Genomic DNA, 72,089 nt, shown 5'->3' with positions numbered 1-72,089 from the left:
AGGCTTTGAATATTCAGAAAGGATACAGACTGAACGTGTGTTCAAAGTTACATCCAGACGGAATGTGGGCAATATGTTAATTCAATCTTACCTGGAATGTGGGCAATATGCTAATTCAAGCTTAGCTGGTATTCAAACAAATGGCTAAACTCTAAAAAACTAACAAAGAAAGTCTTTTTGACCCCTAACCCTCTCCTGGCCCCACCACATGTGTCTCTTGTATAAAAATAACCTGAAGCCCCTACTTGGGGTTTGGCCTTTTGGAAAGGAAGTCCACCGGGCTTGGCCAGTCGTAATAAATCTTCCTTCTCAGAGATTCCTGAGTCCTAGCCTTCAATATGTGATCACTGAATCCTCTCTGCTTCTACTACACAAGCACTGGCCCAATTGTTACTGTGGGGGTATTTCATGGATTTAAATCATTAGTAAATTAATTGCACCTAAGGCCGATTACTCCTACAATCAACAAAGGAAATTGCCTTCAGCTATGAGACAAGTCTCATCCAATCAGTTGAAGGCCTTAAACAGAGACCTGATTATTTCAGCAGTCAGAGAGAAGAATTTCTCTCTCTACTTCAGCAGCCAACTTATCCTGGGGAATTCACTGAAATCTTCATTGGAGTTCCCAACTTGCAACCTGTACTATGTAATTCAGACTTGCCAATCTCCACAGTTGCATGAGCTAATTTCTATAAGAAATCTCATAATATATACATATATAACCTGTTGGTTCTGTTTCTCTGGAGAACCCTGGCTAATAAAACATCCTTTGTGGATGACTTAATTCTTACAGATCATGTTTCTGTATTGAATGTCAAGGGCCTTTGAAGAATATTCCTAATTTATTTTATAGTAGCCATTCCTATAAACATAGTCACACAGATGTCCACCACATGTATATACAGGACTATAAAAGTTGACCTAAGATACTGACTTGTACTAGGGAGTCAGAAGATGGGGAAATGGCTGTGAGCTCTGATATTCAGGAATAAGAAATAAAGAAAAAACTAGGTTAAAGCCAACAAAGTCTTTCTCATCAGACTCTCATATCCCATAGTGCTATACAGAAACAAAGATTTTGAAGGAAACAAAGAGTCAACAAGTTAATGGATGATGGAGGGGATTAGGCGAGACCTTTGTGAGGACTTCAAGGACACCATGGTGCTAACTGATAAACCTAAGCTTAGCTGGCTTCATGGTCACACAGGATTCCAGCTCAGAAGGGCCCTAAACTGGGTTTAATGCTCTACTGTCATCACCTTGAGATTCTTTAAAAAAATTTTAACAAGAGGCCTCAAATTTTTATTTTTCTGTGGGCCTTGCAAATTATGTAGTTGTTCTTAATGCTAAGATTGTATTAAGTTTGGTAATCAATTAAAAACTAAAGATAGGGAAGTTGATGTGGCTCAAGTGATAGGGCCTCTGCCTACCATATGGGAGGACCTGGGTTTGATCCCTGGGACCTCCTGGTGAAAAAGAAGAGAAAGTGTGCCTATGCGGTGAGCCAGTGCCCATGCGGCAAGTTGAGTGCCCACACAGTGAGCCAAGTGCCCACGTGAGTGCCCACTTGGCATGCCGAGTGCCTGCATGGCAAGCTAAGTGCCCACATGATGAGTCAAGTGCCTGCATGAGTGCCTGCATGGTAAGCTGAGCCACATGAGTGCCTACATAGCAAGCCAGTGCATACGTGGCAAGCCGAGTGCCCGTGCAGCATCCAAGCACCCTTGCAGTGAGCCACTGCTCACACAAGTGACTCACACAGCAAGATGATGGCATAACAAGAGAGATGAAGGGGAGAGTCAAGATGAAACACAGCAGAGACCAGGAACTGAGGGGGCGTAATTGACAGGAAACCTCTCTCCACATCAGAGGTCCCCAGGATCAAATCCCAGTGAATCCTAGAGGAGAAAGAAGAGAAGAGAAGACAAAAAGAGAAGTAGATACAGAAGAACACACAGCAAATGGACACAGAGAGCAAAATCAGCAGGGGGGGAGGGGGAAAAAAGCTAAAGATAAAAGTCTATAGAACTTTCTGACCAATAATTAATATGATGGTCTAATATTGGAATCGAAGAAAAAATAGTAGACTATATGGGGACCCCTCATTCTCATTCTCTCCCATGGATGGAAGAAAACAGGAGTGGTAGTTTGAGATTACTTTATGGATCTCAAAAACAGAAAGATGATGTCTGTAAACTAACCTATTCCTCTGGGTGTGATACCTTTGAATTGCTTTGAATTCAGTTGAGGGGCCATTGATTAGATAACTTGATGATATTGCTTTAGGGATTTTGATTGGACTACCTCAGTGAGGCAAGACTCAGGTTGAGTCTCCACCCCCTTGCTGGGTCTGATCTGAATGGACACTCGAACAAAGGAAAAATGAGCTCTGCCATTTTTGATACTGTCATATGTCAGAAAGGAGAGGCTCAAACAGCTGAGGCCCCAGGGAGAGATAAGCCATTTGTCTGATAGCTTACAGCTGAACTTGGGAAGAGACCAGACTAGCCAAGACTGAAATAGGAGCCCAGAAAGAAACAAGCCCTATGCCAAAAGAGAGAAGACTACAGGATCACTTAAGCATGAAGGCCCACAATCCTCCTGGGCCCACGGAGCAGCTCAGGAGGAAAGGGGAAGCCCAAAGGGGAAGGCTGAAACTTGGGCAGAGATTGGTGGCCATCTTGCTTGTGGCAACATGCCAGGACCAATAGTAACTGACTTTGATGAGAAATCATCTCTTATGGGGTCTCAAGTTGGACATTTCATGTTCTTGAACAATAAGCTTTTACCCCAAATAAATACCCTTTCTAAAAGCCAACGCATTTCTGGTACTTTGCATCAGCAGCCCTTTGGCAAACCAAATAGGCAAGGAATGATTTTGAGCAACAACCATTAGGAGTTATGTGCAATTGGTCTTTATGGGGTCTTTTGAAGAAGAGAGACAAGTTCCTACTGGTGATTTTATAAGAACTGGGTAATTATTTCTACAGTCAAGGACTAAATCTCTTGCCACTAGCCAATGAAGTGGTTTCAAAATCTCCAAACTAGGAATCGAATAAGGTAATTTGGCAACATTGTCAAAACTTCCTTTTGTCATCTTTCACCCTTGACAAAATAGACCTGGTGTAAGAAAAAGGAAATACAAAAAAATGGGGGCTTTATTACTTACTATACAAAAGTAATCATTGTTATCACCACTTTTCATGTGTGCAGCACCATTCCTGGGCAGGCTGCACTTTTTTCACGCTGGGTGGCTCTCCTTACGGGGGCGCACTCCTTGCGCGTGGGACTCCTCTACGTGGGTGATGTCCCTGCAGCACACAGAACTCCTTATGTGCATCAGCACTGCGCATGGGCCAGCTCATCCCATGGGTCAGGAGGCCCTGGGTTTGAACCTTGGAACTCCCATGTGGTAGGCACATGCCCTATCCGTTAGGCCAAATCTGCTTCCCTCCAATTATTTTTCAATATGTCCAAGCAAATAATTCCTTGACTGTTAATATTACAGTGATAGATTCTTGTCTAAAAATGTGACCTTTGGAGGGTTGAAGGGATATTCTGGTGTAAAAGTGATATCCAGGGAAAAAATACCACCTTCATACACAGATACTGAAGGCCCTACAGTGGTTGATCTCCTTTCATAGATGTTATCACCTTTGGGACCAGCACTGCAGTTAGGTGGACGCTCTGAAATGATGTCCACCAGTTCCTTCTGAATCCTCTTGGTGCTGGAGGAGAGGAGTTTGGAGTTTTCGCTCATGCTGACTTTACTCTCCTTCTTGGGAGTGTTTGTTTCTTTTTTGGTTCGCTGGTTAGAGGACAAAGATGAGGAGGAGCTGGTGCTGGCCCTTGAATTGTCATTCGACATAGTGAATCCCTCACCTCACCCTGTAAATAGCCCCTCTCTTTGTGTCTGGTTCCTCCATGTCCCTGCAGCAGTTGCTCAAGTATATTTAATTTATGTGAAAAAAAAAAGAGCATATCAAAGGAGCAAGAAACTAAGGAAAGTTAAAAATATTCAAATAGAGGAGCAGATGTGGCCCAAACGGTTGAGCACCTGCCTCCCACATGGGAGGCCACAGTTTCCGTTCCTGTTGCCTCCTGAAAAAACAAAGACAGACAACAAGCAAAACAAATGAAAAAGTCAACTCAAGGAAGCTGATGCATGTCAGTATTTGAGTGCCAGCTTGCCACATATGAGATCCCAGATTCAATCCCTAGCCCCTGGCACCTCAAAAAATAACAATAATCAAATAGAGCTTTTAGAAATTAAAACTATGGAAATTGAAAGGAACATCTCAATAAAAATGCAAAAATAGTTTGGACATAGCTGAAGAGAGGCTTATTAAACTGATAATGAAGTTGAAGAAATTACATGGAATGGATCAATACAGCCCAAAGTTTATTCTTTGAAAAGACTAATCCAACTGGCAAACCTCCAGCAAGATTGGTCAAGAAAAAGAAAGAAGCACACAAGAAAAATATTGGATAGAAGGTGGGGAGAAGGCTATAACTATAGTTAGAGCATAGATTAAAAAGATAACAGCTAGATATTATGATTTCTTAAAACTTAGATGAAATACTCAAATTTCTAGAAAAATGTAATTCATCAAAACTGTCTAGATGATATAGAAAATCTGAAGAATACTATTACAATGAAATAAAATTGAATCAATAGTTTAAAGTTGATGTATAAAAAAATCAGCTTTGATAGCATTACAGGTGAATTCTATTAAACATTCAGATAATTCCAAACTTATGCAAATTCTTTAAAATAGTATAAGAAGATGGAACATTCCCAATGCATTCTTGCACTAATCTAACATTGGCAACAACACCAGGCAAAGACAGTATAAGAATGGATAATTACAGCCAATCTCACTCATGATCAAAGACACAAGTATTTTATACTAAATTATCAATCCAAATCCAGTCACATATTTTTTGAAAAGGGGTAATATACATCATGAAAATTTGGATTTACCCAAGAAAGCAAGAGTGGTTTATCATTAGAAAACTATTAACAGCTTTCATAATATTAATGGATTAATGGGAAAATTGTATGTTATTAAAACAGATACAGAAAAGGAATCTGTTAAAATTTAGTATATAGATTCATGATTTGTTTGAAAGATTCAATAAATTAATGAGTCAGGTTGCAGCCCTCATGAATTTAAAGGAAGCTGCTAACTTCTGTTAATTTAGAGTAAGAAATGGTCACATGATAATTTCTGGAGGCAGACTTTTAGGGTTGTGAAGGATCTCATGCAGTGCCATTCTTACTTTTCAATTTATCAAAATCATTTTATAAATAGGAGGATATTAGTAAGTAGGAAATTTATAAAAGAAATATCTTAGTCAGACAAATAATTAAGGCATGCTGTGACTAAAAAAACAAAAACAAAACAAGAAAAACTCTAGCGAGAGTAGCAAACTAGCAATACCAGCAATAGAAGAGCTCTTCCTTAATTTGAAAATAGGTATCTGTAGCAGTTTGGCATTGTTTATGAGCACATATTGGATTATGTTTCTAAATTGGTCTGTATCTGGGCATGATTAAATTAGAGTTAGGGCTTTGATTGGGCCACATCAGTAGGATGTTGACTCCCCACCCACCAAGGGGGCAGGGACTCATAGATAAAACTACACAGCAGAGTAGATGACTTTGTTAGAGTTTTGATATTGGAGTTTTGAGCTGGAACCTAGGAAGTAAGCACACAGAGGAAGAGAGAAGCTGAGCAGCTGAGCCCAGAAAGAATCAAACCCTGGGGAGACAGATAGAGCCAGTCACCTGCTAGTCTACAGCTGACCTTGTGGAGGAAACAGAAGAGCTGAGCAGAGAGAAATAAGCCCTGGGAAGAGAGGAACCCAGGAAGCCTGAACCCTTGTAGATGTCAGCAGCCATCGTGCTCCAACAGGTGGCAATAGACTTTGGTGAGGGAAGTAACTTACGTTTTATGGCCTGGTAACTGTAAACATCTATCTGAAAGAAATACCCTTTATAAAAACTAACTGATTTCCAGTATTTTGTATTAGCACCCCTTTGGCTGACTAATACAGTATCTTTTTTGAAAAAGCCTACAGTAAACATTGTGTTTAATGATGGGAAATGTAATCATTTCTTTTAAAATTAGAAAAATGATGGGGATACCTGATATCCCTCTGTCTACTTAGGATTGTACTATAAATAATACCCATTACAATAATACAGGCAAAAGAAACAAAATGTATAATTGAGATGGAAGAATTAAAAATACCATTACTTCAAATGATGTAATTGTCTGTATAGGAAAACTGCAAATAATCTACAGACAAGATTTTAATAATAGAGTCTAGATGGGTTCTTTGATATCAGATCAATATGAGAAAAAAGAACAGTTTTATTTTTTTAATGCCAGAAAATCTGGGTAAGTGTAATTTTTTTAAAGATATACAGTTTAGATTAGCAGCAAAGATGTCCTGGAATAAACCCAATAAACAGAGTTCAGAACCATTGGAGAGAATACTTGAAAACTTTATGAAAAGACTTTAAAGAAGAAATGCTCAATAGGGTGTACTGAGCTAAATATATAGATTTAAGTTTGTGTCCAATATAATTTAGATTATTTCCAAACAAAATTCTAGCAGGGTTTTCAATTAACCATGACAATATTATTTTATATATTCACATAGAAGAGTGAAGTTCAAATAACAGCTAAGGTGGGGTTACTCACTCTACCAGAAACCAGGCCTTATTAGAAAGTCTTAGGAATAAGATACTGTGATATTGCCCACAGAGAGATATATTGATCAATGGTATAAAATAGAAAGCCTAAAAACAAACTCTAAATTGAAAAAGTGGCAAAACTAAACAACATAATATTTAGAGCAATGTGCACATATGATAAAATGTAAAGAAAGACAAAGACGTGGTAAACACAAAATAGTTACCTGTGGAGAGAAGGCAGGTGGGACACAGGAAGAGAGATTGGTGGTATTGAATGAGGAGTATATGAGTGTTCATTTTGTTGTTTTTTCTTTTATAAAAAATGTTTTCATTAGAGAAGTTGTGGATTTACAGAACAATCATGCATAAAATGCAGCATTCCCATGTACCACCTCATCACCAACATCTTGCATTGGTGTGGAACATTTGTTAAAATTGATGATAGCACTTTTTTATAATTGTACTATTTTTTACAGTAGTTACCTTTGTTACAATTGATGAACCATTACTAAAATAGTACTATTACCTATCATCCATAGTTTACATTAGGTGTGTTTTTCCACATATACCATCCTATTAACACCTTCTATTAGTGTTGTACATTTGTTATAATTCATGAAAGAACATTCTGATACTTGTCTTATTTACTATAAAGTTATACAGTCTTGTTTCATTGTTTCAATTTTGTTCTATTAACATATACAACCTGAGGTTTCCTCTTTTAATCATATTCACCTCCATAATTCAGTGCTATTAAATACACTCACAGTAATTGCTACCACCACCATCATCCATTTCCAAACCTTTGCAATCTGCTTAAATAAAAATTCTGTACAAATTAAGGCATCAACTCCTCATTCTCTACCCCCAATCTATCCCCTGGTAAACTGTATTCAATAGTATAACTCTGAGTTTGCGAGGTTTCAGCCTTCCCCTCCAGTCCAACCATCTCCTCCTTTTTTTTTTTTTTTAGCTTTTTTTAATTTACCCCCTCCCCCAATGGTTCCCTCACTGTCTGCTCATTGTTTTGCCTGCTATATCTGCTCATCTTCTCCCAGAGGCACCAGGAACTGAACACTGGACCTCCCACATGGGAGGTAAGTGCCCAATGGTCTGAGCCACATTCACTCCCCATGGGCTGAAGCATCTGCTGGCTTGTGGCATCCAGCTTGTTTGGGTGGATGCAGCATCTGGCTCTTTGTGGCAGGTTGCAGCATCTAGCTCATTGCAGCAGGTTGTGGCATCTAGCTCATTGTGGTGGGTTGTGGCAGGTGTTGTGTCTGCTTGTTTTCTTTAGGAGGCACTGGGACTTGAACCTGAGACCATTGTATGCGGAAGACAGGTGCCCAACTGGTTGAGCCACATTCATTTCCCTCACCATCTCCTCTTGAGTTCCTCCATGGGCTCCGCCTCTTGCTTCATACTTAAGCAATCCTGTAGTTCTCTCTCTGCTGGCAAAGGGCTTTTCTCTTAAGGCTTCTGTCCTTGCAGTTCAGCTTGTGGGCAAAACTGGAGTCTTTTCTCTCATGTGGTAATTTCCGTCTTCCTCTCTCTCTCTGTTAGTTGGTTTATATTAGACCCAGCAAGTGGGTGGAGACTCAACTTGATTTATGCCTTACGATGTAGTCCAATGAAAAGCCCTACAGCTACCCTAACAGGTAATCTAATCAAAGACCCCTCAGCTGGATTTAATGCAATCAAAGGTTATCACACCCAGAGGAATAGATTAGTTTGCAAACATAATTTTTCTCCTTTTGGGATTCACAAAATAATCTCAAACTACCGTATCTTCTTTTCTCCTTCTGGGACACCCAAGATGCATATGTTTGTGTGCTTCACTCTGGCACTCAAGTCCCTAAAACACTGCTCAATTTTTTCTATTCTTTTCTCTATAGTTTCTTCTGGTTGCATGATTTCAATTGTCCCATCTTCTAGTTTGCTTATTCTTTCTTCTCCCAATTTAAATCTGCTATTGTACACCCTAGTGTATTTTTAATCTCTACTATTATGACTTTCTTCACCATAAATTCTGTTATGTTTCTGTTTATACTTTATCGTCCTTCTTTATGCTCACAGTTTCTTCTTAATATCTTTTATCTCTTTATGCATAGTTTCCTTCATCTCATTGACTTTAAGATTTCTTTGAAGTTCTTTAATTAGTTGTCAAAATTCTGTGTATCCTCTGAAATTTTAATTTCTTTCACTGACTAGCCATAGTTTCCTGTTTCTTAGTATGACCATTAGTAATTTTTTTTTGTTTTATGTTTTGTTTTTGCTGATGTCTAGGCATCTGATTATCTTGATGTATTAATTCTGAAGGTTAGAGTCTCTCTTTTGTCTAGGGTTTTGTCTTTTACTGGCTTTGTGTTAAGGTTCTTCTATGATGCTTGGTCTTATTCTAGGCCTTTAGAATAGCCTGTGTTTGATCAGATTTTCTCAGCTTTATTTCATCTAGTTCTTGCTCTAGCTATACAGTACGATGTTAAGATTGTAGTTTTGTGAAATTGTTTCACCTCTAGGAGAAAGCTTCTTTTCCTCTGTTCCTTCTCTGGGAATCTTGATCTGTGCTCTTTGCTTTTGTGTAGAATTTCCTCCTCAGCTCCTATGATTTGTTTAAGTTTTCTCCCTCACTTGGTGCCCATTGTTCCTTACACTTTCCAGTTCTGGGACCATCCCATCTTACAGCAATTGTTTAATCCCCTCGCCTTTTTTCTGCTCCCTCTCTGTGATGCATTTTACCCACTGGTTTCTTCCCCACTAGAGTATCATGCCTGGGGGGCCAGATGGGGTCAGTCCAGAAAGGTGGGTCACTCCAGAAAAGTCTATATTCTATTTAGGTGTTCTAGCCAACAGAAACTGGGTTCAGTGAGTGCACCCCCTTGCCAGCTGTGGTTCTATGTATCTTTTCCCCCCACCCCAGGCCCTGTGATGGTTAGGCTAATGTGTCAACTTGACCAGTTAACGGTGGCCAGTTTTTTGGTCAAGCAAGCACTGGGCTAATTGCAATACAAAAACATTTCATGGACTTTAATTATCAGTGAGTTGATTGAATACATGGCTAGTTACATCTACAATCAACTGAGGATATTGCCATCAGCAATGATTTGACATCTCATTGAATTGAAGGCCTAAAACGGGGAAGTGATTTCAGCTGTCAGAAAGAGAATTCCCATCTCTACTTTGGACAGTCACTGTCTCCTGGTGAACTCATCAAGGACCTTCATCAGAGCCCCTGGTTTACAACCTATCTTATGAAATCTGGACTTGTGCATTACCATGGTCATGCAAGACAATTTTATAAAATCTCATACTATTTACCAATATCTCCTGTCAGTTCTGTTTCCCTGGAGAACTCTGACTAATACAGGCCCTTTTGTATGCAGCATTCCTCAGGGGCTTTTGTTCCACCCTGGACTCTGTGCCTGGATATGCATGTACTTCTTTTTTTTTTTTTTTAGCATTTATTTTTATTATATTTTTAAAGATATATAGATCACAGAAAATGTTACATTAAAAAAGTAAGAAAATAATAATAAACAAAAAAAAATGTAAGAGGTTCCCACATACCCCACACCCTACCCCCCCCCCCCCACTCCTCCCACATCAACAACTTCCATCACTGCAGCACATCCATTGCATTTGGTGAATATACCTTGGAGCACTGCTGTATCACAAGAATTACAGTTCACATTATAGTTTACAGTCTCCCCCCAGTACATTCAGTGGGCTATGACTCAAAAAACTAGCTATAGATTTGCCATTTGACCCAGGAATTCCACTGCTGGGTATATACCCAGAAGAACTGAAAACAAGGACACAAACCAATATATGCACACCAATGTTCAGAGTGGCATTATTCACTATTGCCAAAAGTTGGAATCAACCCAAATGCCCATCAACAGATGAATGGATAAACAAAATGTGATATATACACACAATGGAATACTACTCAGCTATAAGAAGGAATACAGTACAAACACATGGGATAACATGGATGAATCTTGAGGACATTACGTTGAGTGAAGCAAGCCAGGCATTGAAGGACAAAAACCATGTGACCTCTCTGATATGAAATAAGCAAACCAAGCTGTCTCAGAGAGATAGAGACTGGATGATAGCCTTACAGGAAATTGGGGGGGTAGAGGAATGTTGTGAGCTGACACCTACATGGTTGAAATCTATAATAAAGTGGAGGTAAGGATTTGTACAGGGAATGCATGCACTTCTAATTTGCTGCTCTGAGTGCCTCTATAGTCGCTGTTTGTGGTGGGAGGTGGGAAGGATCTAGGCCACTGCCTCTGAATAACTTCCAAGCTGCACAGGACTGAGTAAGGGGGAGGGGAGTGGACCAGTGGTCAGGGGTGGAAGTTTCCCACCTGATATTGTTCTTTCTCTTTGATTCAGCATTTGTGGAGTTCTTCTCTAGTCTCTTCTGCCCTCCAGAGTTCTAAGCAAGTGGGATTTGTCCTTTTATTTGCTGAATCTCTGGGGAGGGTTTGTTAGTTTTTTTTGGGGGGGGGGTTGTCTTATGTCACTATGCTGTATGATGTTTACTTGCTTTTTAGGAACTATGGGGGATTGAACCTAGAACTTCATACATGTGAAGCAGGTGCTCAACCCCTGAGCATCACCTGCTCTGTTTTTATTTTTTATTTATTTATTTTTTATTTCTCTCCCCTTCCCCCCCCCCAGTTGTCTGTTCTCTGTGTCTGTTTTGCTGCGTGTTCTTCTTTGTCCTCTTCTGTTGTTGTCAACGGCACAGAAATCTGTGTTTCTTTTTGTTGCGTCATCTTGTTGTGTCAGCTCTCCGTGTGTGTGGCACCATTCCTGGGCAGGCTGCACTTTCTTTTATGCTGGGCGGCTGTCCTTACGGGGTGCACTGCTTGCTCGTGGGGCTCCCCTATGTGGGGACACCCCTGTGTGGCAGGGCACTCCTTGCGCACATCAGCACTGTGCATGGGCCAGCTTATCACATGGGTCTAGGATGCTCAGGGTTTGAACTGTGGACCTCCCATGTGGTATGCCGACGACCTATCCATTGGGTCAAGTACGCCTCCCTAATGTATTTTTAATGTGAGCTGCTTCTACCCTTTCTCTTCTGCTACCACCACCACAACAATGCAGCTGCTTACATAACTTCTTTTATTTTATTTTATTTTTTTTAAGGAAGTACCAGGGATTTAACCTAGAACCTCGTACATGGGAAGCAGGCACTCAACCACTGAGCTACATCCACTTTCCAATGAAAGTGGGTCTTCTCATTTGTTTGTTTGTTTGTTTGTTTTTAGGAGGTACTGGGAATGAGACCCCGGACCTTGTATATGGGAAGCAGGTACTCAACCTCTTGAGCTACATCCATTACTCCACATAGCTTTTTTTTTTTAAAGATTTATTTTTTATTTATTTCTCTTCCCTTCCTCCCCCCCCCCCCCCACAGTTGTCTGTTCTCTGTGTCCCTTCACTGTGTGTTCTTCTGTGTCCGCCTGTATTCTTGTCAGCAGCACTGGGAATCTGTGCCTCTTTTTTGTTGCTTTATCTTGCTGCTGCATCAGCTCTCCATGTGTGCGGCGCCATTCCTGGGCAGGCTGCACTTTTTTCGCACTGGGTGGCTCTCCTTACAGGGTGCAATCCTTGCGTGTGGGGCTCCCCTATGTGGGGGACACTGTTGCGTGGCACAGCACTCCTTGCATGCATCAGCACTGCGTGTGGGCCAGCTTATCACACGGATCAGGAGGCCCCAGGTTTGAACCTTGGACCCCCCATGTGGATTGGCAGATGCCCTATCCATTGGACCAAATCCACTTTCCCCCACATAGCTTATTAATCAACAGAATGCCAGTCACAAAAAAGGTTCATTTTCTTTTAGTTTATATAAATATCTGCCTGTAACTATATTCTGTTGGATGCTTTAAGTATTTCAGAATAAAATTGTTTTTTAAAACATCATCAGCATGACATTTCTTTAAATAGATGCTCTAAAATACTGAAATATGCCTTGAGGTTTTGAAATATATTTCATGTTTTATACATACACAAATGTGTATAACTGGGCAAAGTGACAGAGCTTTTTATTTGTAGAGATAGTTGTATTTAAAATACTGTGGATAAATGCTAAAAAATGAAGTAACCTGGATATTATTAATATATCATAAACTTTCAGCTGGTCGAATAGAAGAAGATACTGCTATCTAATTTGATAAATGGAAAGTCTGAATTCCTGAAATGGCAGTACTCTTGATCAGCTCTTAAAATAAATGCCCTCACCAGCATCACTGCTGACCCATAACCACCCTGAAGGGTTTGAGATCCCCTTATATGGCCAAGTATCCTATTTGCACCCCTGCATACTTCACCCCATATCCTCTCTCACTTTCTTCTTTACTAAGTTCCAGGCAATAGGATGTGCAATGCAAGCATCTTGCGGTAGCTTCCAGGACAGCCAGTCCACTTTGTTGTCCCTTCCTCTTCTTTGTCTCTTCCTCCTCTTTTCTGGAACGTGGAGCCGTCATCCTGGATGGTAAGAATGAAGAACATACCTCGATAACGGCAGAGAAATTTGAAGCCCTGCAGATTTCATGGAGCAGAGCCTACGTATCGGCCGAGGACTACAGATGGCTTTGACATTGGAGATGTCAAATTCCAGTTTGTTTAAACCACTATTATTTTGGGGGTCTTTGCTCCTTGCAACTGATTCTAATCTTAATTGATGCACCTCCCTTTCTCTCTCTTTGACACTACCAGTTAGATTAACAGATTGGGCAATAAAATGGCTAAAATATCAATGACTAGCAGGAGAGAAAACTCTAAGGACCTGCGTAGCTCACTAACTCTACACTGAGGGTAATAATAATAAAGCTTTTCACAGTCTGTAATGTTTTGCAAACGCTTTCACAACATTACATCATTTGTTTCTAAAAATAAACTTAGGAAGCAGAGAAAGCCAATGATTTTATCCTCATTTTCCTCTCTGAATAATCTAGGATTGTTAGTGCTTGGGTGCTAATTTAGTCTTAATTGATTCCTCACATTAAGCTAAGAAAAACTATTCAGTATCAAGTGGACAAAATTGTATTAAATATCATGCTATAATTTTGCAAACATTTATGGGGAGCTTTAAAACATGTTTATAAATGCAAATTAAGCCTTGAAGTAAGATTATGAGATTAAAAATAAAATAAAATTATAGTTTTACATGACAGACACTAAAATGACTGTTAAATTTAAGTAGCATTTAGATGGGAACTTATAGTCACAGTGAAACAAAGGAATTTTAGGGCCTAGGCCTGTTTATTGTGGTGCTTTTAAATAAATCAAGGCAATGCTATTATTGGTATCACAATGCATGTTTGCATTAAATGCCAGGAGAAATCTTAAAGCAGAGAGACCTCTTTAACTCTTTTTAGACCAGTGTTTCCATAATTTATTGGCCCATGAGACACTGTTTCCTTTCTTCTCTCTTTAGAAATACTTATTAACATTTCAAACACCAGTGTTGAAAGAGCATGGTTTTGGAAATGCTGTATCATATTCTACTTCCTGAGCACTTTCCTTCCCACTGAACATACTGTCATGGAGGCCAGGGCAGGGAGTGGGCAGGTTTCTACTGATACACATGCAGAGCCTTCTTCCACACATCTCCAAGGTTGGGATTGCTAGATTTAGCAAATGAAAACACAGAGTGACAGTTAAAACTGAATTTCAGATAAACAACAACTTTTTTTTTTAGGGTGTGTACCATTCACATTTGGGCCAAATATATTTTTTAAATTATTCATTATTCATTTGCTAACTGAAATTCTATTTTAACTGGACATCCTGTATTCCCTCCCCACCCAAAGATGGCTCCCTTGTCTGTCTGCTCATTGTCTGCTCATTGTATCTGCTTATTGTCTGCTCATTGTGCCTGCTCATTGTGAATGCTTGTCTTCTTTAGGAGACACCAGACACCGAACAGGGGACCTCCCATGTGGGAGGTGGTTGCCCAACTACTTGGGCCACATCTGCTCCCTGCTCATTGTGTCTGCTTGTTGTGTCAGCTCATTGCCTCTGCTAATTGCATCTGCTCATCACCTTTAGGAGGTACCAAGAACTGAACCTGGGACTTCCCATGTAGGAGACAGTCGCACAACTGCTTGAGCCACATCCACTCCCCCTATGTCCTGTATTTTATCTGGCAACTCTGTACCTAATCCATCTCCAGGGAAGAGGAGTTGCTGGTCCTCCTGGCTCAGCTTTCCAGGCATTCAATGGGGCTTTAGTGCAAGGCAAAAATCACTGGATTAAAAGCACAAGCTTGGTCATCCTGCTCTCTTTATTAGCTTCTGAAGCATGCCCCTCTCTTTAACTGGCTGGTGGTCTGTGCGGGAGGCTCTTCGTTTGCCCCTCCAGATCCACTCTCCATCCTTCTCCACCTGCTCTGCCCTCCTGGCCTCCATGGCCTGCATCAGCAGGGCTCCCTTCCTCTGTGGCTCCCAGCTGGGTTTGACTAAGGTTCAGAAGATACAAGAAGAGAAGGAAGGAGAGACTGAGCTATTTAGTTATTCTAGCTGCTCCTGCCAGGCCCTGGGTAGGCTCTGGTGGTGCTCCCCCACCAAAAGACAACTCTTTTGGAAGGCCTGGGGGGAGCCTCTCCTCACAGCTCACACCAGGCTCCAATAACTGCTCCCTGGCTCCCTCCCTCACCCTCCAGGACCTAGGAGAGGCTTTCCTGAGGCTATTCCCAAAGGGCTTCATCTTCCTCTTTGCTTAACTCTGGCCCAACTTTGTCCATTCATGAACATTCATTAACTACCAGCATCTAGGTTAACAGAAGGTACTCCTGAGATTTGGGGACGTAGAGAATCCATGCTGGATCCTACTCGTAACTCACAGAACTCAAACCCAGCTTTGCAGACAGCCCTGCTTTAGGGTTTCAACTGCTGGCCAACAACGCAAAAGAGGTGCCTTGATTCCCATTTCCCGATCAGCTAGCGGAATGTCAACTAAAACCGTTCGCCAGCTATTGCCACCGCTATTGTTATCAGCACCCTAAACATCTGCATGTGTAACACTGGAAACATAGAACAGGTTGTGGGGAGGGAGAGCGTTTGGTGCCTTCAAGGGATCTCAACACTCATCTCTCTCTACTTTAACCAAATTGAGGTTTCCTGGCATTCCGTGGTGACTCTGCAGTGACTCTTTCTTGCCTGGGATCTGGGATCTGACCAGTGTTCACACTTTTAGTTCCAGAAGTCACCAAGCTCGATGATTTGATCAGCAAACCAAATTTTCTCAGAAACCTAGGACTAGCCATAATAACAATTTAAATGAAAAACAAAACAGAACAAAACTTAAAAGGGGGGGGGGCATAACCGATTTCTCGGCTTTTTCCAGCTATTTTTAAGTAGTCAGATCACCATCGTATCTATGGCATTTTGGAGGTTGCAGGGTTTGTGAGTCATATCCTTATTTACAGGAATGTGGGGAGAAAGGGCGCTTGTTCAGCAGTTACTGTGTTTATGAGAAGTGAGCAGGCAATTAAGAAGCCGAGGGGAAAGGCTGTTTCAAATATAATGTACCTTGGCCTATTATCGCTTTATCTTTCCCTTTTCAGGACTCAGACCTGAGAAAACAGTCACTGCTCAAACATGTTCTGTGAACAGATAAAATAGAGTGCAGCCCTTTGCAAATGCAAATTCTTCCTCTCTCGCCTGTTAAAACACTTAGTTGGTTCCTCCTCTATAAACTGACTCAGTTCTTCTACTCAGAAAGCTCTTCCTAAACTCCTGAGTCCAAAGGCAGCCAATAAAGTTTTAAAAATGCCTTAGGGGAAAAACCTTGTTTTCCAGCTTTGTGTGACTCAGGCCACCACCTCACGGTCATTATCATAACCTCAAGAGTCTACCCTCTTAGAAACTGCCCCTTTGTCTCTCTGCTCTCAGAGCAGTCTGAGAAGGGTCCACACACCGGGGCTGAATACTGGCATTTTCCTAACTCCCAAGGGCAAGATGAAATGGATAGGAGTTTAACACTACAATTTAAAACGCTCCTGGGTAGAATATTTTTTTCTTTCTGGGAGAATTATTCAGGGAGAAATGAAAGAACATATCCCCAGTTCATGAAAATAGAGAATGTTAATGCTGGAAGGGCATTCAAAGATAGAACAAAAGAAGGTTTGTTCTATCAGCTTTGTGACTTAATCTCTGACTATATACCTTCAGCTTTCTACATTCATGGGTGCCATGATCTGCATCCCCACTTCAGGGTATTATGGTTCTTTAAAAATAACAGGTGAAAAAATAAATTGTTTTAAGAGTATCCTTTTTTAAGTTACCTTATTTTAAATTACTTAGAGTATTGTTTAAGGTTATTTGTGTGTGCACATTTCACTTGGAAGACCATTTTAATGAATATTTTTCTCCGGAGACAATCAGTATACCCTCAGCAGTATCAAGGGTCTGGTGGGATACAAGGCAGACTGCGCCAGCCTCTGTTGTCTCCATTAACATCATTAATTTGGTGACACTAATCAGCTTCCTTTTCAAGAAAATTGCCACAATCCTCTTGTTCTCGAAAGCTTACCTCATATTTCAAAGTCACCAAGCCCAGAGCAGGTAGCAGACTATTTTTCAGCTGTTAGAACATCTTCATCCTTCCCATCCTTGTGCAAAGAACCACTCTCCAGCTGAACGATAATGTTAGTCTGGTTCTTGCATTTTCTTTGGAAAACAATGGCTTTGCCACCTGTATTCAACAATACCAAATAGCTGAACATCAGATGTGGGGGGGAGGGGAGGGGGGGGGAGGGGAGAGGGGGAGAGGTGAGAGAGACAGAGAGAGGGAGGGAGGGAGGGAGGGAGAGAGGGAGAGAGAGTACTGCTCAGGCATCCTGGCTGGTCCCAGAGACCCAGAAGGGCACAGGGCTCTGTGGGGCTGGCCCAGGCTCTTCCTTTCTGCCAACCTTCTGCCTTAGGCATTCTCTTTGCTGTGTTCACTGACCCCTGGTGATACCGTCCACGCTCCTGGCTTCCAATGTCACAGCCATTCAGATGACCTCCAGAGCATACAATACCACCTGGAAAGTAGTCTCCGGAGAAAAAAAGTCTGAATTTGATCAAGTCTCTAGATCTATCTATCAATTTACAGGAAATACAAGGGACAGAGGAACCTGTTAAACAACATCATAGGAACAGAAAATCGGGCATGTGGGAAATTCTATAAGACAATGTAGTGTTATCTTAAAAGGTTTCTTTAAAAAAATAATTGCAAAGAAAAAAAGGGGAGGGACCATCAACAAAATTATGCTAAGTGAAAGAAGCCAGTCACAAAAACCATATATTAGATCATTTCATTCATAAGAAATGTTCCAGAACAGGCAAATCCATAGAGGCAAAGTAGATTAGTGATTGCCAGGCATTGGAAGAATGGGGAGTGACTGCTCAATGGATACAGGGTTTCTTTTGGGGGTAATGAAAATGGTCTGAAATTATAATGATTATGAATTATAAATGATATATAACTGCAAATATATAAATTGCAATTTATACAGCCCAAGAATGGTTGTACAACCCAAGAATATACTAAAAGCCACTGAATTATACACTTTAAAAAGGTAAATTTTATGGTAGATGAATTATATCTCAATAAATCCAACATAAAAAAGGGAGAAGGGTAAATTATAGATTAAAAGAGTCTTAAAGTCATATCAGCCAATTGCAAAGTGTGGACCTTTTGTAGATCATATTTCAAACAGCAAACTACAAAATAAACTTATAACTGAATATATAAAGATACATAATATGTCAAGGGCGGCAGACTTGGCCCAGTGGTTAGGGCCTCCGTCTACCACATGGGAGGTCCCCGGTTCAAACCCCGGGCCTTCTTGACCCATGTGGAGCTGGCCCATGCGCAGTGCTGATGCACACAAGGAGTGCCCGGCCATGCAGGGGTGTCCCCCGCGTAGGGGAGCCCCACGCACAAGGAGTGTGCCCTGTAAGGAGAGTCACCCAGCGCGAAAAAAGTGTAGCCCGCCCAGGAGCGGTGCCACACACATGGAGAGCTGACACAGCAAGATGACGCAACAAAAAAGAAACACAGATTCCCGTTCCGCTGACAACAACAGAAGCAGATGAAGAAGACGCAGCAAACAGACACAGAGAACAGACAACCGGGGCGGGAGAGAGAAAAATAAATAAATAAATAAAAATAAATCTTAAGAAAAAAGAGTATAATGCATATAATTGCAGTGATGGTATTGAGGACTTATTATGAGGTGTGTTTCTTTGGTGTTTAGTGTCATAATGCTACTTTAGTAATGTTTAAAAAAAACTAGTCCTTAATTTTTTTAAGCATATACTGAAATTTTTATAAATGAAATGATATTCAGTCTGTGATTTGTAATCTGAGTGTGTGGAGGGACAGGAGTCTCTGGCATATAGATGAAATAATGTTAGCAATGAGTTGAGAGTCGTTGAAGTTGGATGATGAATCTATCTAGTTCATCCTACTATTCAAACATTTACTTTTGTAAATGTTTGAAGTTTTCCATAATAAAATGATTTTTTAAATGGCTTCCAAGTCCTTATCTTCAGCCCCAACCACTCTCCGAAAGTCCTAGAGTCATGTACCCTATTGCCTCTAGTAATGAACCTTGAAGTTCATTACTAAAGTCAGCAGAACTCTGACCCTCCCAGTCAGATTTAAAGGTTCTGGTCTCCACCCTTCCTTAGCACTTTGTCATACCCCAGCAATGGCACACTATATTACAGATAGTTACAAATGTGTTTGCCCCTATAGACTATGAATTTCTTGAAGTCAGGATCCAAATTTTGTTCATCTTCATATATACTCTATTTAGCAGAAAAGCATATATGTAGTACAAATAAATGTTGAATTGGTGGATAAAAGGATGGATAGGCAATTAAAGAGATACAAAAATTAAATTCATTATTTATCCCCAAACTTGCTCCTTCTCCTGATTTCCCTTTTTCTTCTTTTGGCATAAGCATCCTTCTATTCACCTGGGCTTGAGGTCTTGAAGTTATCATGAGGCAGAGTAGTTTTTTCAAAATGCAATTCTGATCATCTTACCCCTGTACTTATACTTCTTCAGTGATTTCCCATCACAGTTAGGAGGAAGGCCCAAATTTCTAATGGGACCTTCTAGTTCCTACCTTCTTCTACAGGCTCATTTCACACCCCATTCCCCCTATCACTTCATGTTCAGCCACACTATCCTTCTTTTGAGTCTTTTAACATGCCACAGGGCCTTTGCATATGCATCTAGATCTAGCTCTCCATCAATTTTTCCTCCACCTTTCCTCTTTGCTGCTTCATTTCACATTCATCTACCAAATCTTAGCTCAGTTGTCACTATCTTATGGAAGTCATCACCGACTTTATCTCAGTCAGATATCTTTTTTTTTATGTGACTTCACAAAAACTGTGTTTTCTTTCATTTTGGCATGTATCTCATTTGTTTTGTGTATTTTTTATTTCTTATTGCATATGGAATTACTCCAGAACTTATTGGCTTAGAATAACAAACATTATTATCTTGAAGACTCTGAGTATCAGGAACCAGGAGTGGCTTAACTGGGTGATTCTGGCTCAGGGACATTTGTGAGGATGTAGTCAAGGTGTTTGCCAGGGCTGCAGTCATTTTAAGACTTGCCTGGGACTGGTGGATCTACTTCCAAGTTCATTCATGTGGCTGTTGAACAATGGCCTCATTTCCTCACCATCTGAGCCTCGCCATAGGCCTGTATGAGTCTTTTCTCAACATGGCAATCAACTCACCCCGGATGAGTGATCCAAGAGAGTGCCAAAGTCTTTTTTTTTTTTTTAAGAGGTACCAGGGATTGAACCTGGGACCTCATACTTGGGAGGCAGGTGCGCAACCACTGAGCTACATCTATACCCTCCACTGTCTTTTATAGCCTAGTCTTGAAGTCACTTCTGCTTTATTTGTTAGAAACAAGTCTTTAAATCCACCCCACACCCAAAGGGAGAGGAATTAGGCTTCAACTTTTGAGGGAATTTTTGGATATATTTTAAAACTATTTAATGTAGGTATTTAGGTAAATGTATACCTCTCCCACTAGACTAAGGATTCCCTGAGACAAAGACCCACATTTCTGTTGTTGACCCTTGGATTCCTGGCATCTTCCAGGGTGCCTGGAAGAGCATAGGCATTCAATAAATTTTGAATGAATGAGTGAATGAATGAATGAATCCCTGCTCTGGGGAACTTTGCACAAATAATGTAACCTAAGTTTGGGATTTGGAAGAATGGGAATAATATCACTACCTTGCAGGTTGTTATAAGAATTAAATAGAGGGGCGGCAGACTTGGCCCAGTGGTTAGGGCATCCGTCTACCACATGGGAGCTCTGTGGTTCAAACCCTGGGCCTCTTTGACCCGTGTGGAGCTGGCTCACGCACAGTGCTGATACACGCAAGGAGTGCCCTGCCACGCAGGGGTGTCCCCCGCGTAGGGGAGCCCCACGCGCAAGGAGTGTGCCCCGTAAGGAGAGCCGCTCAGCACAAAAGAAAGTGCAGCCTGCCCAGGAATGGCGCCGCACACACGGAGAGCTGACACAACAAGATGACGCAACAAAAAGAAACACCGATTCCCGTGCCACTGACAACAACATAAGCGGACAAAGAAGAAGACGCAGCAAATAGACACAGAGAACAGACAACCGGGCGGGGGAGAGGAGGAAGGGGGAGAAATAAATAAATAAATAAATAGAATTAAATAGCGCAGCCTATGCAAAGCATCTAGCTTGGTCTGGCACAGAGAAGGGGCTCGTTAAATGTTACCTTTCTTCATCTTCATCTTCCTTACTTCAATCTCACATCCAATCCATTCTAAGCCACGTGGATTCTACTTCCCATGTATCTTTTCCATCTCTCCTAGTCTGATATTCCACTTAAGTTGCTAAGACTCCTCTTGCATGCTTCTCTTGATCGGCCTCCTAATACTTCTGCCTCTGTTCTCCATTTAGTGCAATTGATCCCACACACTGCAACCAGATTAATTTTCTAAAAGTCCAGCCATGATCATTCACTATCCTTTTTCAAAATATTTTCTTTGTCCAAACTTTCCCCATAACCAGGGCCTAGTGGAACTTCCCAATTTAATTTTTCAATATTCCATTGCCATATGCTCTTATAATGGAAAATTACTTTTACAGCTCCTGAATGTGTGTCTCTCACCTCATGCTTCCTTAGCACGGTCTTTTCTCATACCATTCTTTCTTTGAATGCTTTTTGTAAAGTACTGTAAACCCCCTGCACACATGTGTGTTCTTGTGTTCCAGGAAGTGGAGTCCATGTACTATTCTTGTTACTAAATTGAAAGCATATTGAGGGCTGGGATTGTGTGTTATTCAGTTTTGCATCTTCTATAGCTCTATTGCCCTGCATTGTACTTGGAAAGCATACAAAAAATTTTTGTTGAATTTGAAATCCATATCTCTTTCAGTGCCTTATTTGTACTGAGTTCATAATACATCCAAGCTCAGGTACCAGGATGAGCTAGCTAAATATGCTCTGCCTATCATCAGTTAAATATTTGACTTCTTGCCATGTGTAACATTCTTCTCATGTCTACATAAACGGTCCTCAAAAAGCAAAAAAATTTAGAGCAACTGCAGAAGATACTGTGAGTTACAATTTCCTTTAATTCTAACTCTAAAGTAAGCACCTTCACTGTAATAATAATAGGACCTCTATGCTCATTTTGAATGCTCTAAAACATCATTATTGCTAATGCCAACAATATTGTTAATATATTTGACAATATTAAATTCTTAAATGTTCTGTGTTTAGATTATATGCAGTGGTAAATAAAATTTGTGGAAACCTGTCAAATGAACGAAAAGAAGAGATTGATAATGTAAGATATGTTACCTTAGAGTCCCTGACAATACTACAAAAGTAGATGTTGTTTTCCTGTTTGAATGACTAAAAATCAGTTTATAGTCCACACTCCTAGGAAGCTGATTGCTTGTTATAAATATATATCCTTTGGAAACACACCATAAAATTTCAGGCTGAGACTAGCACAGATATGAAAACCATTTGTGGTTGTAAAACACTTTGACCCTGTTAAAAATATTTTCATTCTGGTACAACAAAGATATTTAAGGACCCTATTTCTCTGGCCTCCATTTTTTACAAGGGGTCATGAGTGCTCCAATTCCATAAGTCCATGTAAATCTTCAGTAACCAAAACCTAATCTTTGTATTTAAAGGTTTATAATTTATTCCTCTTCCTCCCATTCCATTAACCCTTGATGTGTATATATTGAGTGATCTTTTTATTAGTATTTATAAGCTTTAGGGTTACTGAAAGAGCAGGTTCTGTCAGGACAGTAGGAACATTTGACCAATAGGTGAAAGTCAAGACCACTTTAGAGCTAATTGGCTTACATAACATTAAAACGGGACAGAATTTTTGAGATCTATGGAAAAACTTCACTGTACAAATTAGGATCCTGAGAGCCAAGTGCTTAAGGACCTGCCTAGACTGTGTCCTACAAGGCAAGAAATCGATGGCCCTGCAACGTGATTCCCCTTGACATTGGCCTCAGCTGCCCACTGATCAGCCTCACCCAGGTGTCTCAACATCCGCACTATTGACAATTTGGGCCAGATAATTCTTTGTTGTGCATTACAGAATGGTTAGGGACGCACTTGATGTCGGTAGCAAATCCCACCCCTTACCCCTAGTCACAATCAACTCTATCTCCAGATATTGCCAAATGTCCCCTGAGGGGGTAAAATTGCCCTGGTTGAGAACCACAAGGCTATCCCTGGCCAATTCATTGTTTTAATTAAGTGTTCTTTTTTATGCTTAGGGGCAAATACCTCAAGATAACAAAGTTATTTTCAGTATCAGAGCACTGAGTTGTTTATGGGAGAAACCACAGGACTTTCCAAGAAAGGAGACTTCTTGCCATTCTTGGCACACGCAAATACAACTAAGAACAACTTCTGAGTAGGGATAGGAAATTCCAACTTTTAGCTTAATGGGGTTAGGAAAGAGGCAAAATATAAACTGACAGTTTTGATCCATGTTTAATGAAAAAAAAAGTTACATGACTAGAAATGGACATATAACAAAGATCAATCTGGGAAAATATGGTGATAGGTAGAACCAGGGAAAAATCACTTGGATCCTCAATTTTCTTACATATTCCTTTTGGTTATTATTGATCCAAAACACCTCCTTAAATCCAAAACAAAGTGACAGCTATTATTTCATTGATGTTTGCATAGGAACTCACCACCGTAATGTCCAAACAATACTTTTCTATTTCCCCTGAACCCCAGAACACACACAAGCAAAGGCAGAGGTGTTTAGTATGAGATAATGGGGCGTGAAGAAAATCTGGTTTTTATTACAACAGCAAGTTAGCACTGGCAAATGTGCTTTCGGCACAAACATGCTTTTGCTAATATTTTCATGTGAAAGCTTCTATGAGATGTGACCACGTATTCTTAGCACAAGCAATCATGGAAGGATTAAATCTAACTCTGAATATAAATATGTACGGAGAAGTTTCTGATGGTTTAAATTTGAGCACATCTGAAATATTTAAAGGCATGAAATTTAAAAATACACAGACCTGGAACTGCAGTGGCTATCTCTCTGGTTTGCCTCACGATTTAACTCATTCAGCTCATGATTCTTAGCAGAGTCAGTCAATAGTCTATCATTTTCTACCCTGATGTTCAATATGATATCTTTCTAAATTAAAAAATATATATCTTTGAAAAAGAAGTCTAATTTCTAAAAACATATAATGGGAATAAATTGGTTTTAGTTATCTTACTTAAAATAAAATATCCTTTCACACTAGAAGCTGGCAAGTGTTAAACTCATTATAGACTTTTTGCCATTTGGGTAATAAAGAGAAGCAACAGATTTTACTTCTATCCCTTTAAAATGAAACTCTTGTTGGCCAGCGCACAGTAGTCACCAGCCTCTTATGCCCACATTGAATAATTTAAAGTTAGGATGAGCCCTGTCTCTTCTGATACTGTATTCTAAGTTTTTCCAGTTGCTCTACACATTGTGACTGGGCCAACTTCAACGTCCGATTCTCCTCCGCCAGTGCCTCATATTCCCGAGCCAGATGAGCAGCATCCAACTTCTCCTTTTCCGCCTGCTCAAACTTGGCACGGAGCTCCTTTCTGAAGATTCCAGGGATAGGGGAAGAAGAAGAATAAAATTTAATGCAAACATATTAAATTATGTAGTAATAGCAAAGTGGAAGTAGAATGTTTTACTCTACTTTTCTAAATTTTTACCGTAACTCTGTGCCTTCGATTAATTTATTAGCCCAGTTTTACAAGGTTTAGATCCCTTTATTTTCTTCCAGCACCTCTACTAGACCCATCCAACATACTGAACATACACAAAAATCCCAATAGGTCCTGCAACAGTTTGGGGAAAAAAAAAAAGCAAGCTGTGACAAATTGCCAAAAAATTACAATTAATGTAGGGAAAAAATTCCAGCACAATCAGTATAGATAGATAGATAGATAGATAGATAGATAGATAGATAGATAGATAGATAGATAGATAGATAGATAGTGTTTTAAATTGCTGCCTATAGTATTTTGGGTGGGAGAACATAGTTTGTCCCTGACCTAATCCTTGTCCTCCAAAATTCAGCTATCTTTCTTTTTTCCTACTTCTGAGTATAACCAATTTTTAGTAGGTTTCTTGGAATTAAAGAATCCCAACTCCTCTCTTACAGATAATATTTTCTGCACCTTTTCCTAGACCAACATATATACTGCAGCCCCAAAACAAAACAGAGCAGCTACATTGGTGCTGGTTTCACTCTTGAATTTAGTAAATAGGGTATTTGAACTACAACACCTTAACCAATTTTAGGTCTCAGAAAATATGTATGAATAATCATTGGTGTAAATATACACAGTAAGGAGCTAAAGATTTGCAGTGCAGGTTTAGATTTAAAAATATGACAACCCAAAGGAATACCAGATCTAGTCCCCTTATATGGGCCAATTAATCAAACTAGACCAGATCTAACTGGATTCTCCTTTGCCTCAATATAAGCTTATGCCACATTTCTTTCTCATCTGTTGGGTGAAGAACAGTTGGTAAATGTTCTTCAGATATGTAGGTCAACCTTCACCATCTGTTTTCTAGATGGTTTTCTAAGGGGAAAGCTTTGCCCCATTGATGTTACACTAGATGATTTTAAGTAGTGTCTAGGCAAACTTTTGTTTCAGAACTTCAAACTTACTTGAGGTTCATTTTAAATATAAAACCAACACATCAAACCCATGATTTCATGAAACTTATTCCCTAACAAGAGGCTAACACCTTATGGACAGCTGACAAAGATAAACATTAAGTAAATAATAGCATAGCTATGGCAAAATTCATGATAGTTCTACTCAAAAAATCTGTAACATTCTAATAATCCAGAATTTATATGGCTAATTCATTGAGTTAGGTCATTGGTCTAACTCATTGGTCATTTTTATTGTGCAATATTATTAGCAAAAAAACAAATGTTTGAGCCTGTGGTGGTTTGAAGCTGCATGTACACCACAAAGATACATTCTTAAGTTTAATCCATTCCTGTGACTGTGGACTCATTCTAAGTAGGATCTTTTGATGAAGCTACTTCAGTTAAGGTGTGACCCACCTCACTCAGGATGGGTCTTAATCCTTTTACAGGATTCCTTTATAAACAGACTGAAGAGAGAGAAATAGAAAGAGAGAGGCTCAAAGCAAGAAACCCAGAAGAGAAGGGAGAGACCAGCAGATGTCGCCATGTGTCATGCCATGTGGCAGAGGAGGCGAGGCTCTCCAGCAGCTGATCTTCAGAAGGAAAACATGGTCCTGATGATGCCTTTATTTGGATATTTGCACAGTTTCAAACTATAAGCTAATAAATTCCCATTGCTAAAAGCCAATCCATTTCATAGTAACTGCTTTGGGCAGCCTAGGAAACTAAACCAGAGACCAAACCCAAAATATTTCTATGGATGTTTATTCATTCATAAATTATATAAAGGAACCATTATACTAATGTATTATGTATATCATAAAGAATATCCAAAAATAGATATTTAATCTGACTAGTGGGTGAAAGTCTGATAAGGAACAATAGATTTACAAACACTTAAATTATCTCCCCACAAACTACTTATTAAGTGTAAATAAGAAAAGTGTGAAAAACCTGGAAAACACCTTAACCAAGTGACTCAACTTGAGATCACCAGTAATGGGATAAATAGATATCACACACACTGAGAAAAATAAAACCTCATTTCTGTGGTTGTTCTGCCAAAAATTCATAACCTGAATCAAATCACAAGGAAGACCAGAACCTCAAACTGAGAGAAATTTTCCAAAATTGCTAGGCTGTGCTCTTCAAAAATATTAAGAACTATTACAGACTTAAAGAGACCAAAGAAAAATGAAAATTAACTGCAAGGCACAATCCTGAACTTGGAAAAAAAGATAACTATGAAGGGCATTATTGGGAAATTGATATAATTCAAATAGGTATTGTGAACTGTATAATGGTACTGTATCTATGCATAATTTCCTGATTTTAATTACTGTACCTTCGCTAAGTGAAAGAATGTCCTTGTTCTTAAAAATATTCACTGAAAGTAATGGTGCATAATGGGAGAAAGAGGGGAGCAGGGGAGAGAGGATAAAGCAACTGGAGGATATTTTAATAACTGGTAAATCCAGATAAAGAATATGCAGGGCTTCCTTATACTATTTTTGCAACTTTTCTAAGTTCGAAATTGCATCAAAATTAAAACTACCCCAGACCATCATCCATGTGGAATCTAAGCCCCTTCTTGATATAGATGTAAAGTGGACACAACCATTCTAAGGTCCACAGGATGGAGGAATACAGTATGGATTAGAGTGGACTTACTGATATTCTATTCATGAACTATTGTGATTAGGAATCAAAGAATATGTGGCATTGGTGTGGAGAAAGTGGCCATGGTGGCTGCTGAGGGTAGGGAATGGGAGGAAGAGATGTGATGCGGGGGCGTTTTCGGGACTTGGAGTTGTCCTGGGTGGGGCTGCGGGGACAGTTACCAGACATTGTATGTCCTCCCATGGCCCACTGTGTGGACCATGAGAGAGTGTGGGCTATGATGTGGACCATTGACCATGAGGTGCAGCGGTGCTCAGAGATGTATACACGAAGTGCAATGAATGTCTCATGATGATGGAGGAGGTTGTTGTTATGGGGAGAGGAATGGGATGAGAGGGGTGGGGGGCATATGGGGACCTCATATTTTTTGAAAGTAACATTTAAAAAATAAAGACAAAAAAAAAAAAAAACTACCCCAGAAAAAGGACAAAAATAAAAATCAGAACAGATGTTCTAATATTTTCTTCCTGCACCCAATGGACTGCCTTGTGTGCCCAATTTGGTGACTCCTGAGTGAAGGCAGGCATTGGAAAGAACATGCCCCATCAGGGACAAATGGAAGATAATTTGGAAATCTGATGTGACAAAAAACTCCTTTGGGCTCTTATCAATCTTACTGCTCTTTGGATCCACCATAGTATTTAGAATTTAAGAGGCAACCAATAAATATTTGTTGCGTGAATAACTGAAGAATAAAGTACTTCAGAGACAAGTAACTTATATGAAGCCAGCCAAAAAATTCCAATTTGGCTGTAGAAATATATGGATGGTACCATGGTCATCCTAACCAATTCTGCTTTAAAATATATAAATGTAGCATTGATTCACAATTTATAAGCTTTTTTTGTCTCCTTAATTATCTCATTTGATCCTCCCAACAGATGAGCCTATGAATTATAGAGGAAAAGTATCATTATTCCATTTTAAAGATGAGGAAACAATAACTCAAAGTGTTTTATTTAATTGAAAAAGTCACACAACTAATAAGAAACAGCCAGAAATAAGATCCATCTTTCTGATTAAATGTTTAGAACTCTTTGCCTCTCAGCATAGTTGACACAGTAAATGGTGATCATTAAATAGTGATTAGTGAAATTACTTATAAGTGTCCTAAAGAAATTGATAAGTAAAACCCACATAATTAAAAGAGATACTTCTAAATCCTCCACCAATCAGATCATCTACTTCTGTTCTCTTTCTTTCCTTTCAAATTACCTGTCATACAAATAATTGAATAGAAATAGTTTTGCTTTCAAAGCCTAGCCTGAGAGTTGACAGTACTGGGTATAACAATGACTATTTTACTGGTTCCATATCTGATCTTGTTTAAAATTCCCGAAGTTGTCTGTTATTTGTTTTGACTGGTAGTGATAATAAGTCATAAAATCATCAATCCTAGTGACTGTCAGATGTTCTTACATCAGAGAAAGTCAATAATTTCTGCCTTATTGCAATCAAGAAGATTCAATTGATAGTTTTGTAAATTAGTTTCATGTCTTTAATAAACAATATACATATATTCAATGAAGACAGTCAGAAAGTCTCTGTCCCCCGTCCAGAGACTATTTACATAGACATTTTATGCTCATCCATTAGCAATTTGTAATTAAACTCTGGAACACTGCACTAACCAGACAATCCTATAATACAGAATTTGAGGAACAAACCAGTATATACAAACGACTAGCATGTGTTCCTGTCTTTGATTTCTCATTTCTACCATTCTCTTCAAAGTAATGTGATATGGGGGGGAGAAGACCGCAGGTAAAGGAGTGTTATTTCTGAAATCAAGAGCCTATGACATAGATTTCTACATTACGTGCCTCAAGAGTGAAAAACCCCCTAACCCTACAGCAGATGCTACAAGACCATCTGCTGCCCCCTCCTCAGCCACATTCCTGGAAAAGATTTTTATTTGCCAAAACCAAACAACTCCAAGTGAGTGCGTAAAAAGAATTTCGAAACTTTGGCAAAGCTGATTCCAAAATTAAGGCAATTCTTGACATTGCACAAGATTGGTACAGGGATTCATCATTAAGACTCTACCATGGTTCTCAGGACTTACAAAGACTTTATTCAAAAAAGGCAAAATTGTAGATAGTTTAGCTCTGGTGAGCTAAAGAGTTTTGGAAAACAATGTAATAAAATAATATCCTCCTCATGGAGGAATTTTTGGTTTTAATTTGGGATTTAGACTGCACCGCTGGTGTTTTGTGAGGGAGTCGTGTGTTCTGTGTTCACTTACACACAGGAGGGAAGGAAAAGAGGCCTCAAGATGACAAAAAGGTTGTGAAAATCAACCTTCATTTTATGCAGATGGAGGAATAATAAATGATACTGGATGTGGATGTCCAAAGCCTAGTCTAGACTGTGGTGTTGAAGCCCTATAGATGAATAGTACACAAGGAACATATGTACTAATATCATCCGAGACCCGAAGGCAAGACTGTAGTCCTGAAGGGGTAAGTGAGGTTTTACTCTAAGCAGGGCTTCCCAACCTTAGCACAAGTGACATTTGGGGCCGGACAATTTGCTGCTGGGGGCTGCCCTGTACATTGGCCATGTAGGAAGTTTAACGGCATCCATGGCCTCTACTCTACCCACTCTATGTAGTAGTTGACCCTCTCCCCCACCAGTTATGACAGTCCTGTCTCCTAGACATGGCAAATGTCCCTGGGAATGGAGTGAGGGAAAGCAAAATCACCCTAGTTAAGAACCGCTATGGGCCATGATGTGGACCATTGACCATGAGGTGCAGAGGTGCCCAGAGACGTACTTACCAAATGCAATGGATGTGTCATGATGATGGGAATGAGTGTTGCTGTGGGGGGAGAGGTGGGGTGGGGGTGGTGGGGTTGAAGGGGTCCTCATATATATTTTTTTAATGTAATATTTTTACAAAATCAATTAAAAAAAATAAAAAAATTAAAAAAATTTAAAAATTAAAAAAAAAAAAAGAACCGCTGCTCTAAAGCAAATGGATATTCCCATTGTCAATTATCCTAAAAAGAGTTCATCCTGGGATAGCAATAAAGTAAAAGGCAGTGTTTCCCTCTCTGTTCCCCAAACTTGGGGGCCTCTTTCCTTAGCAATGGGAACCTAATAAAAGGCACTTTTATTGTGGGGGAAGTAAATATTCTGCCCCTTTTAATGTGGCTCTAGACAGGAGATTAGGTGGAGAAATATCTGGGATATTACAGGTAAAAGATTGGACTGTATGTGATTAAGTGGTATGAAAGGCCCAAATGGTTATGATCAGCACATTCAAGGACTGTGATTAAGTACAAAACTAAATCCTAAAATGAAAGAATCCCTTTGGCTCTATCTCTGCTCCCTTAAGCAAAGCAGAGAGAGGAGAGAGTTCTTTGGCTCTTGAATTTATTCATTCAAGAAGTATTTATTGAAAGCCTATTGCCAACCAGGCACTGTCCTCAATTCTTATTACCCCAGTTGTTTCACTGCTGGAGAATGAACCCAAATCCCATAACCTACCCAGAATGCCATATAAGGCATTTTAGGAAAGAGAGGATAGAACTTCTTTCCAGCATTACTATATACCCTGCAAACAACTGTGGAGTAATATCTCCATTTACTATATCTTTATGATACAGAAAACCTAACTTCTGGGAGTTAAGTAAATATTTATGAAAATATCCTTGGAACATAAAAGTGAGGTAAGCTTTTAATTTTTATCTAGCTGTGGAATCCTTCTTTCAAAGAAAAATCTTACACCAAAGTGCAGCAAATAAAACAGATAAAATTGGACTTTCTCTGGTTGTCTATAGCATAGCCCCCTGACCAAAACTATCTCCATCCCTACAATCCTTTAAGAGTCACCCCAGAACACAGTTTAAAAACTTCTGCCTTCAGGAATTTCCTAAAGAAATAAATGCTTCTGGTAAACTTAAAGTCTCCTATTACTGGAAATTTTAAAATAAATTAAATACTATGAATAAAATATCCAAGCACAGGAAGCAGATGTGGCTCAACTGATAGAGCCTCTGCCTACCATATGGGAGGGTCCAGGGTTCAATAGCCAGGGTCTCCTGACACATGTGGTGAGCTGGCCCACACACAGAGCTGCCATGCACAAGGAGTGTGCCTGGCAAGGAGAGCCACCCCACATGAAAAATGCACAGCCTGCCCAGGAGTGGCACCGCACACATGGAGAGCTGATGCAGCAAGATGACACAACAAAAAAGAGATGCAGTTTCCCAGTGCCACCGAGGGTGCAAGCAGACACAGAAGCACACACAGCAAGTGGACGCAGAGAGCAGACAATGGGGGGGTGATAGGGGAAGGGAAGAGAAATAAAATAAATCTTAAAAATAAATAAAATATCCAAGCAGAACTTGTTTTAGATCATGTTTTCACAAATTATATACATTTACCTTCCCCCATCCTAATATGTTCCCCTAGATGAAGTAGTTCCCATATAATGTATTTCAAAAGACATGAGTATAGATTTTATATTGATTATGATATCCCCACTCTTCCAATGTTTTGTCTGAAATCCACTAAAATAAGAAACATGTTTTTCAATTCAATAATAAAAAGATGACAACTAAAAATGGGTTCTGACTAGACATTTCTCTAAAGTGGTAAAGAAATGGCAAATAAGTACACAAGAAGAGATGCTTGACATCATTAGCCATCAGAGAAACAAAATCAAAACCACAATGAGATACCACTTCACACTCACTAGGATGGCTATAATCAAAAAGACAGATAATAACAAGTGTTGGCGAAGATGTGGAGAAAGTGAAATCCCCGTACACTGCTAGTGAGAATGTAAAATGATGCAGTCTCTTTGGAAAACAATCTGGCAGTTTCTCAAAAGGTTAAACATAGAGTTACCTTATGACCAAAGAATTCAATTCCTATGTATACATCCAAAGAGAAATGAAAACATTTGTCCACAGAAAAATTTGTACATGAATGTTTATAGAAGTCTTATTCATAATAGCAATGTCCGTCAACTGATGAATGGATAAATAAAATGTGTTCTATCCACACAATGGAATATCACACATTCCTAAAAAGGAATGAAGTACTGATACACACCACAACATGGATGAACCTTGAAAATAACATGCTAAATGAAAGAAGCCAATCACAAAGGCCACATATTGTATGATTTCATTTATATTAAATGTGCAGAATAGGCAAATTTATAGAGACAGAAAGTAGATTAGTTGCTAGAGCTGGGAGGCTGGGGGGAGGGTAATGGGAGGTGACTGCTAAAGGGTGAAGAGTTTCTATTTTGGGGTGATAAAATGTTCAGAACTGACTGTGGTGATGATTGCACAACTCTGTGAATGTAATGAAAACCACAGAATTGTAAAAAGAAGTATATAATATTTTTCAACCTGGCTTTTCTAAGATCCATCTTCTTTTTGTCTTATATCCATCTTCTAAAGACCATAGCACCTAGCCCAACATCCTGTACATGAAACAGAGGAGGTGGTTTCTCCTTTGGAGGAGATAAAATGCTCTATCTGTAGCAAAGCAAACTTTCCAGTTGCGCTAATTATAGTTAAATCATGTTGTTTTAAAACCTTTCTGGCAAACAATTTGGTGATAGGTTTCAAAAGCCATAAAATATCTATATCCCACTTCTATGAGTTTACATTACATACCAAAAAAATTGTATGTTTTATATGAAAATGCTTTTGAGGACAACCAGCAAGATGGTGACAGAGTAAGGAGCTCCTAGAGTCAGCTCCTAATACAGGACAGTTAGTAAACAACCAGAGCTATCTGGAGCACCTGTTAGAGGGCTCCAGGAGACCAGAAGAGCATTCTGCAACATCCTTGAAAGAACGGAAGGAGGAGACTGCCCAACTGCAGAGAAGATTCATAAGTAGAGTGCTCCACGCCACGGAGGTCAGTGCCCATCCTCCACTGGAGGCACACGCCATCTCCCTTGGAAACTATTCCATGGCTGGAATTGGAAGTTCCACTTCCCAAAAATGGGGGAGGAAGAGATAGTTGGGCACCAAATTTAGCTACTGATTAGTAAATTCGGCAGGCTAAAGTATAATCCTAAGAACAGTCAAAGTCTGAAACTGTCCAAGTCAGAAAGAGGCAAATAACTGCCATCTTAACTCCACCCCTGGTACAAGGGGAAGCAGGGTAGACTGAAACTCACAGTGCTGGTGGATACCGGCTTCTTTCCATCTAGGTCAGATTGCAGCTCTAGCCTAGGCCCCAACCCCACCTCCAGCAGGGAGGAAGCTGGGAGGACCTGCACCAGCCTCTCTGGGAAATTATAGGCCACACTGGAGGCCAGTGATTATCCTACTTTGGCAGTACAAGCCTCCCCAGGAGATATTCTGTGTCAGGAATTGGAAGCTCTGTTTCCCAAAAATGGGAGGAAGAGATGGTTGGCCACTGATTTCAGTTACTGATTAGTAAATTCAGCTGGCTAAAGTATAACCCCAAGAACAGCTAAAGTTTGAACCTATCCAAGTCGGAAAGAGGCCAGTAACCACCATTTTGACTCAGCCCCCCTTAAGAGAGGAAGCTGGGCTGACTGAAAATCACAGTGATGGTACGGACCAGTTTCTTTCACCCAGATCAGCCTATAGTCCTAGCCTAGGGTTCAGCCCCACCTCTGGCAGGGAGGAGGCTGGCTAGCTCAGTACCAGTCTATCCAGATAACTGCAGGTACATTTGGCTGGCACAGACTGAATAAGAAGAAGCCTACCAGGGTAACAGAAGAAGCCTACCAAGTCATCTTGGACCCACATTGCACAGACAGGCAGGGGAGAAAGAGGCATGAAACTTCATCAGTTTCTCTAGGCAACTATAGCCTAGGCCTGCATGACTTGGATTATTCACACAGCTGTGATTCTGTCCCTACCCCTGTCAAAGGAGAAAGTTGGGAGAAGCTTTATAGGCCCCTGGGGCAATACGGGCAACTTAAGCCTCGACAGCTTATAGCACCAACTACAGCCATGGCTTCTACTGCACAACCAGCAAGGGAGAAAGGGCAGGAAGGCTTAAACTTAAAAGAAAAACTGCACCCAGAATAAATACTCTAGTAAGCCAGATGCCAAGACACCAACAAAAAATTACAATCCATACCAAGAAACAGGAAGATATGGCCCACTTAAAGGAACAATATAAGTCTCCAGATGACATAAAGGAGTTGATATGACTAATCATAGATGTTCAAACAAATCTCCTTAACAAATTCAATGAGATGGCTAAAGAGATTAAGGATATTAAGAAGACATTGGATGAGTACAAAGAAGAATTTGAAAACATACATAGAAAAACAGCAGATCTTATGGGAACGAAAGGTATAATAAATGAAAATTTAAAAATACTGGAATATAATAGAAGATTTGTGGAGGAAGAATAAAGGATTGCTGAGCTTGAAGAAATGGGCTCTGAAAGTGAACATACAAAAGAACAGATGAAGAAAAGAATGGAAAAAATCAAACAAAGTCTCAGGGAACTAAATGACAGCAAAAGGTGTGCAAATATATATGTCATGAGTGTTCCAGAAGGAGAAGAGAAGGGAAATGGGGCAGAAGGAATATTTGAAGAAATTATGGTAGAATATTTCCCAACCCATGGGAAACAGACTTGGCCCAGTGGTTAGGGCGTCCGTCAACCACATGGGAGGTCCACAGTTCAAACCCCAGGCCTCCTTGACCCGTGTGGAGCTGGCCCATGTGCAGTGCTGATGCACACAAGGAGTGCCCTGCCACGCAGCGGTGTCCCCCGCATAGGGGAGCCCCACACGCAAGGAGTGCGCCTGTAAGGAGAGCTGCCCAGCGCGAAAGAAAGTGCAGCCTTCCCAGGAATGGTGCCGCTCACACTTCCCGTGCCCCTGACGACAACAGAAGCGGACAAAGAAACAAGACGCAGCAAATAGACACAGAGAACAGAAAGCCGGGGGAGGGGGGAGAATTAAATAAATAAATCTTTAAAAAAAAAAAAAGAATATTTCCCAACCCTATTGAAGGACATAGATATCCATGTCCAAGAAGTACAATGTATTCCCATCCAAAAAAATCCAAATAGATCAATTCTGATACACATACTAATCAGAATGTCAAAAGCCAAAGAAAAAGAGAAAATTCTGAGAACAGCAAGAGAAATCAATACATAACATAGATACCCAATAAGATTAAATGCTGATTTCTCACCAGAAACTATGCAGGCAAGAAGACAGTGGTGTGATATATTTATGATATTGAAAGAGAAAAATTTCCAGCCAAGAATGTTATATCTAGCAAGACTGTCTTTCAAAAATGAGGGTGAGTATACAATATTCACAGATAAAGAGAAACTGACAGAATTTCTAACCAAGAGACCAGATTACTAGAGCCTGAAAAGAAAAGACAGGAGAGAGGGAGGCCTGTAAGAGAGTCTGGAAATGAAGATTATATCAATAAAAGTAACTAAAAGTGTCAAAAGAGTGGTGAAAATAAAATACGGTAGATAAAAGCCAAATAGTCAGGAATAACCTTAACAATATAAAACACTTGTATTCAGAAACTATAACTCAATGTTAAAAGAAATCAAAAAAGGTCAAAATAATTGGAAGAATATTCCATGATCACAGATTGGAAGACTAAACATCATTAAAACATCAAGCCTACTCAAATTGACATGTAGATTCAATGCTACACTGATAAAAATTCCACCACCATTTTTTAAAATAAATGAAAAACACATTATTACATTTATTTGGAAGGGTAAGGGGTCCTGAATAGCCAGAAACATCTTAAAATAGGAAAAGCAAAGTTGGAGGACTCTCATCTCCAGACTTTAAATCATATTACCTCACTACAGTGGTAAAAACAGCATGGTACAGGCATAAAGACAGACACATAGACCAATGGAACCAACCTGATGGTTCAGAAACAGTTCCTCGCAACAAGTGGTCAAGTGATTTTCGACTAGCCTGTCAAACTTACCCAGCTTGGGCAGAAGAGTCCATTCAACAAATGGTGTTGAGAGAACTGGATATCCATAGCCAAAAGAAGGAAAGAGGACCCCTATCTCACACCTTATCCAAAAATTAACTCAAATTGAATAAAAAACCTAACTGAAAAGCAAGAATCATAAAGCTTCTAGGAGAAAATGTAGGAAAATATCTTCAAGACCTGGTAGTAGGTAGGGGATTCTTAAAGGAGATAAGAGGAGGACTGAGATGGACTACTGATGTTTAATGTATGTAGAAGTTTTAATTAGCTTTACTGTAAAAGTATGAAAATGTACAGAGGTGCTGACAACACATACTGAGTAACACCTGGTTTATAAAAGGGGATGTGGCTGAAAAAGGTAGTCTAGGAATATAAATGCCAATTGACAGTATGCAAAAGAATAATCTAGGAAGTGAATAGCACAGTAAGCCAAAAGGTGGATGAGAATTGTGGTTGATGGTACAGACACAAGCGTGTCCTTTGTTAGCTAGAGCAAATGTACATCGCCATTGCAGGATGGTGGGAATGTGGAGAAGCATGAGAAAAATACAACTGTAGTGACCTATGGACTATGGACTGTGGTTAGTAGTAATAATGTAATATTCTAGCATCTAGGCCAAAGATGTACTGTGTTGATAATGGATCAGTATGGAAAATGTATGCCAAACATATGCTATGGATGTGGTAATAATCAGATGATATTATCTCATAATCTGTAACAAATGTTCCACCACAGTGTGATCATGTTGATAGAGGAGTGTTGTTTGGGAATTCTGCATATGTGCATGATTGTTTTGTAAGTTTACAACTTCCGTCATAAAAATATATTTAAAAAATAATAAAAGGATGGGTTGGGGGAAAAATACACCAAATGTAAAATAAGGGCTATAATTAGTAGTAAGAGTTTGATAATATTCTTTCATGATTTGTAACAAATGTCTCACAACAATGCAAGGTGTTGGCAGAGGGTTGATGTATGGGACCCCTGTACGATGTTATGCATGTTTGCTTTGTAGGGTCACGACTTTTACTATACACTTATTTTTTACATATATTCATATATAAATGATATAAAAATAATAATAGGGTGGATTGGGGGAAAATACTTCGGTTAGCGGTAATATTTCAATGATGCTCTTTAATCATTAGTTAAAAACATTAAACAACAATGCGAGGTATTGGTGGTAGTGGGGTATGACAGTCCTGTATGATGTTATACGTTTGTTTTGTAAGTTCACAACTATTACTATACACTTATTGTTTATGTATGTTTATGCATGAATGATACACTTCAATAATTTTTTAAAAATTTAAAACAAAAATCTGCTTTTGTTATAATATATACACAGTCACATTCCATGTTATACTCCTTGTAACCATGTATGAATTGCATCAAATATTTTTATGCATGCAAGGGCCTGAAAAGAAATATGCAAAAGTTAGAACAGATGTTTTGTAAAGATAACAGAATTCTTGGTGATTTTTTTAAAGCTTTCTATAAAGTTGTCATATTACATTTAGAGTGGGAAGGGGGAAATAATTCAGTAAAAGTCAATATGGGCTTCTCTTACATCATTAGTCAATCAGCCAGAAGCAATTTTATCAGCTCTTCTCATGGCACCTCAGCAAGTTCTCTCAAACATAATTCAGAGAGACTCCCTTCTGGAGGTGATAGAAAAGTTCAACTCAGAATCCAAACCTTAAGCTACACCTGAATGACTCCATTAAAGAAAACTCTCCTTTAAAATACCTTGCTTAGCATCATCCTACACTATTCAGAGCACATAATCAGCCGCACTTTATGAAATGATGGGCAAGAAACTCTCATCAGAATCATCAAAAAAAACAGAGAGCTAATTACTTGGATCAACCCCATTTGGCCCCATTTATCTTGCTTGAAAACAAAAGACTGTTTAGGAAAATATCTGTTGCAAAATGAATTTCTGCTTCAGTAAAGTATTAATGAAAACTATGCATGCTAATAGCCCTTGGAGAGTCAACCTCATTTGTTAATATAAGATACAACCAGACTTCCTAATTTAACAGTTTATCTCATTATCCCTTTATTGCTTATATTGACCCCGTATTTTAAATATACACTATACAAATTACAAATAAAATACGTATACACAGAAAATATTACTACCACCTATAATCAGACACTCTAAATCATCCTCACACATATTTCATCACCCACTGTATACACAGTTCCATACTGGGTGTTTGAGATTCAAAGAGATATTAAAGGATGTCCATGTGGAAAGCATGTATAGTAGGAAAAATAGGACATAAACTTAAATGGAGAACTATCAATAAAACTAGCCTATAAAATGTGCCAAAACAATAGCAGTGGACATTCCTTCACTTGGGAAGAGAGCTGATCACAGTGGGTGGTTGGGGCAGGAGCTTGGGTAAAGCCTTCCTCAGGGGAGGAGAGCATTTGGGCAGGTACAGAAGGAATGGGCATTCTAAATCTAGAACTTGATGTGAGCAAGTCTCAGAGGTAGGACAGTTTGCCTCCTGCCTTGCAAAAGTGAATACACCAAAGGGAAGGGACAGCATAGAAAGTTCTACAGTGGCCAATGCCAGAAGCATACTGGGGTAGGTCTTGAAATCCAGGCCAAAAATTGGGTGCCATTTTATAACAATGAGAAGTCATAGGCAGAAAAATCAGTTATAATATTGCATCTATAAAGATTTAAAGTAATAAGGCCCTGAACCCAAATGGTAGAAATGAGAATGGAAGAAAAGAAACTTGAGAGACTTTATGAAAAACAAAGGAGAAAATTTTTTAAATCTGGCCTTGGGAAGCAGATGTGGCTCAAGCAATTGGGTTCCTGTCTACCATATAGGAGGTCTGGGGTTCAATACCCAGGACCTCCTGGTGAAGGCAAGCTGGCCCATGTGGCGAGCTGGACCTTGCAGGAGTGCTGCCCTGCACAGGTGTGCTAGCCTACATGGAGAGCTGAGGCAGCTAGATGACACAACAAAAAGAGACACAGAGGAGACATAATAAGAGATGCAGCAGACCAGGGAGCTGAGGTGGCACTTCCCACTCTGGAAGGTCCCAGGATTGGTTCCTATAGCTGCCTAATGAGAATACAAGCAGACACAAAAGATCATACAGTGAATGGACACAGAGAGCAGACAATGGAGGGATGGGGGCATAAATAAATAAATAAATAAATAAATAAATAAATAAATAAATAAATAAATAAATAAATCTTTAAAAAAAAAAAGACTGTGGCCTTTTGCCTTGTATCCAACCAATTATTTAGAGAGAAAGAAATAAAGATAATACCAAAGTTTCATGAAAATGCCAATGTTAAAGCAGATTTGGGGAGGAAATAAGAGGAGTACTACAGAAATATGTTCACACATATGAACAGCATGTACATTAAGTCAGAGGTCTGGCCCACTGCTTTGTAATACCCACAGGTTGTATAAGGTATCTCCATTAGTCTGCCAGCCTTCTTATTTCTAGTAATTAACCCTGCCTTTCTTATTTTACCATTGTAGTGGTGCACTGCTCTCAACCTAAGCAGCAGGGACATGTTTCAAAGACCAGATGTGTCATTGCCATATCATTTTTTGCTTATCTTTTTAAAAAATACACACAAAAATATACTTTCAGAACATATTTAGGGAAGCAGATGTGGCTCAAGAAGTTGGGTGTCTGCCTACCACATGGGGGTTCCTGGGTTCATTCCCAGTGCCTCCTAAAAAAGGCAAGCAAGACAGTAAGCTGATGCCACAGTGAGTACAACGAGCTGACACAACAAGATGATGCAACGAAGAGACAAGGAAACACAATGAAAGACACAACAACGGGGAGCAGAGGTGACTCAAGTGATTGGGCACCTCCCTCCCCCATGGAAGGTCCTGCTTTCAGGTCCCCGTGCCTCCTAAAAAGAAGAAGAATACACAAGACATGGACAGTGAGCAGAGAGTGAGCGCAAACAATAGGTGGGGGGGAGGAATAAATAATGAATAAACAAACATTTAGTAAGTGTGCTTGCGTTGCCAAAAAAAAAAAAAAAAAGCAACACATGGGGTTAATGTAAATAGCAAAGTCCTCCAGTACCTTCAATCTGAAGAGCTTACAAATAAATACATAATTACCTGATTTTTTCCCCATCATACCACCACAGTTCATATGCATACACATGTCGCATACACACACAGAGACAAACACACTAGAGGTACATCCAGATTCCCCTTCGACTTCAATATTGGTCACATTTATTAATGGGCTTCTCCAATTCCTTCGTGAAACTTTTTTTAGAATTCATATCATGTGCAATCTAAGCAGTCCAACAAATTTATCAAAACTTGGCCAAAAGAAGAGTCCCAGACCTATGAAGGAAAATTTGTGTTTCTGATCTCCTAACAAACATCGTTTAATTCCCTATAACCAGAAGTCCAGATATAACTTTATGTTTGAAGCACAACAAAGCAAGGAAGTAAAAAAGAACTCGGAACGTGACTAGGTCTTGAGGTTGGAGCAGAGCCTGCCTCCAAATTCCATGCTGCTCACCACCTTGCTATACTACCCAACCCCCATTCTAGGTAGTCTCAAAAGAGTTCCCAGAATTTCACAAATTTCTCCAGAAAGATATACTTCACTTGAGTTCACTTAAAAATTAAGTAATAAATATGCAGCACGGATCACTTCAGTAAGAGAAAGGGAAGTAGGAGAAAGTTAAAGAATCACAGCATGTTTGGATTTTACATGACTTACTCAACAAAAATTCATCCAGCAGCTGTGTCGCATACTGCTCGAGGCTCCCGGAATACAATGGTGACACTGTCCCTGCTCATATGGCACTTACCACTTAGTAGGTGATGCAAATATTAATCAGATGATCTCCCTCATAAATGTTTAAGCCCAAACTCTGACCAGAGCGATGAAGTAAAGAATCTGATGCTTTGAAAGTATAAAAGAATGGGAGATCACTTGGGGGAGACATCAGCAAAATGTGAGGGTTAAAGAAATAGAATTCTGAAGCAAAAAGTTATGAGTGAATAAAATTAGAGTGCTCCAATTAATAGGACCGTACAATTCCCTACGGCAGAGCTCTAATGGCAATAGTTACCAAGATAAAACTCACACGGACTATAAAATGCAGTTAGTTAGCTAATATATTTACATTCTTCCCAAGAACTATTCGAGTGGCTTTTTTCCCGGGGTGGGAAAATCTACCATGTTAGCATTGATTGATGTTCACCCCGAGCGTGAGAGCTCTGGGACTTCTGTGCCCATTCACAAAGAACATATGGCTCTGGGTAATATTTAGACATTTTTAATTTCCTGTACTAAAAACTTTTATTAAAGATTTAAATTTTGAGTGGAAAGCACCCCTGCTCTTCCTCTCACAACTCCACACAGTAAAGCAGTGCCATTTGGATTACAAGCAACGTGCACGTAAGTTGCCTGGAAACTTTGGAAGCAAGTACTGTGGGTTCCTGCCGCCGCCCCCACCCGGATATCCCCTCCCTGCCACCCCGGGTCAACGCTGTAGACCTTGTTCAGAGGTGCGCATGCGCAGGGGGAGGATACTCACTTCCGTTCCTCGAGCAGGGCAATTTCCTTCTTGACCTCATTGTATTCTTCCGCTATTTGGCAGTGCTGTTTGAACACCTCCATGGATTCCACCGAGTCGTGACAAGGCGGCAGGGGCTTCACAAACAAGAAGAAGAAATCAGCCCTTGGCTTCGCATCAGAATAAAATACCATTTTCCTCTGCGGATGTTCTTGAGAGAGAGGTGCTGTGTGTGTGTGTGTGTGTGTGTGTGTGTGTGTGTGCGCGCGTTTGTTGGCTTTTGTTTTTGTTTGGGCATGAAAACAACATTGTCCATCAGCATTCACCACCAGAGTTTGGCCGATTCTACTTGACTAAAACTAAGGGGGTAGGCTGAAATTCCCCGCATTCTTCTCCCGGTGTCATCCAGGGTCGTTTTCAGGCCTGAGCCAGAGCCCTGAAGCCCGTTACATGTCAGTGATCTGCCATGCGCCGGAATTAACATTCAGTATGGTAATGATTGTGCCATGCCCCCCAGAAATCTTGCACTCTGCCTCGGAGAAGGACAGTGGTGGGGAAACGTTTCAGTTCTCTATTTGATTTACCCCTTGTACTCTGTTCTTAGAGACGAGAAGCATCATCTCATCTTGTAGAGCTCAGTAGCTCTGCAAGAAAGGAGCTCTTCTGAGAACCGGAGGCCGGGCTGAAGATAAATGCTTGCAAGGATTAACCATTAGGTATCAAAGACCAAACCCCAGATAAAACCATGCCTATGACATGAGAGGCTGAGGACATCACAGATTCACGTCTTTCCTTTTCTGTGAGGGAAACAAGGCCTGGCAATGGCAAACCTTTCTGCCCATAACATGGTCAAGATCCTATTTCTAGAAATTATTTTTAAAGAACTTGTTTTTCCTGAGTTTACAACTCTAAAATCCGGTTAACAACACGTTATTAAAAGCACTACATTTACGAACACTAGTTAATAGTCTTTTAAAGAGTTTTTATAATTATAGAAAATCTTTTTGTAAAATCTGAGAAATATGAATCCATCGTTAAATAGGCTCTTCAGCCTAACTCACTCGTCTCCAAAGTCTGTAATATGTCATATTCTTACCAGTTTTATATCAGTAAACTGGGAACTAAGGGATTTCTTAGCATTTGCTCTCTCCTCTCATTATATTCCTTAAGGACACAGAGTCCTTTGAGTGTCATATTTAGTGGTCCTACCTAGGAGGGAATACTCTATAAAGCTGGTTGTTCTGGTTGGCCTATTTAGTATGAGGCCTCTAAGTAAAATCTTCTAGAGGAAATAAAATCCTAAATTGGTCAAATTTACCTTCATGTGGAACATACCAGAAGTCATGAAAAATCTAATAATAATCATATTATGTAGCTTCTTTCCATACTGCCCCCTGAACATAGTCACAGCATAAACTCAGCCTGCTCGAATTATTATCCCTTTCTATATAGAAATAAGTTGAAAAGTAGTGCACAGTGGTATTACAAAATAATTTACCCCACGAGCGAAAAGCGGATGCCAAAGGAATTCAGAACGCCTGGCTTCTCCAGTCTGTGTTGTAGAAATCACCACCCCCTCATCAATTTTCACCTGTTGTGCTGGCAAATGACCAGGTATAACAGTAAGAGAAATGAAAGCAATTTACTCTGGGCACTGGAGCCAAGCTGCCATTAAATCATCTATGCCTGTTAAAAGGATTTACATAGTGGATGGCCCTAAGACTCCCCGCATCCTATTTCCTGTCCTTACAAATGCCACATACACTACACTCAGTTCAAACAAGAGTGCAGTCCATAACTTGTCACATGTGGTATCTGAACAACTAATTCCACATAGTTACCCATGGGACAGCCAAAAGGTTCTAAGACCATGCGTAAAGGATTTTGCTTAACACTAACTGCATGCTTAAGAGGCTATAGATGAGAGTAGTCCTGTTAAGGGAAAAAGGTTTTTTCCTGGTATGATTAGAAAGGAAAACAAAATTTTATGTGTGTGTATGTTTTTCATAATTGTGAGACCTTTTTTACGATTCACTTGCCATTCTGTGATACTCTTAAGTGGGAAATTCTTTTGTTTAATCTTTTCTTAATTGACACTTCCTAATTGTTGAAAAAATTAAAATATTATATATAGGTAGTGTGATCATGATGCTATGGCTATATGAAGATAGGGAATATTTCAGGATATATTTAGTATCCTCATATACTCTTAGATTAATCATGCTGCCAATACAGGGTGACACTTCAGCATCTGACTCTTGCAAGCTTTGTCTTCATCCCAGCCTCACATATAATTTGGCATCTCTTCAAGTTCCCCCAATTTGCATGAAAGCATTAAAGAGCAAAATATATATTTTTTTAATCAAGGAGGGCAGTATCCCTTAAATCCCACTTGAAGGAGGGGAAGGTTATATTGCTAAACCCACTACAATGTTGTCAAATTATTTCATTAGATCTTTCTGCTGCCCCGAGGCCCTCTTCCAAGCACTGCTACCAAAGTTTCCTTTCTGAGGCTCCCTCCATTCTGCACCCAACCTTGTTCCCCTTCCCAAATTTCTCCCCAAGAAACTTCAAACTCCTTTATAATCCTGAGCCATTCCCCACTAGCCCTGAATATCACAGGGCAAATCAAAGGGTCCTTTAAAGAATTGTGGGGAGCAGATGTGGCTCAAGCAGCCTGCTTCCCAGATAGGAGGCCCTGGGTTCAGTTCCTGGTGCCTCCTAATAAAACAAAAACAAACAACGAGCAATACAAATGAAAACACCAACTATCAGAGGAGCCGATGTGGTTCGGTGGTTGAGCACCGGCTTCCCACATACGAAATCCCAGTTTCAATCCCTGGCACTCCCCTTCACCCCACCCAACCCCCATACCTAAAAAAAAAAAAAAAAAGACAATTGTGCTCAAGGAAAAGTCTGAGGTCATGTATATTTATAAAAGGAAAACTAAAAACCGTAACATGGGTCTGTATAGCATAGTAAAACCTCATGAAATAGGAATATCAGTAATATTACATATAAGACTGTTTTTCTTTGAAAGTGAACAAATGTATGTTAATGTTACAAGACGTTAATATCAGACACACACACAAAGACTAGACAGTTGTGCCCACTGGACATTCACCCCAGCCTAAGAAACTCCTCAAAGAATTTGTTTTAAACCCGTATGTTTCTGATCCAACAGGATTTCTGGTGAGTCAAAGAATTAAGATATTTAGATTTTGCATCTTGTGTAAAAAGCAGAAATATATTGCTTTTTATGATACAATTGTGTGTTTGCATGTATGTCATCATGAGTTCCTCACAGAGAGTGATTCACCCTAACCTTCCTATAACCCCTCAAAATAACAAACAATATGCGATTACAAGTGTTCATTGAAAAAAAACATTTGTGCCTGAGGAAATGGATTCCTAAAATTCAAGCACAAGGATCAGGTTTCCAATTTAAAAATGGAGCTACTGCTAGGCTTAAGTAATGCAACACATTTAAAACACTGGCACTCATGAATAAATCTACTATAAATGGGTGTGAGATTACATTTAACTCACATTCAAATTAAAAACTAAAAAACAAAAAACAAAAGAACCAACAATTTCAAATAATGCCTGTGGTAACAAGATGAAAAATATCTATTAACTTCTTGGGATAAAAGCAACACTATTTCAACTCTCACTGCTTGATTTTGATGATTTTTGTCAGAGATTTTTGTAGTTATAATCATCTTGCTCAGAACAGACAAACAATGAACTCTTCATATTGATAGTGAATTTCTTTTCATCAGAGACGAAAATTTCCTTGTTATTTTCTCCACAATCACACTGCATCCTCCCACACTTTGTATATACCCATCCCACACCTTTGCTTAAAAAATGAAATATTGCACTCCAAAGAAAAGGAATCCAAAAATATTTGGTTCAAACAGTGAACATTTAAAGGTATTCTTAATGTACTAGAGTGCAAATTCTGTGGCATCATGGGAACAACTTTTCAGTGCACTAAATTCAATGGCATCTGATCTACTCCACAACATTACAAGGTTAAATTAAGACATTCTCCTCACAGTGCCTCCAGCCAACTTTGAAACACATTTTCCAGGACACAGTTTGGGGTTTGAATGAGGTCAGAGACCAGGAGAGGGCACTTCCTCCTCACCCCCTTTCCTCCTCCTCCAGCTGCTGCCTGAGGCTGAAGCTTGCAAGGGCTTTAAATTACATGGCAAGGCAAGCGAGCTTCGACTATCTCTGGCATCCACTCCAATCAACAGGACCGATTTAACAAGATGAAGTAAGAGAGAAACCGCAGGGTCCTGTTCCAAGAATGCCACGTTGAACCACACCAAACCATCCATGCTCTCTGCCCAAGCCACCAGCTCAGAGAAAGCTCCTCCAGACTCAGTCTTCTGGAATGGTCCCTGTGGGAAAGGGCCAAGTCAAGCATCCCTCCACAAGGGAGAAAGCCGGCTTAAGCGTTTCCCTTTTCTGCTCGGCTTCTTCAGATACAATTGGCCCCATCCACTACAAAAATATAAGAACTTAATTTTCCTATCCCAGCTTCCCACACAGAATATATATCTAGGAAGCTAAACGTACTACAGTCACTGAGCAGACTTTGTATTTATTCATTGGTTCTTGGTGTTACCTGTATTTTGGAGGACCCTGGGAATGTTGGGTTAAATGTATGTTGCATTTGAATGTCACAAAATTGGCAAACACTAAGAGGGAAAACAGTCCACGCTAATTCCTCCATGATGGAAACTCCATTATCTTGGAATTTTAAATAGTTTTAACATTTTAAAAACTATTATAGTATCTACATTATGGTCAAAGTCAGCACTAATAATTATACTGCATACTTTATATATTATATAACATGAAGTATATACAAATCATTTCTATTTAGCAGTATAAAAAGAGATACCTCAACTCTTCGAACAAGGCATACGCTAATAATCAACCACAAGTGGGCTTCTCAAAAATAAAAATAAAAATAAAGGTTTATTATAAAGCTCCCAAGTATCTACTTATGTTTTCTGTGTGGTCACAGCAGTCAAAGAACAAGTGTGACATACATTTCAATATGTGTGAGAGGGAGAAAATGGTGGACATTTTTCAGTGCTTTGGATGAGACTACTTCCCAATTGGACTTCTGGATGTTAAAGATGAGTCTGTCAGAATCCCAGAATGCTAAGGCTTCTTCATTGTCTACCATTTTCATTTACCAGATATCAGGCCATATATTATAATACAAGATGCAAAAAATCTCTGGGAGACTGCTCAGATAACAAGATATTATGGAACATATCTGAAGCAATGAAACTGTTTATTTGTGGAAGTGACATCAGTTTTTGGACTTACCAGACTCTATCTGAGAAAAGGCAAGTTCAGGTGTACCACAGAAACATCTGTCACTGTCATCTCAGATGAGATGGGAGAACTTTAAGGTGCAATAAAGCTATTCCTCAATTTGGTGAAAAACATGGCTGTATTGTTTTTTACACTTTGTTCCAGGTACCTTGGCTTTATGACAAGAGGAGGGCATTAAAACCTCTATCCTTAAATAAAAAATCCAAACTGATGCTTCTTTTATTACTATGAAGATAAATTACTTATTCTTAAATATTTCATTCAATAAATGATTTCATTAGTCAAGGAAATTAACATTAATTGAGCAATTGTTTTGCCAAGCAACCATGCTTGAATTACTTATTTACATTTCCTCAATATTCCCTGTTAGAAAGATGTTATCTCTATTTATAGTTGAGAAGTTGAGGCTTACAGAGTAAACACATTCCTTAGATTAAAAAACTAGTAAATCTTGAGCAGATATAAATCTAGGCCAATCTATAGCCAATGCCCATGCTCCAGTCATTGTAATTCTCATTAGGAAATTTATTACAAATGACTAATTAGCATGTCCTCTACCTAATTATTAAAACATATCTGTCACTCCAGTGCAATTAGGACATTACTCTACAGCTTTGAATCATCAATAGTTGCAACATGGTTAGGCTATAAAACAGGCTTCATCCTGACCCAATCCTCAGCATTATTAAAGAATTCCACCGTCTTTCAGGTTGGAGAGGTTAGTCATTATCCCTTTTTCAAATAGAAGGAAACTGAGAAAAGTAATGATTTTCATTCATTCTTAGAAGTGAAAATAGAATTGGCCTCTTTTCTTTTGACTGTGTGGTCTAAACTAACTTTACACAAAAACTGCCTCTAATGGGCATGGAGGATTTAGAAAGCTAGTGGCAGGAAAGGAATCTGCGCAAAATAGCATCAACCTTCCACCTGCCCCTGGGCTGGGGCCCAAAGCCCACAAATGAACATTATAAAGAGATGCTCATTTTAACACCTACCTTACCCTGAGGTCTCATGCCCAACATTTTGCATTAATAGAGACATCAAGAGAAATGTTTGTCACTGCTATTCTTACACAAGTCTTTTTTTGGCTTCTGTGAAAATAGAAGCATCACGAATTACAAGCTCAAACATGTCCACATTCTTGGCAAAGCAAGGGAAAAAATCTTGGGGGTCAAATTGGTGATAGAGTATCTACCAAATAGACACTTTATAGCTGCATTTTATAAATACGAACACCCAAACGAATGTGTATCAGATATCAGAATGTCAGAACAGATTTTACAAGATTGTTCCATAGCCACATTGTGACAACCTTGCAAATCAGGAAAACAAAGTCTCCACCTATTAAAACAATTTCAGCAGTCATCAGCTCCTTGAGAGGCTTAAGGAAAAGAGGGATCCCTACATTTGGCATCAGATCTGAGATCAGAAATTCCTACTCTGAAACAGTAATTTATTTAGCCCAAAATTTGACCTCAGATTTTTCATCTTCAAAATGAAGAAAAAATATTTAGCTTACATAATCGTTGCAAGGATTGAATGAGATCATATATGGGAAATTGCCTGTAGGTATTCAATATGCATGGGCAGGATTTAAATCTGAGAATTCATAGAAAGTGGGGATGGCAGTAATCACCTGGCATTATTTATTTTTCACTAGATGAGTTTTTTTATGGCTCCAGTGAGAAAATCAAGAGTTAGTTCATCCTCAAGCAACCAGTGACAACTACAAGGTAGTTCATACTCTGTTGTAACCTAACTTTTGTTCTTCCATGGAGGATTACGATGGTTGGTAAAATTCCAAGAGTCACTGCTATGTGATGAAAGCACATAAGACTAACTGTAAAGATGTCAGTGTAATAGATTGTTCCTTTTGGACATAAAGCATTTACATTGTTTTCAATAGAGACTCCGTACTGTACAAAGGCTTAAATTTATATGCTTGTGCTATGCATGGAGACAAGAATCTGCTTTTAGATGTAGTTTTCTGTGTTAGGTCTCCCCTCTCAATCCTCACTACCTTATTTTTAATCAAGTCCTAGAGTGTAAAATAATGATAACAGGCGACATCCTTAGACAGAGACAAACCTAATCAAATAGTTTGACAAGTGGTAAAGGTCTGTAACAAACTTTTAGTTGTGATGCTGGAAATGTACTCTCTGTTGATGAAGAGGTAAAGCAATACCATAAGGGTGGAAAAAAAAGAATCAAAACATCATGTTGAGTGAAATAAGCCAGACACAAAAGGACAGATATTGTATGATTTCTCTTATATGAAATAACTAGAAGAGGCAAATTCATAGACACAAAAAGTAGATTAAAGATTACCAGGGAAAGAGGGGTGGGTAAGTAGATGGGGGAAAGGGAGTTAATGTTTAATGGGTGCTTCGTCTCTGTTTGGGGTAATGGAAAAGTTTTTATAAAGGATAGTTGATGATGGTAGCACAGTGCTGTGAATGTAATATCAGTGAATTGTCTACTTGAAAGGGGTTAAAATGGGAAATTTTATGCTGTATTTTACCACAATAAAAAAAAAAATCAGCTACAGGAATTTTTAGAAACTTATGCCAATGGGGGCATGGCCTCAAGACAGAAACCACTCTCTCAACTGCCTAGCTTGTTGAGGATCAATGAAGATGAATAGTCTCATTAAAATAATTAAATAGATATAATTTCTAATATATGTCAAGTGGAATTAAAGCTATAGAATTCAAATGGAACTAGTGATGCTTTAGTAGTATATTTCCAGAGGTGCTATGAGTCCAGTGGAGAATGATCCATAAGCCAGGGGAGACCATTAAAATTCTCGTTTCATTTATACCCAAAAATAGAATTAAAGCTTCATAATTTGATGGGTAACTAGAACTGGAGTGTGCTTGTACTGTGTTATTGTCAAAACATGTTTACTCCTTGTTTTCCTCTGACAATAAAATAGATTTAAGGTGGCAGTAAAATAAAGGAAAAACTTGTGATGAGGAAGACAAAGTTATTGTTTTACAATCCCTGGCTCCACCATCAACACAAACATTGTGGACTGTGTGAACCCTGCCAGAGGGAAATGGTAAGAGCTGAATGCTCTACATGATGAAAAGGAGAGCTATTGGGGGAATATGATTAGATATCAGAAACCAGCAGGCTGGGGGACAGGCAGAGAGGGAGACAAAATGGCTGATAGCTGAAGAGGATATTTTGAAGGAGAACAGAGCCATCTTTTTTTTTTTTAAGATTTTTTTATTTCTCTCCCCTTCCCCTCCCCCCAGTTGTCTGCTCTCTGTGTCCATTCACTGTGTGTTCTTCTGTGACCACTTCTATCCTTATCAGTGGCACTGGGAATCTGCGTTTCTTTTTGTTGTGTCATCTTGTTGTGTCAGCTCTTCATGCATGCAGCACCATTCCTGGGCAGGCTGCACTTCCTTTTGTGCTGGGCAGCTCTCTTTACGGGGCACGCTCCTTGCGCGTGGGGCTCCCCTATGCAGGGGACACCTCTGCATGGCATGGCACTCCTTGTGCACATCAGCACTGCGCATGGGCCAGCTCCACACAGATCAAGGAGGCCCAGGGTTTGAACTATAGACCTTCCATGTGGTCGGCAGACACCCTATCCATTGGGCCAAGTCCACTTCCCCAGAGAGACATCTTTTGTCAGTGACATGATGACCAGTAAAACCCTACCACATCCTAGACCTTTTCTTCAACAAAATCTCCATCACTAATGATGCTCTGTCAGAGGGCCTTCTGTTGAAGAGCTAGTAGAATGCCTTCCCCAGCCGCAGAGGTGAGAATGAAGCCCCTTTCCCCAAGAGGCCAGTCAGCCTTGGTTGATTTTTAGAAGTTGCCCCAGCAGTGGAGCACCAGCTCTTCAAATCCAACCTGGTTGCTTCCAGACTTTTACTGGAGCAAACACAAAGGTCCACTATCTTGGTTTGTTGCACAAGGTCTCATTCTTGGTTTGCCACACCTCTGTCAAGGGTTGCAAACCGAAATGCCATCAGGACACCTGGCATAGCCACAAATGGGGAAAGCAGCTAGGTATAAGATAATAGGGAATGCAAGGTCTGTTGAGAACTGGAGGTTGCAGCCCCGTCCTAAAGGCTGTCAAATTCAGTATTTAGGAGTGAAAAAAAAGGGTGACCAAGCAAAATATCTGTGTACAGGATTCAAGACCCCAATTAGACTCATCTAAATTTTGGCTGCCGTTAAGTTAAGTACTCAAGTGAATTGCTGACCCAAGGCCAGTATCCATGTATTTTAGGCAGAACTTCTTCACAAAAGCATCTCTGCTTAGAATTGCCATATATCATCTAAAGAAAATTTAAGTGTTGGAAATTAGCTGCCTTTAAAATAATTCTAGTGTAGAAAAATGAGGTATCTTTGGATAGATTTTCCATAATCTATGTGCACACGATGTTTTTCTCACAGTTCAAACCAGATAGTTTTCAGAAGGTTTAAGTATAAATAATTATATTGCACTAACAGTTATCAGAGAACTGGAGAGGGGGTGGGGGTAAAAGAAGGAAGATTATCCAGAAGCCTTGGCAGTCATGACAAATTTCCTCCACAGAGTTTATCACTAAATTACTAACCCAAACTGGAGTAGCCCAGAGACCTCAATAGTAAAGGAGAGTAGGGACCAGCCCTTTTCACAGGCTCCAGAACTCCAAAAAACGTGGGAGCTAGTTAACAATATAAACTCCTGACATCCTAGTGTCATAACAGGATTTCAGCCAGGGAGGGCTTCAGCCTGACTTTAGAACCCCAGAAATGCAAATGTAGATGACTTGAAAGCCCCGCCTTCTACCTGTCTCCCAGTTAAGCTGTTCCTCTGGTCTATGCTTTGTGAAACTGAGAAGGAAAGAAGAGAAGCTTTCGGGAAATCCTTACCTGGAGGTGCTGGTCTAGTTCTGGAAAGACCAGGGGAATGGAGTCTTCGGGGGGTGTTTCATCTAAAACATGAAAATAAAACGACCGGTCACTAGAGAGCCTCTCTCTCATGACAGCCATCCTGCTATAACCACCGTAGTTAAGCCATCCATACATGCTGCTTCAGTTATTTTCATCACTTCAGCTGAGGACAGATAGAATACAGAGAGCTTTTTTTTTTTTTTTTTGCTCGTTAACAGAACAAAGGGCTTAGTCAGCCAGACCAATATATTGCAAATATCAGAATTCTCAAATGTTCCCTCTCTTAGCTCTCCAGTAAAGAGGAACTGCTTGTCTTTCAGCTTGCCCAAAAATATGGTTTGTGGGAAAGTGCTTTAACAAGGTGTTAATGCAGTGGTCAGGATAACCTCAGAGGGACAGGAAAACATGTTCGTGTGTTTGTTCTACACTGAATGACTACAGGTGTCAGAAACTTTGATGGTTTTTCCTCTGCTCTTCCCACTAACAAGCCGTTAGCCAGAGGCTCGTTAGCCAGAGGCTCGTTAGCCAGAGGCTCGTTAGCCAGAGGCTCGTTAGCCAGAGGCTCGTTAGCCAGAGGCTCGTTAGCCAGAGGCTCGTTAGCCAGAGGCTCGCTCCAGTTCTTGGTTGCAGCAGGTATTAGGCCACAACCCTAACAAGGCATTTCCTACCAGTCACGGCACAAGGTAGCTCTCCCAATCTCAGGCAGTATCCATAGCCACAGTGCAGGAGCGCCTCAACCCATGGCCAGCCATGCAACTCTGTCCTTGGCTACATTCAAGGTCTCCTGAGCCAATACTTAGATAGAATGATTGGCAATAGATAGGTGAAATGGATCAAGAAATATAGTTCTTAGAAGCATCAGAGGAAACCTGGCATTAGTTTGGCCTGAAATATCCAAGTCACCCCCAGTTTCTTCAAGAATATGCTGTGGACCTAGCCTTGGTGCTAAAAGACAGCCACCTTATCACCAAAACCCCTATCTCTCCTGGAGGCCTCTGGCTCTAAGAGGCTCCATAGTCATCCATTTCTAATTGCTTCCATGGAGATTACACCTACCCCAGTCATATAACTATGGCAATAAGACAAAAGTATATGCTAAAGGAAATTAAATTATAAGAAAGGAAAGATAATAATTTTTATGCTCCCACCACCATAAGCAAATGTATTTATAAAACTGTTTGAAGTTCTTTTTCAATAAGAAGAATTGATAGGGACCATGCACAATGCAGAAACAAGTACCAGCTGCCTACTCATTGATAGCATAGTCCAGAAAAAAAAACAAAAGAAACACAATAATCAAGGGCCTCCTAACTCTCAAGGGATTACATGTCTTTGGAGGCACCAAAGATCATCGTCCAAAAGATAATCCAAATACGGACAGTATTAACCTCTGCCAAATACCTCAAGGGTCATGTGACTTAATAGCCTCTGGAATAATTTAATCGAGAGCAGTAGAATAACTCTCCCATATAAAAGTAGCTTAAGGAAAGCAGATGTGGCTCAAGTGATAAGGCCTCCACCTACCATATGGGAAGACCCACGTGAAAAAGGAGAAAGCGTGCTGCACGGCAAGCAAGTGTCCGTGTGGGGAGCTGAGTGCCCACTCAGTGAGCCAAGTGCCCGTGTGGGAGCCCATGCAGTGAGCCAAGTGCCCGCACAAGTACTGGTATGGAGAGCCAGATGCCCACATGACTGCCCACGCAGTGAGCCAGTGCCTGCACAAAGTGAGTCACTCAGCAAGATGATGATGCGACAAAGAAAGGCAAAGGAGAAAGTCAAGGTGAAGCACAAGAGACCAGGAACTGAGGTGGCGCAATTGACAGGGAACCCCTCTCCACATCAGAGATCCTCAGGATCAAATCCCAGTGAATCCTAGAGGAGAAAGACAAGAAGACAAAAAGAGAAATAGATACAGAAGATCACACAGGGAATGGACACAGCAAAAACAGCAGGGTGGGGGAGAGGGAGAAAAAAATACAAGTAGCTTAAGAAAAGGACAGTGCATCACCACATCTGAATCCATTGTGTACCTGTACTCATGCAGAGGATGACCACAGGTTCAGTGTATCTATTTAACTTCATAGAACAAATAGAAATCGAAAAATCTTTCCCAAGACCCTTGCTGCAGGCAGGAGGACTGCCTTAAGATCCCCAGGTCCTTTACATGTTCTCTTCCTGCTTGGACTAAAGGTGACAAATCCTGCCATCCAGTCATTTGCAAAGAATTAAACAAAAGACAGAAATGTTCACTTGCCGACCCTGACTCCTTAAAGGTAGTCTTAATTATTAAAAAAACTATGCTTTCTAAAACTGGTTTTGGTCTTATATGTGTTTAAATTTATTTCAGTGCAATTTCAGTAACCCAGAGAACACGATTATTTTAGCTGGTTGGGTTTAAGGCCAAAACGATTCGGCACAGGTAAGTGGGAACATATTATATTTTGACATCTCAAATCTAATAGTCATAGATAAGCAGGCACTAGCTGGAAGGAGAAGTCGCTTCTGAAAAAAACATTAGAGTAGATTGGACATTCTAGAATTCTAGGACACTTCCAGGAATGCAACTCAGGACTTCCTGAGATTTAATCTGCCTGGCTCCCTGTGAAATCATACTCCTCCTTCATCTTTAAAGAAGAAAAATGTTATCCATTTGTTTTACTATAGTGTTAGCAGCTCTAATATAAATAGTAAATACCTGGTATGACCCAGAATTAATGATGCTTATTGTGGAAATCTAAGTCATGATTTATTATCACACCACAAGAGGCACATACATGTGACCAGACTGATGTTTTATGGATAAATAAAGGCTTAAGATTGGATTCCTTGAGTTGAAATAAAAAGTATCATTGACTGACATAGAAATAAACATATAATGGATGTTTCCAAGAGAAAAGCAACAGAAAAAGACAGAAAATTTTTGTTAAAGGGATCAAGCTGAATTAATCCAAGTAGGAAGTGGCAGTGGAAACAAGAAAATCAAAGGCAGATGTAAGGAAACTAACAAGTCTGAAAGGCAGTTCTCTATTTCACTACTCGATGCCATCTGGTTTAGCTGGCATCCCTGCCAGCCAGAAATTTCAGGGCTTGCGAAGCTGCTTATAAAGCTGCCTTAAGTTGATGTGTGGTGTGTTTACTTTTAAACAGTGGCTGCCTTCTTTGACTGGTTTTAAAAATAGGCAAAAATTCTAAAAGCAGAGTAATGAATCACAGGACTGGGCCAAAAGGAAAGAAGGAAAATGACTCAGGCAGACGAGTAGCACAGCTGTTTCACAAACATTTGGCCAAATCGTTGTAAAACATTTTGACAATGATATTGGATCGGGGTTCCTGAGAGCAGTTAGGTTTGTTTTGACAATTCCAGGAGCACAAAGCAGATTGTACAGTAGCTGGACAAGAAACCCCCCTCCCCTCCACTGCCAGCAAATTTAGCTTTTAAAAAAGAGAACAGTTACCAAATGTGTTTATAATGTGACAAAATTATGATGCGTTTTTATTAAAATTTATTTACCAAATAGTCATGGAATGCCTAGTATGTACAAGGCAGGGACTGAGGCACTATACTAAATTGGCAAGTCATTTTATCATATTATTTAATGTATCCAGGAAGTAATTAACAGGCTTCCTTTACAAAATGGCTCTGTGGACTTCATGGACCAAGGAAAAGATATCCTAATGGATTTTTTAAAGGATGAAATACACAGGAAAGAATTAAAGAGGAAATGTTATTAATAAGCAGATGTTCGATGCCTGTTTTGCAAGTACAAAGTGAGTAAGCCAATAGCATTTAAAATAGAACTTTCTTATTGGCATCCCAACCATTATGACATACCATAGTACATTTTACGATGGGCTTGTCTCAGCATCTATTGAGCAGCTGTTGGGTTGCTTTGTGGTTATTCCATTTTCAGATTTCTTTAAATTGCCTTCTGTTTCTCAATGACTTGGATAAGTGGGATAGATTGGGCCTGTAATCCAAATCTTCACTGTTATTTAGCAATGAGAGCTATGCAATCATAGCTGTCAGGGAATGCTGAAGCTGGAAGAGGCTGAGCCATCATCTGGTCCAGTTCCCTTGGAGTAGAGCTAAGGACAAAGACTTTGAGACATGAAAGGAGCCACCAAAGTTTTCATGGTTAGTGGCCATGGAAGACCAAGGGGTCAGGTCCCAAGGCTCCCAGCTCTTTCTACCATGCCACTCTGCTCTTCTTTACCTCCTGGCCCATGAGTTCTCAGACTTATATTTCATGAACCAGTAAAATTTCCCCCAAAATATTAGGAATCATGCCTTAGAGTGTCCAATTTTTTCTTTGGCTAGTGAAGATGGTTAAAAAAAAAAAATTACTGTACGTGATCATTATCTCTTTATAAGACCAAAATGGTAAGATGATCATAATTTTAGACTAAAGACGAGTCCATAACACAAAAGAAGGAAAAAAAAAGAAGAGTCCATCACACTTGTAAGTTTAACTTCATAGACAAAACATACACACACACAAACCTGACTACCAGACCCTTACTTCACAGCAGAGAGGTAAAAATGTCATCAAAGCCAGACCAGGTCTCTTGACCAGCATCTGAGAACCATAGTTCTAGACAACATCTTGACCAGGTTTTGGAGTCAACTGTCTCACTCTCCCACTGTGCTCGCCTTCATAGACACAGTTGGGGTCTAGGCAGGAAACTAAATCCCAGGTAGAAAGACTTTAAGTTCCAAGGAGAGACGACCTCAGGAGAGCGAGAAGCCACACTCAGCATTCCCAAGCCCCACCCTTTTCCCCAACCAGGAACCAAGAGAGGCAGCCCCGCCCAAGATTCACTCAGCCTAGGTACGGTTCTGGGCAGTCAGAGCCAGCTTCATGGGCGGGAGACCTGTGCAGTCCCACAGAACCCATGCTCAGAAAAGTATCGCCCTTGGCTTAATACTCTGCTCTTGCAACCTGAAATTCTTAATAATTTTTGAACAAGGGTCCCTGCATTTTCATTTTGCATTGGACACCACAAATTTTGTATCCATTCCTGCCTGAAGTATAAGACACTTGAGTGCTGGCTGTCCTGCAGAGCACCAGGGGGAAGCTGTGCATAAGAGCATTTAGAGCATTCAAAGATGGTAGATGAGTGGTGGTCACAGAGGCTGTGGCAGCTCCAGAGAAGCCAGAGAGAGCAAGAGCCAGAGGTGATGCAAACAGTAAACCACCCTCTTTCCAGGACTCTCTGGAGATAATTTGGCTTTAAGCCAATTAGGTTTTATTCTTAAAGGTCAATTACTTTCTGGCTGATATATGTTGTTTTAAGACTATATAGGTTTTGTCAGGAGAAGCAAACAACTATCAACCACCCAGCGGAAAAGAAAACAGAGTTTATTTCCATATGACTATTTCCACAAACATATCCTAACAATTTCCAGTCTTAAAGTATAAATTTCCAACAGACAAATTCATCTTTCATGAAAATATAAAACTAAGTGTAAACTTATACTCAATTCATTTACTCCCATACATACACATAAATTTAATAAGCAGAGATTAAAAGTGAACTAAGGGGAATGGATGTGGCTCAAGTGTTTGAGCTCCTGTCTCCCACCTGGGAAGTCCCAGGTTCAGTTCCTGGTGCCTCCTTAAAAAAATAAGAAAAAATAAAGCAAAAACAAATGGAAAAAAAGAAAAAAACAGCTCAGGGAAGCAGATGTGGCTTACTGGTTGAGTGAAGCTTCTCACATAGAAGGTTCCAGGTTCACTCCCTGGTACCTCAGGGAAAAAAAAAAGTATACTAAATACATTCCCTTACATAATCCTTGGATGACCTTCACCACTGTGTGACATTGAGTAGATATGCTGTCCATATTTTTGCCTCATTTCCAAGTTTCAAGTAATTTCTCTGACATCAGAGTTCTTTCAAAAAAAGACCTTCTACAAGGAATTTGGATGTATACCTTACTGTACCCATTAAAACATTTGCACATACAACTTCAATTTTCAGTCCTACCACTTGGCCATACCTTTGTAGAAATAGCTTATGCTTTTGCATGTCTATCTCTTGTGAGCTATTTCATTCTCTGTTGCTTACCCTAAAGTCCTGAACTTAAATTTTAATCTCTATAAAACACTTTGGCAGAAGGTAAAAGAAGGAACACTTCTTAGTTGTACAAAAAAACTGGAGAATAATGAATTGTATAATTTCACTATTATATTAAAGAGATATATTTTAAATTTTATAAATGTGTCCACAGGATACATTGTGTGGTAGATTCAACTATGTGTCCCAATGGGCACAAACCAATTTTAAAGAGAAAAATCTTGAAGATGTAATTTTAGTTAAGGGGTGGCCAGCTGAATGAGGGTGAGCCTTAATCTAGATCACTGGAGTCCTTTATAAGAGAAGTAATTGAGCTATAGCCAAAGAAAGCCACACAGAGGATCTGGAGGGTAGAAGTCAACAGGAACCCAGAAGAGAAAGGAGAGAACACGGACATGTGAGAGGAAAGCCAAGGAACCCCAAGGATTGCCAGCAGCCAGGACTAGAAGCCTTAAGGTTTTCAGGTCAAAGCAAGCATTGCTGATGCCTTGATTTTGGACTTGTCCTTTCATTAAAACTATGAGTAAATGAATTCCCAGCATTTAAGCCAATGCATTGTGTGACATCTGTCATGGCAGCCAGGCAAAGTAAGACATGGTGTAAAATATTTATGAATAAATTCAAAGTTGTTTTCATAGCACACACAAAAAATCATTTAGGCAGTGACTACAGTGCTGAGGCTCATACAAAACTTTTCCAGGAATAATTTGTCCATTGTGATGGTTAATTTCATGTGACAACTTGGCTAGCTTATGGTGTCCAGCCGTTCGGTCAAGCAAGCACTGGCCTGACTGCAACTGTGAGACCATGGTATTTTGCAGATGGATTAATATTTATACTTAGTTGATTGCATCTACAAGCAACAAAGGAGATTGCCCTCAGCAATGAGAGTGTCTCCTCATCCAATCAGTTGATACACTAAGTTTTTCAGAAGTCAGAAAGAATTCCTGTCTCTACTTCAACCAGCTAGCTTCTCCTGGGGAATTCAACCTCACCTTCATTAGAGTTCCTAACTTGTAGCCAGAATAAATCTCTCTAGATATATACCTATATATCCTGACTGTTCTGTCTCTCTGGAGAACTCAGACTCACCCAGGAAGGCTCCCAGCCACGAAGAATACAGAAAGTCAGTGCAACATTCAGTAAATACCTCAGCTTGGCCACTTTTCTAATTGTGTGACTATGAAAGATTAATGTAATCTCCTTCAGACTCAGTTTCCTCTTCTGCAAAATGGGCATGGTAATACCTGTCTCAGAAACTTGTTATCAGTAAGGGAAGGCATATGTCAACCACTTAGCCTAAAACCTGGCACATGGGAAATAATCAGTAATTACAATGAATGTTCAATATAATTGAGTTTCCTTTCCATTCCTATTCACCATAAACCTGACCAAAGGGGTAAATATGGATGCAAGGCAAGGCAAGATGTGTGTGTGTATTATTCTTCATGATCTGGATAATACAAAGAGAGCAGGCAGTGTCAAGGTCAATGACTCTAATTGCTTAGTTTTCCCCATGTCAACCAGGGGAGATTTCCCTGGTGTGGCCATAATTCCATAACCTCGGCTCTTATGGGTTTACCTCTTCATTTAAATTCTGACTTTAAGAAGAATTTCCACCTTCATTTCCCTAAGTGGACACTTCTTTGGGAAATATTATTTTAAAAAACTTTAACTTGTGCATGAAAGTTCTTTGGTTACTTTTTTTTTTTTAAGATTTATTTTTTTATTTATTCCTCACCATTCCCTCATTGTCAGCTCTCTGTGTCCATTCACTGTGTGTTCTTCTTTGTCTGCTTGTATTCTCATTAGGCAGCTCCAGGAACCAATCCTGGGAACTTCCAGGGTGGGAGAAAGGCGATTACTCTCTTGCGCCACCTCAGCTCCCCTGTTCTGCTGTGTCTTTTTATTTTCTCTCCTCTGTGTCTCTTGTTGCATCATCTTGCTGCACCAGCTCTCCAGACTGGCTGGCACACCTGTGCAGGGCAGCTTTCCCACGCAAGGCAGCATTCCCACGCAGGGCAGCTCTCCTGTGTGGGGCTGCGTTCCTGCACAGGCTGGCACTCCACATGGGCCAACTCGCCCTCACCAGGAGGCCCTGGGCATCGAACCCTGGACCTCCTACATGGTAGACGGGAGCCCAATTGGTTGAGCCACATCCATTTCCCTTTATTTTAAATCTAAGCTAAGATTAATATTTAATTTTTAGAAATGAAATAAGTGGTATAAGGCTGCCAACCAACATTACTAATATATCAAAAAGTTTTTTAAATTTTCTAGATACTTAAGATCTGGTTAGAGTATCACAAAATTTCGAAGCACATAAAAAGTTTGAATTTTTTTAAATTTTGATCCCTACTTGATAAACATTAGAGATTTGAATTCTTTAATACATGTTGAATTTTCAGGGTCCATAAATGTAAAAATATAGATATGGATACGGATATGGATACAGATACAGATTTGGAACACCTAACAGTCAATTCTTTGTAGCTGATAATAAGGAACATATTATCTTAAGCAGTACCTAAAAATGCAGGCAAAACAAGATTAGGAATCAATAGACCAGATAAGGGTTCTCTGCAAAAGAGATCTGATTCATTTTAAGGACAGATTTTACATGACCTTAAAATGAACCACTCATCTAGTCACTATTATTATAGCTATGACTTTGTGAGCCTTATCCATTTAGCCTTTTGCAAGAATATATTGATTTATTTAGCTTATAGCATCACTCTCTCAGAACACATTTGGTCAGAACCAAGCCCTAGGATGGGCCTATTGGAAGTATATTTATCCGTCAGCACACCACCAAATAAAATTTAGCTCTCCTTTTCCTCTTTCCTACTCTTCGAAAGGACTAATCCTACTCCATCATCTTCCATTACCATCAGGGAAGCTATTTGCTGTTAGGAGCATTTCAGTTTTTCTCCTATTACATTGATCTTAATGGACTAAAAAGAGCCCAGAGAACCTGCTATTTATTAACTATTTGATTGGGGACACCTTACTTAAATCTCTCTGAGCCAACATTTACACATCTATAAAATGGTTATAATAGCACATTCCTGAAGGGTTGGAGCAGTTTTAAGTTGATGAGATGAGAGAGGTAAATGCACGTAGGCACCCAATAAACATCTTCCTTTCTGTTGTACACTGCATGCTGAGCCAGCTTCAAATGTCAAAATAGAGTTGAAGTGTGACTTCAGAGAGTCCAAGAAGGGCTCTTGTTTCACCCAAATTCCTTCTTTACTAAGTTGGCTGGTGTCTAAAATTCCATTTGGAACTTTATATCCTTCAACTTCCTACTGAGTCCCCTGTGGATATGGGGAGAAGAAAAGCCTGAGGGACATAAAAAGGTAAACCTCAATATTCATTTACAACTTAGTGTGAATGGAGGTTTTCCAGAGACTTCTCAAGAAAAGGGATTAAGAACATGGAAAGAAGAGTGTATAGGAAAGTTTGGGACCCTAGAGAGGAAGAGGGGAAAGTACCAAATGTAGAATGTCCATGAACATTTCACCTACATCACTATTTTGCTGAGAGCCAGTTTTGCACGTATACATAAGAAAAGACATTCACATAATATCCAGCTTGCTTAAGGAAGACTATTACTCAACATAATTCCCACTGCCACCACAAAATACACTGATATTTGGAAAGAAAATGGTATTGTTTTAAAAGAGATAACAATGGAATGAGTCCTGGATTTTTCTTAACTAAATGTCATATGATTAATTCATGGCCAGACATGAAAAATTTTCATAGCTTGAAAGAATTCTTAAGAACAAAATTTTGAAAACTACCAGTTTGGGCTAACACCAGTATCCTTGACTCTTTCTAAATAAAAACTATTAAAAAAAGAAAAATCCAAGATCTAAATTTACATAAGAGCTGCCAGATGCCAGATTTTAGTTCGGGCTAAAGATAAAGAAAACTCTCAAGTAATTAACATGAAATCCGCATGTCATTCCAGTTCTAAATACCCTCTAATTGGAGAAGTGCCAATGATTCTCTAATAACTCAAGAGGCAGGATTCATATTTCTCTTTGCACATTTTCTATCGGGAAAAGTAATTCTATGAAGGTCCCAGTTTAGGATGTTAACTCTTTTGAGTTCCCAGTTTAGAAGTAACACCGACCATATTATTAGTTTATTAAGGAAGGGCGTAGCTACCTCTGGGAATTACAATTAGCTAAATATTATTTAAGGAAGTGTTCTGATGATAGGCTTCAAATGGTGATTTTACTTTTTATATATAACTTTTTTTTATTGTGGTAACATATATACAATTCAAAATTTCCCATTTTAACCATTTTCAAATGTACATTTCAGTGGTATCAAGATTGTACTTTAAAGGGCTCTATTTTTTTTTCAAGCACGTGCTTCCTTCATTTAAGCCCCTGAAGGTCTGTGGTCTATTTGGAATCCTGTGGCTCATTCTGCTATCAATGAACAATGACCGACTCCCCATCTCCCAGGGCCAGTCTGTCATCAGGTCCTTTCACTCCTTCCTTCGAAATGTCCCCTGGATTCAGTCATCCCTTTCCATTCTCTAATCCAGGCTCTCATCACTTTGTCTCTGTACTATTAAAAAAACCCTGTTCTGTGCTCTCATCTCTCCCTGTTACAGACTATTCCACCATTCAAACCTTTACCATTTTCATCTTATGACTCCCTTGCTCTACAATTTTTGATCCTCTCTTCCTCCTGACCAAGTTCAAACTCTTGTGTTGAACTTTTAGGGTAGGTATGGTAATTATAGTTCACTGCTATCTAAACTGAGATCCTCTATGTAAGGCACTAATATAATATCTGGCTCAAAGCAGGCCTCAGTGAAGAGTATTTCAATGATGAACAGTTCAGGTCTCTGTTCCCCTTGACTACAATTTTAGTATTTCCTGAATACACCATGCTCCTTCCTGACTCTAAGGCTTTGCTCCTGCTTTCTATTTGGAGGGAAAAGGAAGAAGAATTATTACAAGATGTGTAACCCACTTTTCTGGAAATGGTACCCAGAAATATCATCTGTCCTACATTGTCTTTTTATACCCCACCAGCCTACAAGCCCAGTTTGACTGTCACCTCTTCCAAGAAGCTGTTTTCCACTGCTCCAAAGATGTAATCTTTTTACTCCCCAAAACTCTTTGCCCTTATAAAATCCGTGGGAAGAATCATGTCATATTTCTCCTTTGCACATCTACCCGCCTTCGGGGGAGTGCTGGAGAAAACAAATTAAATAAAGGCAGGTAATTAACCAAAGGAAAAACAGCAGCACCCACAACTAGTCCCTAAACAACTTCATGACAGTTGTCCTATAAACCCTATCTTTTCATCAAGTAGAAGTATGAGCTGCAGGTGGGAAACATGATGGCTTGCTTAGTGGTTTACTGGCTTAGTGGTTTACATTTTCCTAATACTTCAGAATAAATGTTCATAATTACTGGGTCCAGTTGAGTGCTTAATTTGTGTCAATCACTGTGCTAAATGCTTTACTTAAATGCTGTCATTTAATTCTTACAACTACCCTGCAAATTAGTACTATGCACATCATACAGGAAACTGAAGGTCAGCAAGATGGGGTGACTTACCCAACATCACACAAAATGTGATGGTAATAGGCCTGAAGCACATACCTCTATGATTTGGAAGCCCTATGTCCTTAACTTGTCCATTCAATCGTCTCAAGAAAATATGCAACAAGAATAATCAATCCTAATATGACTGGAGGGAATGTAGCACTATATTAAGTGCATAAGAAATGAGCAGGTCAATTTTCACAGGGAAAAGATAGCTCCTATTCTCAGGGACACTACTCATTCATTAACAATAAATCCCCGAACTTTAGTCCAGCTAAATTTCCCCACATACCAAAGTTTAAGATGTTTTCTTTTGTTTTCCTCCTATATCTGTGGTCTGCTTGGCACATGCACTGGAATTCAAAAGGCATGTACAGTGTGTGTGACGACAAGTGTCGTTCCTCATTCAAGAATTCAGAGGGAGTGGCCCCAGATATCTGGAAAGCATCTTTCTGAGTATTCACAACCTCATGTGCACACAAATATTGCACTAATATCCATTCCAGTGGCTCCCAAGCTTGCTTGATCATAAGGTTCTTACAGAGCGCTTGTCAAAAATACAGATTCCTGGGCCCCGACCTAGCCCTACTAAATCCAAATGTATAGAAGTGGGACCTTGGAATATATATTTTTTTATGAGTACATTCAGGCAAGGCTGAGAAACAATGAACCCTTGCTCATGCTTTGGATTCAGCAGTTAAGTGCAGACATACACAGGCACATGGATCATAAGATTAAAGTTTAATTTTGGTAGGTTCTTCATAAGATTTCATAAACACCTTTTGTGGGGCTGGAGAGTAGGAATTGTTTGAAATATATGATAACCCCTTTTTGCAATTTCCATATTTGAAGATGTGGATTTCAAAATTCTTAGGATATTTGAAAGAAGAGAAAGAGACTGTGGAACAAATCAATCTAAATCGATTGATGAAAAACAATGTAAGAGCTCTCGGTCAGGGGCCAAGAGAGCTCTAAGGCTGGCAGCAAGTTAATTACACGATTACAACTTGTACTTCAAGGAAGACTCTATTCATGGCTGCCAGAAAGGCAAGATGTACCACTCCATGGCCTGTCTCTGTACATAAATTAAATTCTGTTAAAATAAAGAAGAGAGAACAGTACCTGTATTTCTCTGATCCAAAAGTATGATGTAATGATATTGCTTGTAATAAGCAGCTTCATATACCAAAATTTCCTTTATAAGACTGGTGTTTACAAGAGGACTTTCCCGCTCGTGTGGAACAAGAGCAAAAGGAAGGAAATTATACATCCTCCTTGTCCCTGGATTTGGGTTTATGAGTTTCTGTCTTGAGAGCTAACCACTCAAGCACTGACTGTTCCTTGAAATCTTGCAGTTATGAAATGCACAAAAACAAGAGGAGCTTTTCTTCTTCCCTCTTAGCAAAGCAGCTCGGAATAATGAGTTTATATTATAACTCCATGGCTCACTAACGGTGTGGTCTCTGGGCCACAGTCACTGTCTCTGTAAAATGGGAATCCTGATGCTGCTTGTTCAAAGGATCAGAAATAATATACACAAATCCCTAACACAAAAGAGATATCCGACTAATGGCAGTTGTCATTTCTAGGATGCGGTGGATTTGTTTGCCTATTAGGAAGACTTGCCCTCACCACTGTTTTTCAGAGACAACCTTGAGTGGGAATATAAAACAGGAAGAGTGTTGCAAGAGCAGATCACAAAGAATCAAGGCTTTGCTTTTCCCTGATCTAGAACACATCCTCCATTGAGGGCTACACCCCCCAGAAAACCCATGTGTCACCCACATCATTACTTGGTGCAATAATCCCACACCTGCATTGACTCCACCAAGCCCTGCTCCTTATTTTGCATTATTTGGGGATGAACCTGTCCCTTTTCAGTCATTACTTTTTAAAGTCTCCACTGTAGTAAGATTAGATCGATAGATGATGGTGGTAGACTGATCGATCGATCAATCGATAGGCTGACCCCAGGTTTAAACGGTAATATTATTTAAGCATTTGAATTTAACAGATGGCCTTAGACTGAGAGAAACGGCCATCACCAGGAAAAAGAGCCAAGCCTTCCAAGCCTTCCCTTCCTCACGGCTGTCACCTCTGACCACATGAGGTCCCCTGTTCAGAGGTGGTGCAATTCAATATGTGTGTTAAGAGGTCATTGCGGGGAGCAATGACGAAAGGCTCTAAGTATAGCAGCCTCACCTCAGATCTTACTATTTTGAGAGGCTCCTCCTCACCTGTCCCATTCATCACTCCAGCTGAAGTCTGTTTATTTAGCCGGAAGTGTGGGAGCACCATGTGAGAAAGCAGCTTTCGAATTTAGGCTTCAGCAAATGCTGCTGGAACTGGGACAGTGATATTTTTATGTTACCTAGCCAACTGTTAGCCCTTAATAAACGTTTCCTCATGCAGTTTTCACAATGACACGCTTTGCTATCATTAGAAATTATTTTATCTCTGTGAATTTTATAATAAGAGAAGTCTAAAATGGGGAAAGAATAAAGAAGACAGAAAAAGTGTGCTAAAACAACCAAATAATTAAAGGTAAGCAGGAAGTGTCAGTAGAGGCACTTCTGGAAGCCACACTCTACCAAAGCTTGATCAAAAAAAAATCACACTTCCCATCATGAGGCCATGCCAGGCATGAATACGTAAATGTCCTTTGCAGAATCAAAATAACGATGGTGAGAAAGTGGAAAGACAGGGAGGCAGCCCTTTTCCCTCAGTGCAGAGCGTACCTGAGGCATCACTGAGGCTGAAGGTGATGCGTACTGGCTTATCCGCAGGTACCCTGGCTGTGCTGATCATGTGGGCACCTGAGCCTCGGTCTTCTCCTGGGTCTTCCAGCTGTAAGAAGAGAGCACCATTGTCAAGTGACCCAACATTACCCCTCAGAATCCTCAGAAGCCCTGGACAATTAGAGAGAAGAGTCAGTGAGCACTGCTTTCTTATTTTAAAGGTACTCCTAATTCTCAACTTCCTTTCCCTGCATCAGAGGTATTTACCTGCCCTGTTTAAATTTTTGACAATATGCATGCAGAGTGGGGCCAAAGTCTCCATCCACCTCACTCTTTCAGCTTCCCTTCCCACACTGTCCAGTTTTACCCTGGCTTTACTAGGTCTCTCTCAGACAGGGTTTTTAATTGGGGGAGATAAAAAAGAGATATCATCTTAATAGGGTACCAGACAGCTTCAGATTAAACTAACTCTTCATGCTTAAAAGCCTAAATTGGATTGAATTATTGATCTGGACATGGTAAAGAATGAGGATCATGTAATCATTTAAAATATACCAAAAGCTAGCAAAAAAATATCCCACAGTTACATTTTTAATATTATGTGCTTTAAATATCTGATTTCCTTTAAATCAAACATTCCAAGGTTGCGCATCTCAAACATTCTAATATTGCAAGTCTTAAATTATGATGCAAGCAAAAGACAAATCTTAACATCCTATTGATGTTCTATCCCCTCTGTTAGTATTTAATTAATAAACTAAGAATGAATGAATGGGAATGCATCCTACATATAAGATGGGTTGGACTGGGCAAAAATACATGAATATTTGTTTTTTATAACGAAGATCCAACCCAAAAACATTATAATGAAGACGTATTTGATAATTTGACATTTATGGAGACTAGGAAAATATATTGTTATAAATACATGATATTTATTATTTAAGTACACATATTTAACTTTTCTATTTTTAGTTATGCTTCTCCTAAACCCTCTACTTTCCTTCTCGTGTAGATAGTAAACCAAAAAAACTGAATGTGTTTAAAGTCTCAAAAATGCCAAAATATAAATCATCTCTTTAACCATCCTTAGCAAGAGTCTGGGAACTGCTTTAGCAGGGCATTTTCTCACGGCAGGGTTTCTGACTCTTTCCCATAACTTTTCTCTATCTAAAAATAGCATCAAGAACACTGAACATTTTTACAATTATTTATAGAGCTAAAGTCAATTAATATATTTATGTATATTTATACATACATACATATGGAATCATCTACCCAGTATAAAGAAAGAGAACAGGCTAATATTAAACACCTACTCTTTGAAGAAAAAACAGCAACTATTTATCACCGTTAGAATGGCATGTGGCCCATTCATTTAACGCTGCAAAGAGCAATGAAGAGTAAAGCACTCCACTATTGATGCCATGCAATTCTACGTTAGAAAGAAACAGTAACATGAAACATTTCGTTTAAGAAAAGGGCAATATAAAATCACTGTTACTTCACTCAGGATTTGTTTTATCTTAACTCTGACACAGATTCCTGTGTGGTCTCAGTCTGTTTAGAATCAAGCTCTTCATTAGCCACCTGTTCCTGGAGGATACAACGGACCCTCTCAAATTTAACAAAACAATAGAAATCCCCTTAAATTCATAGCTGAATGTTAGAAGTACTCATAATAATGAGTAAAGTCTCATTATTATGCATTGTGCAATCACCAACCATTTTATCGTAACATCTAAGGATGAAAAGCTGCATTCCTCTCTTGGCATAATCTCCCAACCCTTTCCTGTATCAAGAAATAAAGGTCAAGGGGTGGAAATTTGCCTTCAGGATTTTGTAAATACATCTCTGATATAGTTTCCAGCTGAGAGAAAGGAATTGAAAAACACAGCTAAATAGAGCCTCTCCCCTCCTCACAACAGAGAACATCTGTCCGCATCCGAGAGGATGGCAGCACTGTTGGGTGAACTTTGAGTTCGGCGTGATATTGACCACAAAATCCCTCAACCGACTTGCCTGTTCATCACACCGCCTGGAGAAACTGGCCACTGATTCCTTCTCTGCGGCTGTAACAGAGCTTTGGTTAAGTTGCTGGTGCTCCAAGCATTTAGTTTGGTTTGCACACCTGTTGTCTTACCTCACTTAGTTGAGTGTCTGCACTTGTGTAATCCAGGGCCAGCCACTGCCTTGGCCAGTCGTTGCCTTTGTGGAGTAAAGACTCAATAAGAGACCAGGCTGCACCTGCTGCATAGCAGCCACTGACACACTGAGGAGCAGAAACAGCTGTCGGGGCGGCACGCTGCTACCTGCTCTTACCCGGACCCCAGCGTCCCACGGGACTTCCCTGTTCCGCTTCCCTCCACAACCCCTCTCTCCTTTCCTTGCCTCTCCAACAGCCAGGATGTGTTGTCATGCTTCTAGAAAAAGCAAGAGCAAAAGAAAACCCTCCTCCTGTCAGAGGCATTGATAAACAGCAAGTAGTGGAGAGTCCAAATGCTTTAATTCATTAGTCCTGGCAAACCTAAAATACAAACAGACTTGCTTCACAAGACAGGAATGTCTTCAGCGTGACCCAATCGGTGTCTGTGTCTATTCCAGCAAACTGGCAAAGATAGCATGACTCCAGTCAGCAAAAATGTCGGCCGCTCCAATCAGCTCAGCGAAACCCAGCCAACTTGGACAAGCCGCAAGCAGACTTTCGGATGATAGCAGCGATGATCCTGGTTAAGAACCTGAGGTTTGAAGCTGAGCTGGTGATGGCTTTGATGACTTGATCCCATCCACAAATGCAACCAACTGCAAATGAGTCAATGGTAAACAGAAATGCAACGTTACCATTGCTAAACCTTTTTTAACAGTGAAAAGCCTGAATGTTAAAAGTACTTTAAAATAATTGGAAAATAATATTGAAGCTAAATAATTAAACATAAATGAAAGGACTTAGTAGAGTTCTTTCAGCTGATGAAGGGAAGGCTATTATACACAACAATAAAGCCATTTGGGTATAAATCTGTTTACATTTCTAGATGCAAATCTTCCCAGAAATTATTATTACCATTTTAATGTTATTTTATGATTCATAATATCACTTTACATAATGCATTATAATTTATCAAATGAAACTCTCATCCGTATCTCATTTTCATCTTCCCAACAATAAATAAAATCGCAATGGTCAGAATTGTCATCCCTATTTAACAAATGAGCAAACTGAGACTCAGGCAATTTAAGTAACAGTCTCAAAGGTAAACGATCATTATGCAAAAAAGGACCCAGGGAGGACTCAAGTTTTCTAATTTTTAGTTCATGCTATTTTTCACTACACCAGGATGTATTCTGTATTAAAGATTTAACTAATTTATTTACTTAACAATAAGCCTGGCTCTCAGTTTTTTGGCTTGAAGAAGGCAAAGGTATAACTTTCTTCAGTGGTCCAGTGTCCAGGTTAATCTGACACTGGTTTGCCTCCATCATGACATCCAAGTTCAACTCCAAGAACATCAAAGTTGTGCATCTGATGTGTGTCCATGGAGAAATGGATGCCATATGCGTACATATTGGTTTCCAGTACATGTACTTATTGGTTTCTGGTCTGCGTCCAGAAAAGCTGGTGATGACATCAATATTATCAAGGCAATTGGTGACTGGAAGGGTCTGGATTACGGTGAAACTGATCTTTCAGAATGAACAGACCCTAAATGAGCAGTAGCACCCTCCACCTCTGCCCTGATCATCAAAGACACAGAAATAGAAAGAGGCAGTTACACATTTAAACACAATGGAAATATCACCTTTTATGATATTGTCAATAGTACCTGACAGGCGTAGTATAGATCTGTAGCCAGAGAACTCTGTGGAATCATTAAAAAGATCCTCAGGATTGCCCAGTTCATGGGCTACAATGTTGAAAGCTGCCCTTCTCATATTAGAAGCAACATCAACAGTGTGCAATGGATGCCCAAATCGTTGAGAGCTACAAAGGAAAATATCTCATTAAAGGATAATTTGACTACGGTGAGGAAGGAACACAAAGAATATATCTAAATGGTCTAAATGTGCTCTTTCTGAATCTGATATATAAATTTAAGGTTTTAACAATAATAATATTTATCAGTTCTTCTATCCCTAAAGGAGCAATGATGTATTTCTTGGCTCTTTATCCAAACACTTTCAAGGCAGTAACAAATCTGAAACCCAAGTGGAGTCCCTTCCCATAACCAAAACCCAAAATAGCTAAATGGTATTTTAAGAAAGTCAATAGAATTATACTAATTCAATCCAGAAAGGACATGTGTACGTGCATCATAGAGACAATATTAACAGTATGTCTCTATGTAGTAGCAGTATGTATAATTTATATTTTCTTCTTTTCAATATCACATGTGTATTTTACTGTTATGTGGAGAGTTATTTCTAATAGTATTCAAGGAGCTGTACACATAATGAGCTTCTTCTCAGACTTGCTTCTGAATTATGGCCTATAATAAACACAGCAGCTCATGACACGGACTATTGTCACAATTACTCATCTCAGTTTCTCATTACAATTCAATAAGCATTTTTTGAAGTCTTGGTATAGTCCAGACTGTTTCCCAAATTTGACTGGTCACTGGGTTGGCACCTTTTAAAAATGCCCATTCCCAGGTTCTGCCACAGACGGTGATTCAGAAGGTCTGGGGTAGGCCCGGGGTTCTGAAAATTTACCAAAGTACCAATGTATACGTGCAGTATAGAGAACAGTTGAAAAGACATTTCCATCAACATTTTAAAGTTAGCTCTCTATTGCTCCGACATTTCCAACATGTTTCCAACATGATGTTGAAATAATCAGTTTTCCCTGATGACCAGAGTTGGCAACTCTTTTCTGTGAAGGACCAAATAGTAAATGTGTTAGGCTTTCAGGACCAGTCAGTCTCTGTCACAACTACTCTACCGTTGTAGCACAAAAGCAGCTATGGATAATATGTAAAAGAATGGATGGGGTCCAATAAAACTTTAATAACAAAATAGTAAGTAAATTGATGTGTGTTCCAATAAAATTGTATTTATGAACACTGAAATTTGAATTTCATATAATTTCCACATGTCACCAAATATATTTTTTTTTTATTTTTTTCAACCCTTATTAAAATGAAAAACCCATTCTTAGCTAATGGGCCATATCAAAATAGGTAGTGGGCCAGGTTTGCTTCAGGGCCCATAGTTTCATGACCCTTGATCTATAGAATTTGAAAATAAGCAAGCATGGGATAACTCAGTTTCCCCAGCTGGAATAATATTGTGTGTGTGTGT

The 72,089-nt window shown here is 39.6% G+C and overlaps 1 protein-coding gene across 1 annotated transcript; it reads right to left on the bottom strand.

The window, feature by feature from the left end:
- Nucleotides 1-23,751: 23,751 nt before the first annotated feature.
- On the bottom strand, nt 23,752-69,190 carry MAP3K7CL (MAP3K7 C-terminal like). Its single transcript, XM_004468656.4, has 5 exons — nt 68,935-69,190; nt 66,792-66,900; nt 52,379-52,440; nt 42,155-42,270; nt 23,752-24,889 (listed from the first exon to the last, which is right to left on the bottom strand). The coding sequence occupies exons 2-5, from the start codon at nt 66,859-66,861 to the stop codon at nt 24,709-24,711; spliced, it is 429 nt and encodes a 142-aa protein (XP_004468713.2). The 5' UTR covers nt 66,862-66,900; nt 68,935-69,190; the 3' UTR covers nt 23,752-24,708.
- Between the last annotated feature and the right edge of the window lie 2,899 nt (nt 69,191-72,089).

This window comes from Dasypus novemcinctus, chromosome 4 (genome assembly GCF_030445035.2).
Source record: "Dasypus novemcinctus isolate mDasNov1 chromosome 4, mDasNov1.1.hap2, whole genome shotgun sequence".
NCBI lineage: Eukaryota > Metazoa > Chordata > Mammalia > Cingulata > Dasypodidae > Dasypus > Dasypus novemcinctus.
Note: the sequence above shows the minus strand (reverse complement) of the source record. Positions and strands in the feature narration are given on the sequence as shown.

What these genes read in the sequence shown, in the direction of transcription:
- MAP3K7CL (XM_004468656.4), bottom strand. Translation starts at nt 66,861, where the DNA reads ATGATCAGCACAGCCAGGGTACCTGCGGATAAGCCAGTACGCATCACC. An exon ending in CAGCCTCAGTGATGCCTCAG is followed by an intron (nt 52,441 to 66,791) that starts GTACGCTCTGCA and finishes TTCATGTTTTAG; the next exon opens with ATGAAACACCCCCCGAAGAC. An exon ending in AACTAGACCAGCACCTCCAG is followed by an intron (nt 42,271 to 52,378) that starts GTAAGGATTTCC and finishes TTGTTTGTGAAG; the next exon opens with CCCCTGCCGCCTTGTCACGA.